This window comes from Parambassis ranga, chromosome 18, assembly GCF_900634625.1.
Source record: "Parambassis ranga chromosome 18, fParRan2.1, whole genome shotgun sequence".
NCBI lineage: Eukaryota > Metazoa > Chordata > Actinopteri > Ambassidae > Parambassis > Parambassis ranga.
The window spans coordinates 12,845,808-12,917,703 of NC_041038.1; the positions used below are offsets into that span (position 1 = coordinate 12,845,808).

At 49.6% G+C, this 71,896-nt stretch overlaps 1 protein-coding gene across 1 annotated transcript; it reads left to right on the forward strand.

Annotated features, from left to right (window-relative positions):
• The first annotated feature begins 2,746 nt into the window (after window positions 1–2,746).
• Window positions 2,747–37,911, forward strand: dag1 (dystroglycan 1). Its single transcript, XM_028429061.1, has 4 exons — window positions 2,747–3,145; window positions 20,229–20,953; window positions 33,727–34,188; window positions 34,271–37,911. Exons 2-4 carry the CDS (start codon window positions 20,534–20,536, stop codon window positions 36,098–36,100), a joined length of 2,712 nt encoding a protein of 903 aa, XP_028284862.1. The 5' UTR covers window positions 2,747–3,145; window positions 20,229–20,533; the 3' UTR covers window positions 36,101–37,911.
• The last annotated feature ends 33,985 nt before the right edge of the window (window positions 37,912–71,896 follow it).

A 71,896-nucleotide genomic window follows, 5' to 3' on the forward strand; every position in this document is an offset into this window, starting at 1 on the left:
CAATATTCATGACGGTACATGACAGAAGCGTCGATGAGAGGAGAAGCAGGAGTAAACCAACGCCACAGAGGGAGATGGGAGAGCTGGGAGAGGGAGGCGGAGGCAGGCGGACAAAGACGGAGAAAGCCTGGAGAGCAGAAAAGAAGCGACTGTACTACGACCGCCTGCAGACAGACTCACTTTACTGGTTCTCTCAAGATCAGCTCAGCTGTGGAGGCCGCCTCCGGTGGACACCGGAGGAACTGCAGTTCTGACATGGTGCTGGCTTCATGTCTCACCCCGAGGGTGCTGCTTGTTAAAACGTATGGACGCTGGATGCTCTGTATGATAAGACGAGGCTTCTTGGTGTTAGCATTTAGCTCTAGCCTCCCCAGTACAATCACACAGAGCTGCTAGCAGCTGCTTTCCCCACCCAGGAAGTGTGCGCAGAGGTGGATCAAATACCCACTGCCATGATGTGGTGGTCTCTGTCACAGGGACCTGGGTCAGACGTCCCCCTCCTGCTGGACCTGATCCAGCCTCAGACCACAGAAGCCGCTCAACAGCTGTACACCTCATTCAGGGTGGGTCTACTTTAAAAAGAGGGCTGTGTGTTTTTCAGAGTAACTTTCACATCATCAGCTCAAAGACACACAGCACGTTATGATCATGTGCCATTCATTAACCTCCACAGCCTGCAGAGACCTTCCACCAGCACCAAACAGCCACCAAGTGGATCCTTCACTTGTGATGGACCGTTTCTCCCCCACAGCGCCGCCGCCGTCTGCTGCCAGTTGTACTCACACTCTCAAAGATGGCTGACCTCTGGGACAAACACCAGCAGTTTCCGGGGTGTATCAGCCCTCTCCATTTCTCTGTTTGATCTGAGGAGACTTAACTCCCAATTAAACATAAATGAAACAAATAATTAGCAGATTCACTTCTCACTCTGAAATGAAACGCGCTGCGTTGCTTCCACCTACGCTCGTCTCGATGGCAGAACAAAGCTGCGTCTCATTAAAGCGATTCTCCAAAGGACGGCAGACACCGCAGGGTGCGGGTGACGCCAGGAGAGCCTCAGTACAGGTGGAGGGGGAGAAGCCCCGCATCAGCTGACCTGCCTGTAGACACCCAGGACACTCGGACCAGGACCCACTTCACCAAACAACAAGACTACATATGATCAACCATATTTTACCCATAATGCACTCTGTTCAGGGTCAGAGTTCTTCCTCAGCAGGGCGGAGCCTGGGCTGAACAGAGCCTCAGACCTCCTGTGTGTGGACCTGTGGCTGCTTGTCGTGGTCTGAGGTCCCCGCTCCCACACCAGGCTCCACCACGTCTTGATCCTGCCTACGTACACATCAGAGCACGTCCAAGGGATTCAAGGTGTGAAGTAAAGGCTGAGGGATGCTCTGCATACATTACATATGTAATATTTAAATACACAGAGTCCCACTGCAGACCACAGCTGTTGACAGAAGCTGCTTGATGAGCATTCACAGCCGGATCAATGTCGTCATCATAACTCCATTTTAGCAGGCGTTGAGTAAACACATTGATTATTTGTTCATGATTAGAGACAAGAAAAGGCTCTGCTGCTGGAGAGAGAGGGAGGAAGAGAGGGAGAGAGAGAGAGAGAGAGGGAGAGAGAGAGAGGGAGGAAGAGAGGGAGAGAGGGAGGAAGAGAGAGAGGGAGAGAGAGAGAGGAGAAGAGGGAGGAGAGGAGGAGAGAGGGCAGGGGAGAGAGAGGAGGAGGAAAGATAAGAGAGGAGAGGGATGAGTAGAAGAGAGAGGGAGGGGAGAGGAGGAAGAGAGAGAGGGGAGAGGGGAGGGAAGAGAGAGAGGGAGAGAAGAGGAGAGAGAGAGAAGAGAGATGGAGGAGAGAGAGAGGGAGGAGAGGAGAGGGCGGAAGAGAGGGAGAGAGGGAGGAGAGAGAGAGGGAGAGAGAGAGAGGGGAGAGGAGGGAGGGAGAGAAGAGAGGAGAGGGAGGAAGAGAGGGAGGAGAGAGAGATGAGAAGAGAGACGAGAGAGGGAGGAAGAGGAAGGGAGAGTAGCGTGAAGAGAGAGAGGGAGAGAGAGAGAGAGGGAGAGAGGGAGGAAGAGAGAGAGGGAGAGAGAGGGAGAGAGAGAGGGAGGGAGAGAGGAGAGAGAGAGAGGGAGGAATAGAGGGAGAGAGAGGGGAGAGAGAGAGTGTGTGTGTGTGAGACAAAGAGAGAGAGAGAGAGAGAGAGGGAGGAATAGAGGGAGAGAGAGGGAGGAAGAGAGAGAGTGTGTGTGTGAGACAAAGAGAGAGAGAGAGAGAGAGAGGGAGAGAGAGAGAGAGGGGGGGATAGAGGGAGGGAGAGAGGGAGAGAGGAGAGGAGAGGAGGAGGGATAGAAGGGGAGGAGAAGGTGTGTGTGTGAGACAAAGAGAGAGAGTAGGAAACAAGAGACTGAATGAAAGAGGTGGAGGGACTGAAAAAAACTGGAGAGGGAGGGGGGATGTTTGGGGGTGGAGTAATTCAGAGAATGCGAGACCTCCTCCCTCCCTCTCTCTCTCTCCCTCTCTCCCCCTCCCTCCCTCCCTCCCTCCCTCTCCCTCCCTCCCTCCCCTCTCCTCTCCTCCCCATCCTCCCCTCCCTCCTCCCTCTCTCTCTCCCTCCTCCTCTCCCTCTCTCTCCCTCCCTCCCTCCCTCTCTCTCTCCCTCCCTCCCTCCCTCTCTCTCCCCCTCCCTCCCCCTCTCTCTCCCTCCCTCCCCCTCTCTCTCCACTCCTCCTCCGGGTGGAAATTCATCCTTCAGCCTCGGTAGCGGACATTTACGTGGAGGACCTCGGGAGTGCGGGTCGTGTGCCGTGGTGGAGGTCCGGGTTGGTGAAGCAGCGGCTCCTCTCACACAGACCAGGATTGTTCTCCTCGTGGTTCCTTCCGGACTCTGTCTTTTTATACACTGAAGATATTTTGGTTCTAAGTTTGGAGCAGGAAGACAGCCCGCCGCCAGCCGGGGGGACAGGAGACCTGACACCGAGCCGCCAGCCTATATTTGTCCCTCCGACCGTGTGTGCGAGAAGGAAGCAGGAAACCGAGCCGCCCGCCGCCACCTCCGCTCCAGCAGCAGCGGCTCGACAGGACGGGAAGGATTTAGGCGGAACACCAGGAAGGGATCAGCCCGGAGGAGGTCTGACGGTCAGTCCCGCTCTGTCTTCTGTCCTCTGTCTGTGTGTCTGTGTGTCTCTGGCCTGAAATCTCTGCGTGTTGCTGGAAAGTGCTTCGGAGAGGGAGCGAGCCGCCCGGAGCTCGCTGTGGCGGCGGCGTGAGATCCGGACGCGGCTGCGCGGCGCTCGGCCGGAGACGCCGGGATCGGCGCGGCTCCTCGGCGCAGGGTGTCTTTAGGCGGCCGCTGTGATTAGCTGCTTATCCCGGCTCCGCGTCCACACGCCCTGCTCCCCCTCGCCTCCTCCTGCCTCCGTCCTAGCCGGCGGGGGGACAGCTGAAGCCGCCACTCTCACTCCGCTGGCGTCCGAACCGAACAGGTGCATTCTAAAGGCGGGCCGGGAGCGGCCGCGGTCCAGCGGACAGAAGGGCCCCTTTCACGGCAGGTTTATTTTTGGCACGCTGTCCCCAAAGACCTGAAACCTGAAGTCCCGGCGGTGTGCGCGCACGGTACCGACTCACAGTGACCTCATTGTTCCTGGTGCGGCTCCCTTTACGTGCGGCTCGTGCTGTTGCACGCTCGTGGGCTTGGTGAAAGTTGGTTAAACTGCATCAGAACCGGTGGGGGGGGGGGGGGGTCCCGGTATGCTGCAGGAGGAGCAGCACACACACACACACACACACACACACACCGCGGCTCCGTGCACGCCGCGGGGCGCTCCTGGAGGTGAAGTAGGTGCGCACCGCAGGGTTTGCGCCCACCTCGTCGTGATTCCGCGCACGTCTGCTTTGCCATGGAGACGTTTGACAGCCTGCCGCGGTGTGAGCTTGTCTCCTTTGACCGAGACAAAAAGAAGAGAGGCAGAGGAGGAGGAAGTGTGTGAGAGAAGCTGTGATGAGTCCATTAGCTGAACAGGATCAAACATTTAAAGCAGAGTATTCAGACAGAAATCTGAGCCCCTGAACGCACCGCCTGCTCTTTCTGGCCATGATGAGGAGGAGGATGAGGAGGATGTGTGTGACATGTACTGAAACGTCCTGACATGCAGCCAGGGCTGGACTGTGGCAGGAATGTGTCCTTGTGGTGCTGCAGGGCGTGCAGGCGGCTCAGGTGTCTCTGAGGTGGAGGCCGCCGCTCTGGCTTCACTACAGAGCCGTTTATTTTAGCCCGGCTGACCTTTGAGCTGCTCCTCCTGTGATTTACACTTTAAATTCCTCCTCAGGTCCAAAAGCTCCCTCTCTCTGTTGTGATGGTGCTTCAGCGTTTCACGGCCCATCTGTCCCACGGGGCCTGAATAAATGAAAGGACCCTGCCGGGCAGTAATGGGTGATTTGGAGGGTTTTTGAGTGTTCCCATGGGGCCATTATTCTCTGTCTGAAGGGTGAGAGGAGGCCGCAGGTCCTCCCATTTTCCTGATACCCCCAGTGGACGTAGATCAATACTTCAGCCAGGATGGATCCTGCTCTGCTCTCTCGGCTCCTGTGTGTCCGACATGTCCACATTAGGCCAACATCTCTTCGTGTTTTTGTCTTCCATCCAAACGAAGCTGCACTTTTTGAGCTCTGTGGCTGATTTAATTCAGAGCATGTAGTGTAGAAATATCCTGTGTATATGGAGCTCTATGACCAACAGTCTTGAGTGTGTTGCTTGTGTTGAACTTATAAATATGACTTGACCACTTGGTTAGTAGGTGCAGCTCTGGCAGACATTCAGAAGGTGGCAGTATAGTGCAGAACCTCAACAAAACCAGAAGAAGAAGAAATATAACAGAATCAAAGCGCCGCCTCTTAAAGTCAGGTTTTAATCCAACAAACAGAAAAACTCTTGGCGTCAGTTTTCCATGTGGTTGAACCAGCTGGTGTCTGCGGCGCCCCCGTGTGGTCATATGAAGCTTGTTGCAGATCAGGGAATTTTGCCACATCAGTGTGTTCAGTGTAAAAAGCCCGTTTTAACCAAACCATGAAAGATAAGGCTATTTGTGGACATTTGGCGGCCGTTTCTTCCTCAGCTCACCTCAGGCTGGTCTGCCAGTCCCACCAAATGTGACCATGTGTTGTTTTTTGGTAGTGGATAAAAATGGACCGGTGTGTGTGTGTGTGTGTTTGTGTAGCTCGCTGTCATGTGAGTGTGTGTGAATACAAAGCTGGAAAAGGACAAATGTGTTCAGACAATTCTCCTCGGATGAAAAAAGGATTAAAAAAGCAGATTAGTGTTTCAGCTGCAGTAAATAACCTCAGCCTCGGTTTTTGTCTCTCTTCACTTAAAGCTCACATGATGTGCTGAGTAACGTCTGACCGGAAACGGCCTCCAAGACTTGCAGGACCATTATGAATCCAGAGCTCCCTCTTCTTCTTCTCCTCCTCCTCCTCTGCTCTCTGAGGATGTTTCTCTATTTCAAAAATCAATATCATCCAAAACAGGATGGAGGTCTGGTGTTATAAAAAGCCTCCGAGTGATGGGTCTAATCTTTAGGTGTAAGGAGCGCTCTTCTCAGAGATCACAGCAGGTTTGTGTTTCTTCTTTTATTGGAGGAAGGTGTGTGTGTTGAAGTAAGCCCACTTTATCACACTGGGAGATGAGATTTAGATCCTCCAGGCGCTTTCCCTCCCTGTGTGTCTTTCTGTGGGCTAAAACAGGGGATGAGGCATCCGGTGTTCCTCTGCCTACAGTTGGCTTCCATGCTGTCGCTGTGACTCACGCTCTCTCCCTGGCTGGAGCACCACTCGTGGATGTTACCGTGCAGTTACCAGACAATAAAATGAGATGTTTGAAGGTGTGGGACGCCATGGAGGACGTTAGAGTACTGCAGGACTTTGGTCACTGTCAGTGAGAAACAGACTTCATATGGTCAGTAATTGGTATGTATCAGGCTAACATGGAGCTCTATGAGGATTGACTCACCTTTGGAGCCAGCCTCTAGTGGACACAGGGGGAACTGCACTTTCATTTCTCAGCTGCGCAGGTCAAAGTTCATGGTGAAAGTGTTTCGTCATGTGAAACATGCAGCAGTCCACAGCTCTTCCTTAGTTTGTTCTGACCAATCAGCAGAGAGCACGCTGCCACCTGGTGTAGGAATCAGTTCAGTGTTCAGTGAGAGCACTGAGTCTGATGTAATGGTAGGTTCTGTGATGACGTGCAGGCTGAGTGTGAACTGGAAGTGCTTTTGGGACCAGAGCTGCTGAAGTTGGTCTTTTTGCTGTTGTCATGGTTTCAGGATGGTTTAAAATAGAGGCCAATAAAAATGTGTGGTCGAGCGGCCGGCCCGCTGCTTTGTGCATCCATAACGTCCTCTATATGAGTCAGCTCAGGAGCTTCTTCTGAGTCAAAGCTACAATAGCTGCTGTCATGAACCGTAATTCCTCATAATACGTTTGCTGTGGGCTCAGTGTCTGTCAGGGCTCGTGTTGCTCTGCAGAGGAGCCTTCAGCTGCCGCCTTCACTCACCTGTTGTCACAGAAGCACACACAGGGCTGCTTCACTGAAGGCGGGGGAGGTAAAGAATCCGTGCCATGCCATGGAGTTAACACTCTCAGATAGTTGTGAGCGCTCGCCTGCAGCTGCATCCACCCTGTGAGCGAGCAAACAACACCCCAATCAACACCTGTCAACTTTAAATAATGGCCACTGACACTGTTGCCCTGGTCACAGGCAGATTTCAGACAGGAAGGCGCTCCCACAGCCCACTTCCTGTTTGGGAAAAATCACCAAAGGATTGTGTGATGAAGCTGTGGTGAAGAGCAGACTGCAGGACAGACAGCGGCGTGATGGACGTGTGTGTTCTGTCCTCCTCAGCTAGCTCAGCTGTGTCAGTGCTTGCTGACAAATGTAAAGTGTGTGTGCTGAAGCTGGGGGCGTAGTCTTACAGTGACTCATTATGCCACCCAGCCACAGGAGTAATCCTCCTCCTCCTCCTCCTCCCTGCTCAAGGACTGAAATCCGTCTGCCAACATCTTGACACGGAGAGAAGTTTCACAAACTTTTTTACTGATTGAATTGACCTGATCACATCCAGCAGCAGCAGCAGTGTGTGTGTGTGTGTGTGTGTGTAGATGAGCAGTGACCGATCAGAACACAGTGATCATGTGACAGGAAGCAGCTTTGGGTTCAGTGGGATAAACATTTTTTAGGATATTATCACACACTCCTATGAACCCTGTTTCCTGAAACAGTGTGAAGAAGCAAGTACTACAGCTGTGTGTGTGTCTATGTCTGTGTGTGTCTCTGTGTGTGTCTGTGGCAGTGCAGTGCAGTAATTATGTGTATGTGTCTGTGTGTCTCTGTGTGTGTCTGTGGCAGTGCAGTGCAGTAATTATGTGTATGTGTCTGTGTGTCTCTCTGTGTGTCTGTGGCAGTGCAGTAATTAGTTCTGGGGCATTAGCTGCTTATGATTGGACAGTTTTATTAGCCCCCTTGTTTTGGCTGGTTAGTCTTCTGGACATGGAGCCAAATGGTGCCTGGGAGTTGCCCGGTCAACCATGGAGGAATTCCTCGGCCATGCCAGAGCAGTTAATGCTGTGAGCAGACCTGATTATGATGCAGCTTCAGCGCTGACGCAGCGGCCGCTCAGGATGATCACCTGATCCCCAGCAGCCTGTCTGTGCACTGAGTGACATGAAGCCTGTGTGTCTGCTGGACTTTACGGTCCTGAAGGAAGAGAACCGATTGGCTCTGTTCGACCAGACGGGGAGGAGTGAGAGGGAGCGGCCTGTGAGGTTCTATATAGCTCCACTAATGCTGCGACTCTACAACAGAACAAAATAAAAAGCCTGGACACAGATTCTTCCAAACTGCCGGTTCATGATGAGCGCTGGTTCTCTTTGAAACCCTGGAAACCGCCCCACATGTGGAGCCGCGTTGCTCGGTCATCTGTGAAGGAATTCAGCTTCACCACCGCAGCCAAACCAGCCAAAGCATGCCAGTGTGGTCACCATGGAGACTCCTCTGGTTGGCTGAAGGGTGAGGCGGGTGAGGGGTGGGGGTGGAGGTTCTTCAAGTAGCTCTGCTCATTCAGGCGAGCACAAATATTTGAATAATATTCGGCTCCTCTTTGGCTCCTAGACGTTTTTGATAGTGAAGCCCGTTCCAATAAACAGCTGGCCGTGGCTGTTCTGGCCCGTTAGCATGAAACAGAACCGTCCCATGTGACACATGCTGCCACTGCCGCTCAGGCTGTTCGCAGGCCTGGCCGTTAAACTTTACAACTGGAAAAAAAGAGACGATTTAAAGAATGTTTTTCACACATTTGTCGCCCGTGATTTAATATTTATCCTGCTGCAGCAGCCGCTGCCCGACTGACAGCTTTCACTGTATAAATCAATATTTAATAACAAAAAGACCACATTCATTTATCAGTGAAATTAAAGCTGTAACCTGTCATGTTTGTAGCTCTGCTTGTTTTAGTTTGAATGTTTTCATATGATTATTCTGATATTTAGACGGCGTCACACTGGACTGAACGAGTAATCAATCAGATAAAGTATCTAATAATCAGTAAAATGGATATAGCCAAGTGATATTGATCTTTGACAGTGTGAGTCTTACCTGCACACCTTTAGTCAGGAGTCTTCTTCAGTAGAGGACATGAATACTTTCACACCCAATGTTTGTCGTCTCTTTAAAAAGCTGTGTGTGTGTCCTCTGTGTGTGTGTGTCATCTGTGTGTGTGTGTCCTCTGTGTGTGTGTTGACTCAGGCCAACAGCTCAGTTCTTCCACCTGGTGGTGTTGGTGGGAGACAAATACAGCAGGCCGAGGAAATGAGAGCTGAGAGAACCTGACATGTTAAATCTAACAGTCAAACACAAGACTGTGTGTGGGTCTGTGTGTGTGTGTGTGTGTGTGTGTGGTGGGCTGGGATTCTCAATAGACGACGTTGTTTCTGGTGTGGATTCACACACTCGCACAAGTAGGAGCAAACAAGTCACATGACACTCACACATACACCACATCAGTCAACACAAACGTGAGAGAAGTCGGCGCCTTCAGTGTTTTCTTAAATCATTCCAATGTGTTACTGTGAGACTCTAAATCTGAAAACGTACCCAGTGCATCATAAAAAGGAACCATTAAGGTAGAAGGGGTTGTTGAACTTTCTCCAAGGTCCTTGAATGCATCACCAAATCTTAGCTTCACATTTTTTTCCATGTCTGAGTTAAAACTTCTCCAGAAATAATGACTTCACTCCAACAAGACTCAGTACAAAGTCCGGCCCTCCTCAGAAAGCAGCAGGAAGCCATGATGGAGTCACATGACCAACATTGAGAGGGTATCTGTCTGACCTGCAGCTTGCTATATATTATACTGAGCAGCCTAACGGTTGTGGCATTAGAATAAGTTAGCTGTGTGTCTGTGATGCCTCTGGTGGCCCCACTGATGCAGCAGCCAGATGTCCCGTTTGAAGCAAACTTTATTGTGACTGTAAACTCCTGCAAACACTGAAGCTGCGGCAGGAAGTAAACGCCGTCGTCAGGGAGCATGAATGCTCATCTCCCACTCTATTTGCAGATTTGTGTAACGGATCAGGATGTCATGAGTCACCCATTCACCCAGCCATTTATCCCACTATTCATCCACCCACCCATCCGTCCACACACTCATCCACCCATCAAACCATTTATTCACCCCTCCCATTCATCCGTCAGTCTGTCTTTTATGATGGGCAGTCATTCAGAGGGATGAGAGCTGCCGTCTGCCAATGAGCTGCGATGATTCACGTCCCGAAGCTGCGCCATTATGTGTGTTTGCACAGGGTGTGTGTGTGTGTGTGTGCAGGCCAAGGAGGAATTTGGGAGTGACAGTGGATGTAGTAATGGGATGTCTTGATTGATAGTGCTGCAGACTGCAGAAAGGCAGCGGGACGGGAGGTGGCTGCGATAGAGAGAAACGGGGTTAATAGAAAGCGAGGGAGTGAGAGCAGCAGAGAAAATGAGCACAGAGCGGGGGTGGAGGAGGTGACAGCAGGAAGTCAGGCTGAGGAGGACAGGTGAGGAGACGAGCAGGTTGGTGTGTGTGAACGTCCTCCTCCACCTTCACCTGCAGCTCCTCAGAGGGTCTGAGGTAATGTTTGCATGGTTACAGTAAATGATGGTGATAAGCTTCAAGGACACAGCACAGAGCCACAGCCTCATACCTCTGCTGCACTTTGTGTTTTATCAGAGCTAAAGATGGTGTTGAGCTGTGACAAGATGGAGGCTGGAAGCAGCAAATATGACAGCACTGGAAGGAGGTGGAGGAGCAGGTAGTGGCGTAACAAAAGAACCAACCTGTACCCTCTATACCTGAGAAATGAAGCCAGGTATTACAGCCTGCAGTTCCCCCCGCAGCCTCTGGGGGCTCCAACAGCAAAGCTCCATGATGGTCGAGCAAATGCTGTGAACTCAGATTCCAAACATGCTGATTTTACCTGGTGTCAACCTGCTCTGCGGCTGCATGTACCATGTACATGAAGGGCTGCAGCGCTCTGAGCTCGGTGGCAGCAGGAACGTCTTCCATACGCTGCGGAGCCGCCGAGGAAAACATCTCATAACCTTCAAAGTGAGTGAAGCAGCCTGGAGGCTCGCGCCGGCCTCTGCTCTGTGTTTAAGTCGGCAGGTGGATTTCTGCAGAGCTGCAGATCCTCTTGAAGTTCACCTCGAACCAGGTGTTCCGCCTGCGCCGAGCTCGGCCTGTAATCAGCCCGGCTCGGCTGGAATGATAAGAACTCGCTTCAAAGCACAGATCGAACCCTCTCATCTGGTTTCAGTGAGACTGAACTTCTTCTTCTCTGTTTTTTCTGCCCTCTCTGAGGAAGAATACAATGATTCAAATGAAGCAAAGCAGATCAGCTCCTCTTCATTTTAAGGACAGTCTGCTGGTTCTCCTCTGTGGAGAGCAGTAATTCATCAGCAGCATCCTCTGCTCTCTCAGCTTCGTTGTTATTCTGAGACGCTAGCAGAGCAGCTAGCATGGCCAATACAGTCATTGTTTGCTCCGTGCTATCGGAGGGTACAGGACTGCACTTTAAAAGACTGACACACACTTACCCGAGAGAGAGGGAGAGAGAGGGAGAGAGTCATTAATGTGGGGAGAGTTTCAGAGACAGAGCGGCGAGCTATCTCTCTGTGCAGCAGTGTGTCTGAAACTGTGGCTGCTGCCTGCACTCCCTCAAGACACAAGGCTGTGTGTGTGTGTAGCATCTGCAGGTCTGTGTGTCACGCTCGCTGGTTTACATGCTACTACAGTGAGCTTAGCGTTGTTGTGCTGAGGCCTGCAGGAGGTGTCTGAGCAAAAAGGTTTTCTTTAACTGACGTAACGTGTTTCTGAGATTTTAAATTCAACGTTCTGACTTTTACAGATTCAGAAAATCACAAAACGATCAAATATTCTGAACCAAAATCTTTCCTTAATTTCTCAGATTACTTCAGATTAAACCCAATAAATCTGATTATGAAGAAAAAGAAGTTGATGTAGCAGTTTCCACTGCCTCTCCTCCGTCCTCCCTGTGCTCACACACTGAATCTGTGTTCGTGTCTTCGGTGAAGCCGTAAGCCGACTCTGATGTTCTCCTTATGTTTTCATTTGTAACAGTTTAGAGGGATTCTGGTCTGATTCCTGGCGACATTTACCTAAATCAGCGAAGAGGTGAAAAACTACAATCTGCTGATAAATATCAGGCGGCGCTCTCGCTCCGTGTGACTGTGATAAATTTAGCAGATGGAGAAGCATCTTTAATGCTGCAGAAAAATCCGAGCCGAGCTACCTCTAAACCCTGCAGCCAGTTGGAGGTCACATTGCTCAGTTTGTGAGGCTATCAGCCGCGGCCTGCTATTATCTTAGAGATAAAGAATGAGGCCTCGGAGCTGAGACATCTGCAGTGACCGTGGAGGGACTTAGAGGTGGAGGAAGATGGGAGATACTGACTGGCTGGCTGCAGTGAATTATGAGCTTTCTGAGGAGGAAGGACTGACGGCACCAGCAGCCACACTCACAGTCCTGACTGAGGCGCTCACGGCTGATCGGATCAATAATCACATGTTCCTGACCTGCTGGTGTTCGCTGGGTTAATGACAGAAAAGTGGATTCTTGCTGTTCTTCTGCTTGATTTATGGCACATATGGATATGTGTGCAACAGTAAAATAAGTACACATGGATCCAGCTGTTTGTAACGGAGCCTGCAAACGTTTGAAATGTTCCAGTCGGACTAGATACAAATATCCAGAGGAATAAATATTAGAAGTCAGCTGCAGGTCAGACAGACACTCTCTGAGTGTTGGTCATGTGACTGCTGCTCACATGTGACTCCATCATGGCGTCCTGCTGGTTGCTGAGGAGGACAGAACGTCTTGTTGGTGTGTTTATTTGGAGTAAATGTTTTCTGATGTTGTTGCACGTGAGCATCTTCATGGTCGCCTGAAGGTAGCGTGTAGAATGAAGTAGAATAATCTGGGGCTCTGTTTACATGCTGACTTCTTTTTCCCCTTAATGTGACGTCCACGTGCACTTTAATGGTTAAAGGTGAGCGGCCCTGTGACTCTGCTGGGAGACGGCAGAACATAGCTGTGTGGCTGCTGCTGCTGGTTTTGCTGCCTGCTGGTGTATTTATATATATCTGGGAGCTGGGAGCCTGATAGGACAGACACGGAGATGAGAATTGATGACCTGCATCACCGGGGGATGGAGGGAGATGCCTATCACTGCAGACTCATCACACACACACACTGAGCACGTAGCCGTAATGTGACGGGACGCATTACTCATGAAACCAACACACACACGTGTGTACGGTGTATCCTGTGGTTGCCGTGGTATCCAGGTCAGTGCAGAATGTGTAGAACTATATTATCAGGACGGCGCACAGCTGACCCAGATTAGGCCTGTTTATCTTCGCAGAGGTGTTTGCGGTGTGGAGCAAAATGGAGCCGCCAGGGAGGTGAATCAAACTCGGAGCACCTGAGGGATGATGGGATGGATTTCAGCTGCTGTTTTGGAGGGGGGGGGCAGAAAGAAGTGGAGCCTCGGGTTCTGGTGAATTTCTGAAAACTTGTCCCACATGATTGTTTGGACTGTGTAATCAAAATGAGACGCCTCTCCCTGAGGTAACCGCCCACTCTGACACCTGCTCGGATGAAATGATTCATCATGTAAAAATAAAGGCCGTCAGCTTACTCCTCTCGTAATAACTGGAAGCGAACCCCTGCTGGATTCAGTGTGAGAGCAGTTTAACTTATTTTAACCTCTGACTCTGTTTAGGTCTAAAAATAGTTGCTGCTGGTTATTTACCGCTGTCAGAGCTGTCGCAGGGAGGAAAAGCAGAGCACATCGCAGGGAATTGGATAGCACCTGGGAGGGAAAGTTCACAGAATGAAGCGCACCCTCGGATTAAAGGGCGCAGATTAGCAAGTCTGCAGAGCTGTCTGAAGGGGTTAGAAGCTGAGGAGGGTGAGGACTGTGTGTGTGTCTGTGTGTGTCTGTGTGTGGTGCTTATAGAAGGTCTTGTGTTACCCAGCTGTCATTTTGTGTCACAGTAGCAACTGTACCCAGCTGTCTATCTCTCTCACACACACACACACACACACACACACACACACACACACACACACACACACACACACACACACACACCAGCTGCCCCCAGCTGTCAGTGTGTGTCAAGTCTTGGCTGGTGGTCCCAGAACGAACAGAGGTCACAGACATGTTGGTCGTCCTATAGTTGTGAGGACACCCTCTGATTGGACAGCTTCACGCCACCCACTGACTGACTGATGGACATCCCGCCCTGGTGTCCTCTGTCCAGCTTGTGGACTGAACTCAGCCTGGACATCTTTAAGACCTGAACCTTTTTCCTGAAAGTCCACACACAGAGGAGTGTGTGTGTGTGTGAGAGAGAGAGAGAGAGAGAGAGAGACGCCTTCAGGACCCTGATTACTGATTGTAACTTTTTCTACCTATTCTTTTACAATAACTATATTTCCCCTCCTCTCAGTCATCCTTCATTTTATCATGATTCGTTTTGCAGCTGTTGCAGTGTGCAAAGCATCATGGCATTTTCCTCCTATGAACTGTTGGCCTTCACACACACACACTCACTCCCCTAAAAGCCAATGAGCTTTATGAGTGAGTGGAAGTGCTGATGCATCCATGCTCTAATCAGTGTGTGTGTGCGTTTGCTGCGAGGAGAGGAGCCCACAGCTCCCATGATTCTGCCCCGCCGCTTCCATTTTTATTTATTTGTGCCTCGCCTCAAATTAAATCCTCATTCTGTCAAACTTAAAGCAGCCTGAGCTCGGCGGAGGATGAGGAAAAACACCCATCGGTGTTTTCAGACGGCGGGACGTGGACTTTGATCTGGGTGAAGGTCACACTTGTTTTCTAATGTCACAGTTGGAACAACAAAGATATCTTTAGTGTCTGTGTGTGTGTGTGTGTGTCTGTGTGTGTGTGTGTGTGTGTGTGTGTGTGTGTGTGTGCGCCAGGCTGCCTGGGATGATCATGTTTTCCATGAAAGGATTATGTGATAGATAAGGATCTTGTTTGTGGAGATAATAAACGCCGCTGCAGGTCGTCTGCTTATTGTGTAACTTTACGTTTTTGGAAAGCTGGGAGGTCCGGAAGCTCCGCCCCCTCCTGTGGCTCTTCCTGTTGTGTGTCTGTACATCTGGACAACCTAACGATGAAGCAGAAGGAAAGTGGTCGAATCAATATGCCCATCAGTGTTCATTTCATGGCGGCCTCTAAACTAGGCAAAATCGTATCGTGTGCAATTAATCGTCAGAATTGTCACCGATTAGTATTTGCCACTTATCGATTACGGCGATTACTCGTCATGATGATACGTACTCTCACCATCACCCACAAGCGCGCACATGTGAGCCCACAATCACAATAATGGTGGAAGGCAGCCGGAGCACAAAGAAAGCCGGAGAAAGCGCGACAAGGCCAGAGCGCCGGCTACAGCTGTAGTATGAAGCGTGGTGCTTTGGTTGTTGCCATAGTAACTGGATGTTTGCTCGTATTGAAAGAATGAACTCCGACTGGAGAAGCTGCCTCCCGATCTATCTAAGATAGGAAACATTACAACGGCAGATATTGGAAAGAATCCGCGGTACGTTTAGTCATCGTGCTGCTTACGACCAAACTAAGCGCTGGAAGAACGTAAGAGGTTGATTTGCACAGACACACATTTAAAAGTGAATGATGTGACTTTTCTGAACTTATTTGTCCTGTTTACTGTTAATGCTGACATGTTGCTCGGTGACCTGAAGATAAGAACATCTGAAGGACAAAGCTACTTTAAATGTTTGCTTCATTATTATTTTGAAGCAGTTTGTGCGTCTGTCATCAATATATATTTCAAACATGGCTGGTTGGTGCCTGATCACTACTTTAACCTGTTAGAATGAAGGGGTTAACTTGACTGATGATTTGTCAGAATCATTTTAGAACAATGTGGTGATTTAGAGTCAAAAACATGTCAGTGCAACTGTCAACGTTATCGGCTAAATGCCATAAATAATCATGATTAATTTTTTTGCCGATATCGCCCAGCCCTACTCTGAACTGTGCTCCTCTGGTTTCTTATACGTTTGTCCTGATCCTGATGGATGGTAGTTACCTCTGAGCCGGCCCCACCCCGGCGTCTGCAGAGAGGAGATGTTTGCTGTTTTCTCGTCCCTCTCTCGTGTTTTATGAGGCAGGTTCACATCTGCTTCCTGCTGTCTGTCAACGCAACTCCGATATCAAAGCTGCTCCGTGAGGAGTGGCCGGAAACTTCCAGCAGGACGTGTTGTTCTCAAAGTTTCCCAGAAGTCGGTGTCTGCTGTTCAGCTCAGACCTCTGTGCTCCTCTCTGCTCCTCTGTCTTTATATGTGTCCCAGCCTTTGCATCAGTTTTTCTGTGGGTGGACGGTTTGCCACCATCCACCCTGGCCTCCTCCTCCTGATGGATTGTTCTGAGACACAGTCGCCTGTGAACGCCACACAGACGGCGGTTCCACTGGTTCTTCGTCTCTCTGAGCACAGTTCACCTCTCGCTGAGCTGCTGGGAGAGTGTTCAGACTCTCCTCGCCACCGTATGCTCACACATATGGACCGTCCGCTCGCCTGAGCTGCAGCAGCTAGCGCTGCACTCGCTGTGGACTGGGTGGGGCTTTTGCACTACGATTGATTGCATTTGTGGAACTGCTGCAGCTCCTGGTTAATTATCAATGTAATGCAGACTCATTGTGATGCAGGGTTTTGCAGAGTTCTGCTCCTGAAATTCATCCACAAGTAGCCAGAAATGAGGTCTGACCACGAAGACGCACGCTGCCTCTCTCCCACACATACAGAACAATGTGGCCGTCTTACATCCGCACAGCGGAAGAATAATCTCTCTGTTTACAGTGTGCAGAGGGAGCCGGATAAACGCCTAAAATGGGCCTAATCTTCCTGCTAAATATCTAAATCTTATTGTAAAGGTAAACCTCGGAGTAATCTGCAGATACAGCCTGCAGCGCGTCATCGCCACGGAAACGCCTGCAGGTTTGCAGCAGAAGTCTTCTTGTCCTGCACGGCGTCTCGCTTCTCAGGCCTCTCTGTGCCAATAATAGAGCCATCAGCTCTGACTTTGGGGGATTGAAAGGTGACAGAGACTGATGGAGGGACTCGCAGAACTTTGAAGTGCCACTGAAGTGTCGATGATTCACCGCTGACAAAAAGTCCGCCTGTGTGATGAGCTGCCGTGGGGGAATGCCCGCGCCTGTAATTGGCCCCTGAGTGGTGTTTCTGCGTCCTGATTGGCTGCTGAGGGGAATTCCAGCAGAGGAATTTCCTCAGGTTCAGGCTGGTCTTTGCACTTTGTGTGAAGATCAGTTTGATAAATTCAGAAATTGTAGATTTTACTTAAAAAATTTAATCTGCCTCATGTCGTGTGACGTTTGAGTGACACACACACACACACACACACACAGACGTTTTTTTCATTTCTTCCCACAGGAAGGAATCAAAGGCTTTTGTTAAAGTTTACCTTCGGTGCCTCCACCCCTCCCTGCTCCGTCACCATTCCGTTTCCCAGCATGCCCCGGTGACAGTATTAAAGCGGCTCTCTGTCTCCTGATACCTCCCAGGATGTCTGTTATCCCGCACACAAACAAAAGTGGAGAGAGAAATTAGACGTTGTAGTAAAAGATGAAACGTGTGGAGCTTCGCAGGCTCTGTGAGTAATTTAGCTTCTTTGTGGGAAATGCTGTCCCTGCACAGCCTCCATGGGTTCCAGACATGTAGCTGCAAACCACCGTCTATCACAAGCTAAGTTCAACCAATCAGATCAAAGAGGAAACACAACCTGAGGCTGAGGCTCTCTGACAGCTAGCATGTAGCAGCTAGCATGTAGCAGCTAGCATGTGTGTAGAGGACTGTTGTGTCTCTGTGAGGACAATATGAGCATAAAGACACTTTGACTGAAACAAAGTGACTTCATGAAGCAACAGACAGAACTGACAGCACTTCCTGACTGGACTCTGATTGGACAGAACTGACAGCACTTCCTGACTGGACTCTGATTGGACAGAACTGACAGCACTTCCTGACTGGACTCTGATTGGACAGAACTGACCGCACTTCCTGACTGGACTCTGATTGGACAGAACTGACAGCACTTCCTGACTGGACTCTGATTGGTCAGAACTGACAGCACTTCCTGACTGGACTCTGATTGGACAGAACTGACAGCACTTCCTGACTGGACTCTGATTGGTCAGAACTGACAGCACTTCCTGACTGGACTCTGATTGGTCAGAACTGACAGCACTTCCTGACTGGACTCTGATTGGACAGAACTGACAGCACTTCCTGACTGGACTCTGATTGGACAGAACTGACCGCACTTCCTGACTGGACTCTGATTGGACAGAACCACACCTGGTTCAGCACCAGCTCAGAGCCTGGAGCCCTGATGAGTTGTGGATCTGCTGAGACTTGGTGCGAGGTCTGCGAGCCAACAATATAAAACCCGGCGATGAGTTAAATGATGATTAAATGAGTCATCTCTCAGAGTCACATCGATGTGCACAGATTATTACGGTAATGTGCAGAGTGACATCACTCTCAGCTGTCGTTTTGTGAGCTGTAAATGTCGGCATAATGTGCCTCTGCACCCGCCCTGCTATTAACTCCGAATAGGAAATGCATCTGCACCTTTCTATCTATAGCTTTAACAGAGCCGTCCTCACGCTGTGCTCTGGCCTGTGTTACCCACCTGCCACTCCTCAGTCCTCCCCTGCCCTCTCCCCCGTTTCCTCATTCCCCTGTGGAGGAGGAGAGGCGGTGGAAGTGTCCGGTTAACTGTTTATTTATAAAGCTGGAGGAGATGAAGGGGGCGGGGCCTGTGTGTTCATCACTGAGCAGCAGCAGCAAGTGTAGAGGCAGAAAACAGTTTATAACAGCACACACTGCATTCACTACGCCGCTGCTTTCACTACGCCGCTGCTTTCACGTACCATTGATCTGAACCACGCCGCCGAATGTCGGCGTTACGTTTGTGACTGGTGGAGTGAGTGGCTCTGTTTAATTATCCCTGGCTTTGTAAGGTGCGAACAACACGGAACCAATTACACAGAAGCTGCCTGAACATCAGTGCATCAGGGGCAACGGGTCAGAGAAAAGGAACATTTCTGGTTTTTTGTCTCAACAAATTCAATCTTACACTTTTAATGAGTTTTTTTTTAATTTCAGTGGAAAACTGTAAAATCAATTTCACACACGTAACGATGAAGCTGTTAGTCAACCTGAAAACATCAAACCAAGGTCTTTACTAGTTTTAGTTCACCTGTCATACATCCCAGCCATCGGATTTTATTATTCCTGATGGTCCCTAAATGCACCAGGTCTGACAGGGTGGTCTGAAATGTCATCAACCACTTTATTTTGCATAAAAATCCTCCAAAAATAATCTGTGAAAACAAACCGTTCTCTGCCATGACGGACACATGTGACCTTCAGTCACATGACTAAACGTCTGTAGATATCTGGCTGATCTTCAGGTGTTCTACAGCAGAGTGGGAAACAATAGTATGTGGAAAACTGCGTCTAAATGAATCACATTGATCGATTGCACAGCTTCCTCTGTGGGAAAGTCTCCTGTCCCGGTCCAGGAGTGCTGTGAATCTCAGCGCCTGCTGGTTGAGTAATTGCAGGGATCTCTGAGAGGCTCTGAATGACCGATAGAACAGAGTCGGCCACATAGTTCAGCGGAACAGTGGTGTCGCCATGGCGCCCGGTGAACTACTTTCAACCAACACACACCTCGCTCATGTCCGGCGGGACCCCGGCCTCCTCAGGCCGAACCTGAAACAGGGACCCCCCCCCCTCCAAGTTTTTATGACAACTGATAATTGATTAATATCTTCATCCATTTTATCAGGGTCCCTCATGGCTCCTCCATACGAGGCTCATAAACCATGTGCATGTGTGATCATATGAACTGATGGAGCATCTGTCCAGACTGCAGCACGTTCAGCAGCACGGGCAGTGATGAAGATTACAGGGTTTTAAGGGTTAAAAGGAAGTCTTTCAGCTCGCTGCTGTAAAGTCCTGCAGACATTTCACTTTCTCTGCTGTGGGGCTAAAGTGGACTCACAGTGGGGGTCTCTCTCTCTCTCTCTCTCTCTCTCTTCATCAAAAGCTCTCAGGGGGAAATCATTTGTGTTGTGACTCACACACACACACACACACACACACACACACACAGGAGGGGATCCTTCCCTCCATGAATGAGCTGTATGAATAACAAACCTCTGAGTTCAACTCTCCACTTTGACAATGGACACACACACACACACACCTACACACACACACTGGGTTTGACCCCTCTCACAAAAGAGAAGGCATGCATTCATTAGCAGTTCCAAGAAAGCTTTGACTGGTTCGGCATTGTTGGCTAATCCAAGGTCCCACCGTATATCAGCCCCCCTCCTCCTCCTCCTCCTCTTCATCACTTTCATTCTCCTGTGATGTAAAGAACTGTTGCAGTGTAGATTACTGCAGGCAGCGCTGACGGTGTTGTCCTCCCTCCGTCCTCCTGTCCTCGGGTCAGGTTGACCTCCTGGAGGTGGTGTTTGTGATGGTGTTCTGACCGTGCCTTCTGCCTCTCTGTCTTCCTACAGATCTCAAAGGTGCTCGGCACAATGGGACCTCTAAACCTCTGAGGGCCGAGCACAAAGGACCGAGGGGAAGAGGAAGAATAAAGCCAGGCCAGGACAAAAGAGGAGGAGGAGGAGGAACAGAAGAAGAAGAAGGGAAGATTTCTGCCTGGCGCCAGGAAAGAAGAGTGGGCGGGAGCTGTGAAAGGAGGGATTTGCTCGATCTGTCGGGGGTGCATGCTCCCCCCTCAGCCCCCCTCCTCCCACTTGGACATCCTCCTTTTTGATTTTGTTTTCTGCGTCAGCGACAGGCCGACAGACGCCACAGAATGCACAACCAACTCAGTTTGGGATGGTTCAGGGCGAGCCGGGGCCTGGATGTGAGACTACCCAGGACTAGAGCGCTGCTGCTGGGCCTGCTGCTCGCCGTGACCGGCTGGCTGCCTCCGGCGGCCCGCGCAGAGATGGACATCAACCTGCTGGGTGACATGGTGCTGATAGAAGCAGGAGGAGAAAGCGAGCGGATGGGCGGAGGCGAGCTGGAGGCCTCCATGCACTCCTCGCTCCTGCGTGACTTCCAGGAGGTGACGGAGGAAATCCGTGCGATGGATGTTGGTGACGCGGCGGCAACACAACAGAACACGGCGACACCCACGGCCTTCCCGGACTCCTCTGCCGTAGTGGGGCGGATTTTCCAGATGAAGGTGCCAAACAAGATGGAGGATGTTTATCTGGGTGATATTGTCAAGGTAAGAAACCACAACACAAACACAGCTTTAGCAGAACATAGCTTCACCCCAGGAAGGCTGTTGACCTTCAGTGTGTCCTCATGTCTCCATGTTGTTGAGGTCTGGCTGCTCCAGCTGGTTCTCGGCGCCCTCATCTGCCCGTCCTGAGTTTTTGTTTTGATTTCCCTTCAGCACATAAACCCTAGCTCAGTCACTGTCATGAACACAAGCTGGGCACTTGTGGGTCCTCAGGTCCCAGGTACCAGGACTAACCAATGACTCTGATTGATGACCTGTTTCCTACATTTTGTATACAGTCAGAATGTGACATCTGGGCCCAGGGGAGGCTGCCCTGCAGCAGGAACTTCATGGAAACTACTCAGAAAGAGGAACCATGAGGGAAGTTCCTGCTCTGGGGACATGTGACTGCAGTCTGCCTTAAAGCAGCCTGCCAGTTCCTGCGGGGGGCTCCCTCCTGTCGGCAGGCAGCAGGTGTCTCCGTCCACCTGGGACGTTTTGCCCTGCTGTGTAGCTGCAGGCGCAGGCAGGAGAAGCAGAACAAGCTGTGCTTCAGCCTCGGTGAAGGTGCTGAATCCAGAAAGGAGCCATTTCCCTAAAATATCTGTGGGTGACTCGGTGTGAGCGTGCGCCTGCGCGGCGGCGGCCCTCAGGCAGCGCCATTAGGCGGCGGCCATCAGGCGGCGGCCATCAGGCGGCTCGTATCCCATCACAGCAAAATGCCTTTTTTTTTTAATTGTGCCACATTTTCCACAATCACCAATCCTCCATAAAATATGTGGCCTCACGTCTGAACCACGGCCTGTAGTGGCTTTCTCCTCCTCCTCTCTCCATTTGTCTTCCTCTCCTGCAGCCATCTCACCCTCCTCCCTCCTCTCACCCTCCCTCCCTCCCTCCCTCTCTCCCTCCTCCCTCCCTCCTCTCTCACTCCCTCCTCCTCTCCTCTCTCCTCCTCCTCCTCCTCCTCCTCCTCTCTCCTCCTCCCTCCCTCCCTCCCTCGCTCCTCTCTCCTCCCTCCCTCCCTCCTCCCTCCCTCCTCTCTCACTCCCTCCTCCTCTCCTCTCTCCCTCCCTCCCTCCTCCCTCCTCCTCTCCTCTCTCCCTCGCTCCTCTCTCCTCCCTCCCTCCCTCCTCCCTCCCTCCTCTCTCACTCCCTCCTCCTCTCCTCTCTCCCTCCCTCCCTCCCCTCCTCCTCTCCTCTCTCCCTCCCTCCCTCCCTCCCTCCCTCCCTCCCTCCCTCCTCCCTCCTCCTCCCTCCTCCTCCTCCCTCCTCCCTCCTCCCTCCTCCTCCCTCCCTCCCTCCTCCTCTCCTCCCTCCTCCTCTCCTCCCTCCCTCCTCCCCTCCTCCCTCCCTCCCTCCCTCCCCTCCTCCCCTCCTCCCTCCCTCCCTCCTCCTCTCCTCCCTCCTCCTCCCTCCCTCCCTCCTCCTCTCCTCTCTCCCTCCCTCCCTCCCTCCCCTCCTCCCCTCCTCCCTCCCTCCCTGGCTGTTCAGACACACTTTGTCTCTTTCCTCCCTCGGCCTCTGTTATCTCTTTGAGCCCCATCCTTCGTTTCCTCCTCTTCTCTCCAGGCTACACCTTTAATATCCTCCTCCTGCTCTCCATCCCTCTCTCTAGTCATCACTCTCACCTTCCTGTCGTTCATCCACCCCTCTCTCCTTCTTCTTAATTATACTTTTAACCCCACCCTCCCTCTCTCTCTTTATCTCCCCCATCACATTCCAGTCTTTCATATCCTGCCGCTCACTCCCCGTCTGCCTCCATCTCTGCTGCTTTTAAGTCCTATCTCTGCCTCCACACCCCCTTCACTTTCTCCTCTTTCTTCCACCTGTCACATCACATCAGATCATATCAATCAAAGTTTCCCGGCGATGAGCAGCATAAAAATGTACTTTTAACTGCCCCAATGAAACTCAGCCGACCCGTCTGTGCAGAGCGATGTTCTCTCTGCAGCGTGGCTGTCTGCTCTCTGTTCCTCTCCATCACCTCCTTTATTTTCTTTGTCCTTGCTTTTTTTCGATCGATTCACCTCCTCTGACTTCCCCTCCTCGCTTCCATCACCCTCTCCTCTTTATTTTTTAATGCTGCCACTCATCTTCCTCTCATCGCTCTTTCCCACCTCTTCCTCCTTTCCTTCATTCATCCCACAGGCGAGAAAGCTGATTATATCTGTCACACTGTAAGCTGGGGGCGCCCCATTACAGCCAATAGGAGCTGACAGCGTGGGCAAGTAAGCCAAAAAAAAAGAAAATGGGCAAAGTAAGAGGCAGAGAGGCAGGGAGAGATGGAGCGACAGGCTGGAGCTCCTGACCTGAGAGGAGCCGCCGTCGTCTAAAATTCACCGGAAAAGGTCACGGATCAGATCCAGAGAGCGGGATACGTGGCGTCCTTGTCAAAGACTCGCAGACGACTTCTACAAAGTTTGTTTACTTCCTCCTCAGTTTCTAATTCCAGCACCGCTGCCCCTCCCCTCCTCCCCCGCCCTGTCTTTCATTACAAATTTCAACGCTCTCTTCCCCCTCCCCCGCCATGCCCCCCTCCCCCCAGGTATTTCGAAGGTCGGTGCTCAAGGTTGTGGAGCGAAAGGCCAAATCAATTTCTGTGCCTGCCGCTGCTCTCATACTAATGGCCTTTTCTTATGAAAATCTGCCAGAGTCTGAGAGGCCTCCCGCTCCGTGACAGCCCGCCTGCCCATTCACCTTTTGCTGAGCGGTCGGAGCCTCGTCAGTGAATACTCCACCTTTTATCCATTCACACCACGTCAAGCGGAGGATTCTCAGCCGGGTGGGCAGGACATCAAACTCAGAGCAGGAGCTTTTAAGAGTCTGAAAATGGACCTGCGATAAAATATAAAGCCCAGAAATACACACGGACCCTCCGTCAGTGATTACTTTATCTGCTTTAACACACTGTAACACTCCAAGCAGCGCGTGCCTCCCTCCTGTCACATGGTCAGTCAGTGTGTTCTGATTGGTCAGCTCCGCCCTGTCTGCAGGCAGAGAGCAGGCAGAGACTGCTGCTCACAGTGACTCCATCATGGCGTCCTGCTGGCTGCTGAGGAGGACAGGGAGTTTGGTCTTTAACGTTGTTTTGTGTGTGAACTCTTTATTTGTGGATGTTTTTTGGTTGAAGGAAGTAAAACCTTACATCAGACTGTTGGTCCTGGAAGTGGAGCCACAGGAAGCCTGTGATGCTGCAGCTTCTGTGTGCAGGTGCTGCTGGGACTGAGCTGCAGGACGAACAGACGAGCACTCTCCAAAGCCTCATTACCACAATTACCAGTGTAATTAGCTGATTGGCTGATGGGCTCGCTGGCAGGCCTACCTCTCCCTCATTCCAGGAAATAACTGGACGTTCTTCTGTACGTTGGTTCATGTGTGCCTGAGGTGTGACACTGCACCCCTCCACTCACTGAGCGCTGTGTGCAGACGTGCTAACAGGGCAGTGTGGACGCTGCAGGCGGGCTCTGCGAGGCCACGTCATCTGTGTTTGGGTCACACACAGAAACCTATGCATATTTGTGGGAAAGCCCGTGTGTGTGTGTGTGTGAACACATCGACTAACTGTTTGGACGGCTCCCCTCCTGATGAATGGAGACAGTAGCTTGCTGTTGCAAAGGGCCGCTCCCCCTGGGGGCATTTCGGTGGGAGAGCTAACTCTCTCCTCTGCTCCTTCTCACTTACACTGCTCTCAGTCCTTCCTCCTTTTCTCCTCCTCCTCCTCTGGTTTTCTGTCGTTTACAGTTTTGTCTTTAATACCCAGCATTCTCTGCCCCTTCCTTTCAGTTTGTCTCTTCCACATCAGCCGTCTCTCCGTCTCCTTTCTGCAGATTCACTTTCAGCACAAGCAGCGATTATTTTTCTTTCTTCCTCCTCTCTGTAATTTTCTCCTTTTACTAGAATCCTTCCACATTTTTATTCTGATGGGTCTTGAAGACCACAGCGTTCACTCTCTCGCTCCTTTCAGAACTTTTCATTCTGATTGTGGAGGCTCTCATCTGTCGTCTCTGCTGTCCTGCTTTTTAAAAAGCTGTTAGCTGGCAGGATCGCAGTGGAAAACTGGTATTAAGGGAGCAGGAGGGAGGAGGCGAGCCAAAGATAAAAACACACACACACCAGAACATATGAGTCACCCTAGCTGTAAGCTAGCATGCTGCGATCGGTTTACTGGCACCAGAGCGGTGGTGGCCATGTTGCTATGTAATTAAACATACAGCAGGCGAGGCCTCTCGATTCATATGTTCCAAATTATACGCTCCCACAAATTCATTCATAATTTGGAGATTCTTGGTGTTTGTGTTGTCTTCAAAGTAAGACGGATGTTTGGCTGCTGGTCTCACTGATGCCTTCGTGTCAGGCTTGGATTTCTGTTTGACCTTCAGCACACATTATTACAGCCGCTGAGAGGGAGGAGGCGAAGCTTCAGATACAAACAGCTTCAGATACAAACGGCGAAGCTTCAGATACAAACGGCGAAGCTTCAGATACAAACGGCGAAGCTTCAGATACAAACGGCGAAGCTTCAGATACAAACGGCGAAGCTTCAGATACAAACGGCGAAGCTTCAGATACAAACGGCGAAGCTTCAGATACAAACAGCTTCAGATACAAACAGCTTGAGATACAAACGGCGAAGCTTCAGATACAAACATCATACCCGGGCGCTGTTCATGTGCGATTGTGGAGAGATGCCTCATGTTGTGATGGTGTGTCCGTCTGTAGCCTAGCAACCACAGGTTTTGGACCAGCCCAGCATGCTTGGTTGTCACCCAAAGTGGGGGGGTGCGGTGGGCTGCTTTCATTGGTTTTCCAGGCACAGTGAGCCAGGCCGTATTTGGTTTGCTGAAAGGTTACAGAAGCAGGTTATATTTAGACGTGATGAGCCGAGAGGCGCTCGTTCATCACCTCCTGTTGTTTGAAGGATTTCTCTCATGTGATTTATTTTTTTCAGTCCAGCTGCAGAAACTCCTGATGTAAAAAACACACACACACATAAAGAGGTGTTTTTCCACTGCAGGAGCCAGCAGGCCTGTTCCCAGTGCGACTAAGCGAAGCCAAGGCTTGATTGGTTAATGTGGGAGGTAACGTAGCAGTTAGCAAAGATAGCTGGGTCAAGTAGTCGCTGTAATTGACTGAAAGCATCAACCTCATACGATGCTTTACTCATGATAACAGGCTGCAAGCTGCAGCTTAATATGGCCATAACCACATGAGACGGGTTTAACCAATCAGCATTCAGCTCCGCCCAGAAGAGGCCACCCAGAAGCAAGTACCCCTCAGTAGTTAGTTTGGTCTCTCCTGAAAATGGCCCTGAAAGAGGCAGTAATAAGGAAGGATTACAAATAATGGCCCAGTAGTTCCGGTGCTCTCGAGGTTCCTGCAGTGGGAAAGTCCAGAAAGTGGAAGACCATTGTTTGGTGATGTGTTCTGGGTTATTCTCCCACAGACGGGCCTGCGTCGCCTCTTCAGGCTCTTCAGATAAAGGCCTCTCTGTATCATGTCTCTCATTATCTCGGAGCAGTGTGTTTAAAATGTAACGTTTGTGTCGCCACTGTAGCTCGTTAGCTGGATAAAGATAGCTAATGTTTTATTCACACAGCATCAGAGGGAAAAGGGGATAATTGCTGACCTAGGGACAAAGCGAGGGCTCGGCCGGGTTCTTCATCAGCAGGAGTGATGATTCTTTGAGGATGCACTCAGCCTGTCGGGTTACGCTGATGAAGACAGTTGGAGGGAAATGGAGTGCAGCAAACAAAGTGCAAATCCAATTGTGGCTCCTTTTATTTGCAGAAGAAATGACGGCAGCTTAACTTTGGCTGACGTGTGTTTAATTGTCCATTTTTTCACCCATTGTATCCACATCACAGAGGATTTAACAGCAGGCTGGTGTGGCCCACAGCAGCAGACGCACAATTCATCCCAGCTCCTGCTGAGAGCTGCCTCCTCTGAGAAATCAACCTTTTTACAATGATCTGCAAAACAAGTGGAGGCTTCTGTTTTACCCTCCTGTCACATGGTCAGTCAGTGTGTTCTCATTGGTCAGCTCCGTCCTGTCTGCAGTCAGAGAGCAGAGTGTGTGAGTGTGTGCAGACTAACTCAGGTGTTCAGAGATCAGCTGCAGGAAGCTGCAGGTCAGACAGACTCTCTGAGTGTTGGTCATGTGACTGCTGCTCACAGTGACTCCATCATGGCGTCCTGCTGGCTGCTGAGGAGGTTGCTGACAGAAACTTGTGTTTATTTGAAGTAAATGTTGTATGATGTGGTTGCACGTGATGCATTCACAGAGTTTCATCTGTATTTGTTGCAAACCTCGGCTGATTTGTAAAGGAAGAGGAAAATCAAAGCTGGAGCGACTGATGGAGGCGGAACACAAAGTAAAACTTCTGGTCTGTAGGAAGCGGTCCTGTGAGTGCAGACGTGAACAGATGCTGAATAGAAGGTGTGTGTCTGTAGGTGTGTGTGTGTGTGTGTGTTCCGGCTGTTCTGCCTTCCTCCGTGTACAGCAGAGAGTAAAGATGTAGTAGAACTTTTTCTGCCGGTGAGGACATTCTCTGAGTGTGGAGAGTAATTCTGGTGGGGCTGCAGCATTAGTCAGAGCTGAAGCTGAGAGTCCACACACTGAGACAGAGATAACACACACACAGACACACACAGACACACACACACACACACACACACACACACACACACACAGACACACACACACAGTGTGTTCTTAGCAGAGAAACACACACCTGTGTATAGATATGTATAATATGTTTGGGCAGTCATTCATTTTATTCTTTGACCTTCCAGCTCAACTTCTCTCCTTGGCGCACACACACACACACACACACACACACACACACACACACAACATCTGTCTCCGCTGCACTTTGTTTACACTCTGCTTTGTTTTCCTTCCTGCTGCCGTCCAGCGTAGCGCAGCAGGAAGCGAGCCTCTGTGGTGTTTGCTAAGTCAGGACTGCTCCTCGGACGACTGCAAGCTGTGTGCTCGTCTCCTCGCTCGCCTTCCAGTTGTCCTTGTCATAAACAACACACACACACACACACACACACTGTCACCTCATACACCCACACACTGTATTTGATATTTGCATGTTGGCACAAGCAGCTGCTGTCACACACACACACACAGCTGGAATCAAACAGCAGCAGCTTCTGTCGGCTGCTGAGCTGTTCTTTGTAAACTGAGCAAAAAGAAGAGAGAGAGGCAGAGAGGCATAGAAAGAGAGTGAGGGAGAACTCCATGAGTAAGCTGCAGGTCCTGGCAACCATGTTTGTCCATTAATGACTTTATAATAGGAGTGTATTTGTGGTGTGTGTGTGTGAGGTTGATGTTGATGATAGTCCAGTCATGTCCTCGTGCACACACACTTTCTTTCTACGCCCCTCTGCTCATCATGTCCTCCTCATGCAGCAGCTGACGGCCCTCCGTCCTGCAGTCTATTAATAGGTGTAGATTTTTCCTGGAATGTTTTTATCTGGGATTCTGCTGAACGCTGCGGCCGCACCGCTCTGCTTCAGTTCTGGCCCTGGAAGTGGAAGGGTTAAATGGGTTAAATGTGTGAAATGACTGTTTATGAGAGGACTGACTGAAGAACAGCAGCTCAGCCCTACACACACATCTTCACTATTTTATCCTTTAAACACACAAACGTGTAAATATTCATACAAATTAGAACTGATGCCACGGATTCATACCAGTGTAAAATGAAATGAGTTGGCCTCCGCCTTGCGGTGATCTGATCTGTGATGATGATCAGTGAAGCAGCAGCCTCCAGGCTCAGACTGGAAGTGTCAACACTTGTAGTTCACCCTGCAGCCACTGGGGGCTGGCTCCACAAGAGAGTCATTTCCCATAGACTCCCATGTTACAGTGTCCAACGTCTCAGCAGAAGTCAACATGTTTACAGCCTGGAACACAAACCACTCTGACCTCAAATAATACGTCCCCTTCACTTCCCTTTTCTCTCCTCCCTTTTTGCCCACCTCTCCCTCTCCTCCTCCTCCTCCTCCCCCCCTCGTTCTCTCCCTCTCCCTCCCTCTCTCGCTCTGTCTTACTCTCTCTCTCCTCCTCCTCCTCTCTCCCTCCCTTTCTCCTTCTCTCCCTCATCTGTCTCTCTCTCTCTCCTCCTCCTCCTCCTTTTCTCCCTCCCTCCCTCCCTCCCTCCCTCCCTCTCTCTCTCTCTCTCTCTCTGTCTTACTCTCCTCCTCCTCCTCCTCCCTCTCTCTCTCTCTCTCTCTCTCTGTCTTCCTCCTCCTCCTCCTCCTCCCTCTCTCTCTGTCTTACTCTCCTCCTCCTCCTCCTCCCTCTCTCTCTCTCTCTCTCTCTGTCTTACTCTCCTCCTCCTGCTCCTCCCTCTCTCTCTGTCTTCCTCCTCCTCCTCCTCCCTCCCTCCCTCCCTCCCTCTCTTTCCTGGCTTGTTAAAGCTGTGGACTCGGGCCATGAATGAATTTTTAACAGCAGAAAATAGGCTGTAAGAGTGATTTCCCCTCATAAACATCCAACTGCCTTTTGGCCCCCCCTGACCCCCCCCATCCCTGGTTCTATAGCTCCTCACCCGTCCCTCCCCCTCGCCTCACATTTTCCACTGGAAACACTCGTCCATTCCAGTAAATCCCTCTCTCTCTCTCTCTCTCTGTATGCAGCCTCTCCTCACTCGCCCCGTGATGGCTTTCTCTGGTCTCGCTCCACTTCTCACCTCCCCTCGTACGTTATATACCATCATTCTCTTTTCATGTTCCTGCCATAACTCCACTCCCCCGTCCCTCCCTCACCTGTTTTCCTCCCTTATCACCGGGGCTGCACCTCCTCTTCCTCCTCCTCGTCCTTCTTCACCTCCTCTGATATGAAGTTTATCAGTGGAGCTGTCAGCCGGGCGCCGTAACAATGGCCTCCTTTCTCTGCGTTCTCCTCTTCCTGCAACAATGAGCCGCTTTCTTTCCCCGCCAAGAGACTCGCCGCCTCCTCCTAATATCTCCCTGTTCTGAGATATTTCTCTCTCTCTCTCTGATTCTTCTTGCTTGACCTCTCTCTTTCTTCCTCTCCATCCTTCCTGTCTTTGTCGATATCCCGCTCTATCTGACGATCTGATTCTAAATCCCATTCTTTGAACTTTCTCTTCTCAAAGAGGCCTGTGACGGCATGTTTGCTGCGGATATAAAGGTGTGTGTGTGTGTGTAGAGCTGCGTCTTGCCTTTGATAAAAGCACCACTATGTGTGTGCCATATTGGCAGTTCATTAGACAGAGGCAGGTTAAAGCAGGACAGCAGCATGCAGGATTTTGGCTGCGATCCTGAGCCGTTCGGTCCCTTTGTGTCCTTTTGTTGTTACTATAAGGTGAAATATGAGCCAGTATCAGTGCCACAGCATGAAGACAAAGAACTGAAGGACACGAGGCTGTGATGTCCTGAATGCATTAGAAAGACCGCAGCTAGCATGTATGTTCTGTGGCTGTGTGAAATAACCCTCCACACCAGCAGGGGGCAGTAGTTGAGAGGGAGTCGTGCTTCATCACTGCTGTTCACTAAACTCCCCAGAGACTTAAACAGCTGTTGTTCCCTCTATTTCTGCTGCGGAGTTGTAACATGTTGGTCTCTGGAGATTGACTCACTTTTGGAGCCAGCTTTTAGTGGACACTGGAGGAACTGCAGGTTTTGACCCTTCATTTCTGACCTTTGCTGCAGAGCATCACTGCCCCCCCCCCCCGTGTGTATCACTTTCTGCCTTTGTCAGACCTGTCCTAACGCTCAGGAGTCACCAAGTCTACAAAAAGCAGAACAGAACTCCTTCCACCTCCGTGTTTCCACATAAAAACCGTCAGCCTCCGCCTCATCCAGCAGCGCGGCGGCTGCTTGGCGCTCCGTCTCTCTGACTTCCTGCCCAGGCTGTAAGACCCCGCCTCGCTTCAAACTCCAAACAGAGCAGCTGAGGAGGCAGAGAGGGAGCGAGGAGGAAAACCGGGATGATGACGGCGATAACGTCTGCCAGTGTTTCATGGCTGTCACTCACGCAGACTTCAAACAGGCTTTCACCCCAGTTTGTTGGCCGTCACCGAGGCTTACAGAGCTGATAGTCATGGTGGCTTTGTGATGTGCGTGTCAGCGCGAGAAAAGATGATGACACGAGCCGCAGCTTTGATGAGATTATCATTACTTCATTTAATTAGGAGTCTTTTAAGTTCGGAGGGGCTGCAGCCAGACCTCTGCACCATGTCCGTGGTTACATCATCCATAATGCTGCCATGTGTCCGTGGCTTCACCGATTGGTGCCATCAACGATTATTGTCTGTGCTGCTCATCCCTAAATGTCGTGAAGTCAGTGAAGGCGGCTGCGTCTTTCTGAAGGCGCCCCTGCTGTGACGCCTCTAAGCAAAGCACAGCTCAGGGAAGCGTTGTTTGTGGACGTGGTGTCTCGCTGCCCTTGCCGTCACCTCAGCAGCTTCTCAGAAAGAAGTTTAGTGGCCTCTGTTCTTCCATCCCGGGCCTCTGAGCTGCTCGAATAAATCCTGCAAAATGCAGGTTTTTCACAGGAGCTCAGGCTGCAACCTTGCCAGTGGTGTGTGTGTGTGTGTGTGAGCGTGTACGATAACCTTTAGGGCCAAACATCAAGCTCCCTGGTGCTGCAGCCTTGTGCCAGGAGGAGATATGAATTATTTTTCTTGACATTTTTGGGGGATTTGATGTATTTTTCATGTTCTGCTGGGGAGGCAGGGAAGTACACGCTCTCTGCCGGGTTCATGTAGGAGTTTAAAAGACACTATTGTGTTTTTGTTTGAACACTTCACTGAGGCAGAAACGTTGCTTTTTGTCTGCGGCTTTGGGGAATGTGCAGAGTGAGGATACGCTGAGCCGCCAGGCGCTCCCCTGCAGCCGCCGCTCCTTCCTCGCTGCTGCTGACATCTGACAGCCCGTTCTGTTTCCTGTACACTTAGCAGTTCCTTCTCCTTTAAGGGTGCTCATTTAGTCATTGACAGAGGAATTATGACACTTATGAGGACAGCAGTGCCTGTTGTTTTATTGTGTTTTTCTTCTTTGTGATTTGATTCGTCTTCTATGTTCAGAGGGTTTAGCCCAGAAAAACAATTAAATGAAACACAGCTGACTTTTAAAGATACATTAGTCTTTCTTGTTGTTTGATTTTCTGTACACGCAGATGTACAACAAGGACAGAGAAGTGGGAAAAGAGAGTCTGTGATCTGAGCTTCTGTTTGGTTTAAAAGTTGTTTACATGTTCACAAGAAGGAAAAACAAATGAAGAATTTCCTGAGGTAGAACCAGGCAGCAGCGGCTCCACGGCGGAGACAGGAAGTGAAGCCGTCCGAGCGCACAGCAGGAATAAACCTACTGTCAGCCCAAAACTGTCTGGTTACAGATGCCTCTGTAACGTTGTGGGGTCAGCTGACATCAGCTGTGAAGCCCCACCCACAGCTCAGGGCTGTTGGATTTGTCGTCCTCGGTGATATTTAGTGTAGGTCTGAGAATAAATACTTACAGCGGAGAGGCGGTGATACAGGAGGCTGCTGTCAGCTGCAACCGTCCCGTGTGTTTGTCTCTAATCTATAATTACATATTTGCCCTGATTTGTAAACAGTATTTGTGCTTCCCACAGTAATCATTTTGAATTTGACAATCTCAGATGAGGTTCGTCTTCCCAACATCAGCGCCTCAGAAATGAGCTTTTATCTGCCGGCGAAAGGGACTGTCAGATTCTGATAATGACATTTTGAAATAATGACAGCAGAGAAAGGGGGCGGAGGAGGAGGAGACCTGGGACAGGAGGACATAAATATAACCTGTGGACATGTCCACTGTGGCATTGTGCTTCTGCAAAAAAGGATCCAAGTATTTCTCAGAAAAACGCTGGAGACGGTGTGGTCATTTTTTTTTTGGGAAGGAATTGCTGCTCATGAGGGGATAATTATAAAAAGCCCGGCTCATGGCTGTGTGTGTGTCTGTGTGTAGATTTTTGTGGATGTGTACTGAATGTCTAATGAAATATATATGTCTGCAACTGTGTGTGTGTCTGTGTGTGTCTGTGTGTGTGTCTGTGTGTGTCTGTGTGTGTGTCTGTGTGTGTCTGTGTGTCTGTGTGTGTGTGTGTCTGTGTGTGTGTGTGTGTGTGTCTGTGTGTACCCCCGGCGCTGCCTGTGTGCTGGTTAGAGCATTAATGATGTGTCTTGGGAGCGCTGCCTCTACATAATTTATCAACCAGGATTTATTAGCCACAGAATTAACTTGTAGGGCCGCGGAGCAGAGGATGCATTTGTTCTTCTTTCTGGATTTATGTGTGTGGATGCATTGTCACTCCCCTGTGATCCATTTCTCTCCATCAGCCTCCTGCCAGGGGGACGTCCCCAACCGTGTAATTGGCCGAGTTGTTTTAATTTTAGTCGGGTTTAAATTACAATTCAGAGCACATTTGTAGTGTCTGTATGTGTGTGTGTGTTCTGTATGTTTGTGTGTGTTGTGTCTGTGTGTGTGTGTTTGGGTGTGTGTGTGTGTGTGAGTGGAAAAGATTGATTCATCCATGTGTGAACGGATCCCCGGCTTCACATGCACCTGCCCACAAATGTCACTGCATAAATCTCCTTTTATTTGAAGCTGTACAGAACAGAAGAACCAAATGCCCAGATCTGCCGGCCAACATTTGAAAATATAAATCCGAGTTCATATATAAATATATCACAGCTCTCACATTTTCATTCTGATCAGACGTTTGGCCTCTGAACTCGTCCCTCCATCGTCTCATGCGAACGCTCTTCTCTGTGTTTCAGATCTCAGAGCTGGGTCGGGGTTCCCTCCCCGCGTGGCTGCACTGGGACGACAGCAGCAGGATCCTGCAGGGTCTACCTTTGGATGAGGATAAAGGCGTCCACTACATCTCTGTGTCCATCTCCAACCGCACTAAATCCTCATCCTCTTCAGAGGTGTTTTCCATCGAGGTACACCCTGAAGACCACCAGGATGCAGATCCAGCCCAGCTTGCGTCCAACCACGCTCCCGCAGAGGAGGATGTCCAGCCGTTCACGTGTGGCAACGAGGAACCAGTCACCGTGCTGACGGTGATCCTGGATGCAGACTTGACCAAGATGAGCTCAGAACAGAGGGTGAAGCTCCTGGATAACATGAGAAGCTTCTCTGGTGTGGGACTCCAGCACATGAAGATCCTCCCTGTTGTCAACAACAGGCTGTTCGACATGTCTGCGTTCATGGCCGGACCTGGGAACGCCAAAAAGGTGAGTCAAGAAAACTCAAAATGATAAATGAGAAGGACTGACAGAACCAGTGCAGTGACTCAAACCCTTCCTGTCCCTCCAGGTGGTGGAGAACGGCGCTCTGTTGTCCTGGAAGCTTGGCTGCTCACTGGACCAGAGCACGGTCCCAAACATCGACAGCGTCCAGGATCCTGCGAAGGAAGGCACAATGTCCGCCAGGCTGGGCTACCCTGTGGTGGGCTGGCACATTGCCAACAAGAAGCCTCACGTCCCTAAGCGAGTGAGGCGGCAGCTGAACAACACTCCAACACCCGTCCTGGCGGTGCTTCCTCCAACATCTGTGGTGGAGCCTCCAGTGAGGATCATCCCTACCCTCTCCTCACCCTCTATCGCTGCACCGACTGAAAGCTCTGCTCCACCTGTACGAGGCCCCGTTCCCCTTCCAGGCAAGCCGACGTTCAGAGTGCGGGATCCTATCGCTCATACCCCAACCACGGGACCGCCAACACCTACAAAGGTGATGGAGAGTACCAGCACCATTTCCATCCACCCAACCATGACCAGGCCTACTTATGTGGAAGCTACTGCCACACCAGTCCCCCCCACCCGAAGACCACCCAAGAAACCTAAGAGGCCCAAAACTACACCGTTGACGACCAGAGAGCCCAAGACCACCACAACCAAGCCGTCCAGGCGGACCCCAACAACACCTGCTGTTAGTCCGGATCCATTCAATTCAAAGCCAACCCTCCGTAACCCCATCGACCAGATCAATGCCCTGGTGGGCACCTACTTTGAAGTGAAGATCCCACTGGATACCTTCTTTGATATGGAGGATGGAACCACAGATAAGCTCCGTCTCACCCTGAGGCAGAACCACAATGAAGTGGTTGGAGAGGGATCCTGGATCCAGTTTAATGCCACCAACCAGCTCCTCTATGGCCTGCCAGATGTCCAACATGTGGGAAAACATGAATATTTCATGCAGGCGACCGACAAAGGAGGCCTGAATGCAATCGATGCTTTCGAGGTCCGAGTGAACCGCTGGCCTGCCAATGACAAAACCCCCGTCATATTTACGGCCCGCTTTGATGGGGAGCCACGGTCTCTGACAAACGACATCCACAAGAAGATCCTTCTGGTCAAGAAGCTGGCATACGCACTAGGGGACCGCAACAGCAGCACAGTGAGTCTGCGGAACATCACCAAAGGGTCCATTGTGGTGGAGTGGACAAACACCAGCCTCCCGCAGCACCCATGTCCGAAGGAACAGCTGACCGTTATGAGCAGGAAGCTCGCCAATGCTGACGGGAGACCCTCACAGACCTTCAGATACTCCATGGAGCCAGAGTTCAGACCGCTGGATGTCAAGGTGAAGGGAAGGGCAAGCTGCAGAACTTATTCCTTCATCCCACCGCAGGAGATCGACATACCAGAGCCTCCAGCGGTCACTCCGGGTCTGGGATCGAGCCGGCACAGCACAGACGACGTCTATCTCCACACGGTCATCCCGGCTGTGGTGGTGGCGGCCATCTTGTTAATAGCAGGCATCATTGCAATGATCTGCTACAGGAAGAAACGAAAGGGCAAGCTCACCATCGAGGACCAGGCCACCTTCATCAAAAAGGGGGTGCCCATTATCTTTGCAGACGAACTGGATGACTCCAAGCCCCCTCCGTCCTCCAGCATGCCCCTGATTCTCCAGGAAGAGAAGCCCCCGCTTCCGCCCCCTGAATACCCCAATGTGGCCACACCAGAGACCACTCCCCTCAACCAGGAGCTGCTGGGGGAGTACACAGCTCTGCGAGACGAGGACCCCAACGCGCCTCCCTACCAGCCACCGCCTCCCTTCACCACTCCCATGGAGGGCAAGGGCTCCCGTCCTAAGAACATGACTCCCTACAGATCTCCACCTCCCTATGTGCCGCCCTAAGACTTGTTAAACCCTCCCCCGTGACAGGGCGGAGGGAGAGGACGCCTGAGGAACTGTGACAGTTTCCATTCTGGTGTTTGTCTGTCTGGACATTAACAGGGAGCGACGACAAGAGGTGCTAAAGTACAAAACAGCTACAGGGAACTGTGGGAGGGGGAGGAAGGAGTTGGGTGGGGCACAGATGGGATGATCGGTTGAAACTGCTGGGAGGGACTACTGTTTCCGTGGTAGCCCAGCTACTGCGGTGGCCTACGACAAACAAATTCTCGTCACGTTGGCTCTCGGTTCGACCAGTCGGTCAGGAACTGGGAGACGAGCTCTCCCCTCCCAGCATCCATCAGTTTTTCTCCTTTGGTTTGGTTACTGGAATTCATTTAGTTTTTTTGGTTTTTGCATCTTTATCCCCAAGATCTTTATTTTTCTCTCTGGACTGAAGCCGAACGACCTTTCTTCTTCTGCTTCTTATTCAAAACATGAGAAGACGCCGCCAACAACTCGTTTTTACTGAGATTCTCTGCAAGAGGAGGATCTGTGATCACCCTGCAGACGAGACAGGAGGACTGTGTGTGTGTGTGAGTCTGTGTGTGACTGTGTGTGAGTCTGTGTGTGTGAATGTCTATTCAGATTCAATACGGTTTGCCTTTTAACACTAGTTGTCTGTTTTATCCTTATTCACATGTCTAGTAAAAATGAGAATAACAAGGTAGCCTAAAAAAGATTTAGAGATGAATAATAAATAATTTCTTTGTTTTAAATTTCACTGTATATGTGGTTCTGATAGATTCTTATATTTTTTGGGTGCTGGATAAAATCAGGAGGAGAGGACCGCCTCACCAGAACAACCTGCAGGACACTGTTCCTGCAGAAAGTGGCTGGAGCCGCTGTAAAAAAAAAAAAAACTTTTCCCCCGAATTTTTTATTAAAAAAACCTTTTCCCAGGAAAAAAAGTCCAAATTCTGATTTTTAATATCGAAATTTTGAGTAATCTCAAAATTCTGGAAAGAAAAGGTAATAATTCTCAGATTAAAGTGAACAAAAGTCATTTTTGGAGACAGGACGCCTTTTTCCAGTGGTCTGAATGCATCTGTGTTACACTGCTGTCCCACAGCGCCGACCCCTCAGCAGTAACCGGTCGGTTCCAGGCGATTCGGGGTTTTAGATGGATTTCATTTCCCTGAGTGTAGCGGCGCCTCTTTGCCGTGTGAACAGGAAGAACAGCCTGCAGGTCATTTTGGACAGGGATAATTATTTTTGTACGTATGGAGGCGGTCCCTCTTGGACACGTGTGCGAGACTGTACAGACATCCACATTTCAGGGGTCAGAGGTCAGAGACGAGACGACAGAGAGTCCCAGAAATTAACTCAGAAGAAATCTCCTTCAAATTTTTTTACAGTTTTTGATACAGCCTCAAATTGATTGATTATTGAAACACCAATAATGATTAGTCTTCAGTGATTTTTAAAGAGTTTAGCCTAGATGATGATTCAGTTATGTACACTTTTGTTCTGTCATGGGTCACATATTTTCCAGTGTTTTATTTTACTGTGTGTGTTTGCATTTAAACTGTATCTCCCACTATACAAAGATGGATCGACCCATATTTTATGTAATCACAGATTTTTTTATGTCCTTCTGTTTGCCGATGAGTTTTGACTGAAAGTGACCCTTTGCAATAATAATGTGTGGGCGGGCGGCGGCGGCCCAGTGGCGCGCCGGCTCCGGCGGCGTGACGTCGATTTTTGCAGGATGCCAAGGCTTTTTTTGCTTATGGAGTGTGCATTGTTATAATAAAACCAACTGGTACCTTAAACTCAAGCGGCGCCCCGCCTCCTTCATGTTTCATTCTTTCTGGTCACTGTCACCTTTCAACTGCTTCCATTTTCCTGCTGCTGAGGGCCTGGTTGGACGATGCACTGTGAGCAGTCTGAGCTCGGTCTGTCTGCACGACGCACACAGATAATTTGCATTGATTGCCTGGAATATTGATTAAGTGTAAAGAATTTGCCAGCTCTGTTGCACCTCTGTGATAATTTATGACAGGGTTTAATTTGGAGGTTGGAGGCGCGATGATGAATGTGTTCCCCAGACATCACCAGTTGCTGGAACGGATGAACGGATCACAGTGATGACAAAGATTAATGGACAATTGATCTTTGATTGAGGCGGCTCTGTGGGAGCTGTGATGACGGAGCTCCTCCATTAAAACATGCTGCAGTCCAGAAATTCTGAACGTAACAATTAAAATGAAACGAGGGTCTGTTTGTGACCAAAGAACACAGAGGTGAAGAGCTGTGCAGCTCCCAGAATGCACCGGGTCTGACAGTGAGGTTAAGCTCATGTTCACAGACTCTCAGTCTGTGCTGCGTCTGTTTCAGATTAAAGGTGTAAAACCATTAATTAATTTTAGATGTTTCATATCAGAGTCATTGAACGTTACTGGCTACAACGTTTAAAATCGTATTTGTAAAAGATTGATCGGATGATTTTGGGTCTCTCAGCTGGTCAGATATGAAACGATAACATGATTCTTTGTGACTGTATTCATTCGTAAATGACTCCTAAAGATGTACGTTGTAGCCATGTCTCTGAGTTGTAACATGTCTCACACACACACACACACACACACACACACTGCTGGTCTGCAGCTCCAGCAGCGCAGTGAAACTTTCGGAGTGTGACCAGGTAAAGTGTGTGTGAGCACACGGCGGCGGCGGCGGGCTGGTTTTGCCTGAGTCAGCCTTCTGAAAGATGATTAGCTCTCTCTGGAGTTGTGACAGCCTTTATGAGATGTAATTTCAGCTGACTGAACCTCTTTTTTCAGTAATTGAACAATCTCATAAAAGGTACAAGATTGTACCTTTTGACAGTCGTGCAGGAGCTTTGTTTGAGGAAATGGTGCAGCCCGCCACAAAGGCTCCACTGTTAAACTCCTCTTTGTAGGACGGCTTGATTAAAACCCTCACACATGCAGTGCTGTGTGTGTGTGTGTGTGAGGAAGAGCACATGAGGTGGAGGCTGTGCGCTGCAGTCAAGGATCAGGGCTTTAAATTAGAAATAAATTGACTATCCGTCCCACACGAAGTCATTCAGAAAACAATTCAGCGACTCTCCTGCAGTCTATTACCAGAACAATCAAGAGGACTTCCTGCACTGTCCACAGTGACGCACTCCTCTTCATCACAGCTGGCCAGGGACGCTCAGCAGGGAGGACACCAGCCAGTTATATCGTCAGGTGTGTTTCTGTAAGATGTTTCAAATCCATGCTCCATGTGCCCCCTTTTCACTTTGAGCCCCTCCAAAGGTCTCTGCACGGCCCGGATGGGAGCGACTGCAGCACGTTGGAGTGAAGGTGCCGATGAGTGGGAGGAGAAAGAGGGGAGCCAGCATGGAGGAAGGATGGAGGCCTGAAGGATGGAGGCCTGGAGGATGGAGGCCTGGAGGAAGGATGGAGGCCTGAAGGATGGAGGCCTGGAGGAAGGATGGAGGCCTGGAGGATGGAGGAAGGTGAGCTGTCTGGTTCATGGTTGACACAGCTGTTATTTCTTCACATGATGTGTAACAAAAGGTGTTGTGGACACTTTGATGATGATGTCATCTTCCCACAGACGTCATATTGTTAACCCATAATGAACCAGCTCTGGTGAACAGACTCACTGTGTGACAGCCGTGTTAACGTGCAGCAGCTGTGACTGATCCAACCTTAAAATCTTCAATCAGAGCGCGCTCAGTTTGGAGAAATTAGCCTCTGCAAACAGAGCTGGAGCCGCTAAGGTCACTGGTATTATTAGCAGCCCGCTGACATTTGGTTGCCATGACGGGAAGAAGGGCAAAGTTGGCTGAGTAGCCATCAACAGAGGACACAGTGCAACGTCACCGAGGTCCAATTAAGGGCCAATTAAATGTAAATGCAGGCACCGTCAGAGCTGAAGTTTGCTGTCTGCATGAGCTGAGTTCCAGCAGTAAACCTCTGCACAGACCTCTCATCACTTCAGCCTTCAAAGGAGACTTTTTAAAGGGCTGTCCTCGACTGGAAGACAGCTGAAGAGACCTGAGGAACAGTTCAGTTCTTCTTCGTCTCCTGAGGACTCATCAGCCAGTCTTCAGCTTGTGTGAGTTGTATTATATATGATCAGTCTTCACTCGCCTGGAGTTTACTTGAATGTTTATTCATGTTTAGAATTTATTAAGTTTTATTTTTATTTTACTCTTACTTCTTCACCTTGTTTTATGTTTCTAACCTGTTTTTTTTAGTATACATGGAGCAGCTGGGATGAAAGCAGCTTCCCCCTGGGATCAGTAAAGTGATTCTGATTCTGATATTTGGTTGTGTTGTGTTTGGTTCTGTTGGTTGGTTGTTTGGGTCTCCTGGCTGTGTGAGGTTCTTCGGTCCTTTTCGTGACCTCTCCCCTGAGCAGGCTCTCAGGCCTCTCCGGCTCCTGGTTGTGTTGTGTTTGGTTGTGTTGGTTGTTCGTGTTGGATGGTTGTGTTGTGTTTGGTTGTGTTGGTTGTTCATGATGGATGGTTGTGTTGTTTTTGCGGTGCAGCCATGTTTGGGCCTCCTGGCTGTCTGAGGTTCTGGGTCCTCTCTCCTGAGCAGGCTCTCGGGCCTCTCCGGCTCCTCACGCCTCGTCAGTCCTGGTGCTTTTGTTAAAGAATCACAGAGCTGTGTGTGAGCGCCGCTCCCCCAGATGTTCACTTCACATGACTGGACAAAGACAGAGCTGCTGCCTGGTACCACCTAATTAAAGGAACTCCAGAACCCACTGGTTTTAAATGTGTTTTTTCTCCCTGGCAGTCGGAGGCGAAGCCATGTGACCCGTGAAGAGAATGAGACGAGTGACCCGCGAAAGACCACAGGAAATGGAGTCTGTGAGGACGGAGGGAGAGAGACGGTGAAAGGTGAGTGGCTGATGGGAAATTGACGGAGGGAAGGGGGGGGGGGGCAGGGAATTAGCCACACACAATAGCAGTAATGTCAGGTCATGGCCCTGTGGGCGGGGACAGGAATGCACTGAAACAAGTAATGAGTTTGGTCCGGCTGTGATTACACGGCTGCCTGTTGGAGTGAAGGAGGGACGTCTGCTGTGTTCACCTCCTGCTCCTTCTTCCTGTAACTATTAATACTGCAGCACAGGAAGTGAGCCCAAAATAAGAGCAGGAGCTGTGTCGAAGGCAGCGACTCTGGGTGCGTCTGATTGGTGGACTGAGAGGTCCTCCTCACTCCTCGTGGGGGGGTCAGAGTCCATCAGGCCGCGTTTAATGTCAGAAGGCGAAGAGCTGAAACACACACACCTCCATGAACGTTCAGTGTTTGGACTCCATTGGTTCTGGACTGTCTGCAGAGCGCCCCCTGTGGGACAGGAGGGTCAGAAGCTTATTTATTTGTTTTGCTGCACATTGTTTTTAGCATTGAGTTGATTTCATCTTCCAGAAAATCAGAACAGGTTGTTCTGACTTATCGAGCTGCTCTTTCACATCATTACCTGCACGTTTCTTCTGGTAATCCACCGTGACTCCAGTTTGTGAGGATGCTCGTCCAGCGTGCAGCTGATGAAGCCCCCGAGGGAGTCGGAGCGTGTTCTGACATGTGGTTTGTTTTGGCCGTGTAATTTATCATTTATTTACTCTGAGACGAAGCTCATGTCTGCAGATGGAGACTCCTGTCGGCTGACGCTTGATCAGTCTAGTGTGCAGGATGTGTTAGTGCAGGCAGCCATGCTCGTATTCAGTCCGACTCAACATGGCTGCCCCCCCGACCCATCAGCATTCACCAGCGGCTGCACTGAAGCGCCTGTTTACTCATCACAGCAAAGTGGGTCAGTTTGACTTTGCTGTGCGTCTGACAGGAGCAGCAGTGTAAACATTTATTCACACGTCCTCCATCACGACACATGAGGCAGCGCTTCACAGACACACACCTCACCTGTGACTCGCTCCCCTCTCATCCTTGAAGGACGTCTGCTGCTTCGGCCTCACTGTTGGAACATTGGGCCCCTAAAATAAAGAACATGCTGCCACTCTGTCCTCACACAAACAGAGAGGCATCGGAGGCATCACTGCAGCTTCTGCATTTGTTAAATCTTAACACGTTAGATCACATACACTGGATCACTTTAACACAGGTGATCCGGCGAGGTGGACGTGTCGTGTGTGTGGTGCTCCTGAGTCTGTTCTGCTGCTCTGACGTCTGCGTGCTGCTCTGGATGCTCTGGACGCTCTGACAGCAGCTTCGGTCTCACAACAATCATTTAATACATGTGTGTTCTCTCTGCAGCTGCAGCTCTAATCCACAGCCACCTCTCTCTCTCTCTCTCACACACACACACACCTGAACATCTAGCTGACAATAACACAAGCTTCTGAGGCCATTTGTCAAACTGATTTCTGCACATTTTGTCATTTATGCATGGCTGCCGTTTATCACTCCTGCTGTACTTCACACTCGAGCTGTTCTCAGCGACACCAGAGGTTGTTGTGCTGGAACGATTCCACAGACTTGTACAGTTTGTGTTTAGTTTGCAGCTGTGCAGCAACACGTCAGTGCAGCATGTGCATTTGTGTGTCAGTAGAAGTAGAATTTAAAGTTGTAGTGTGCGTGTGCTTCTGTGTGTAAAGGTGTGTGTGTGTGGTTGTGTGTCTTTGTGCGTAACTGTGGAACAGAAGAGCTGCCAGCTGGTAAAGCCCTCCACCTGCTCACACTCGGGTGGTCCTCTATTGTTTGTGTGTGTGTGAGGTAGCGTCTTGGTGGTCTCTTAAATCCCTGGCTCTGTCTTGGTCTGATTGCAGTGAGGAGTGTGTGTGTGTGTGTGTGTGAGAGACAGGTATTACAGTCCCAGCATGCACTGCAGTGAGGCTGTGTGTTGCAGGTTAGCGTCGCTGAATGGCTGAAGCCTGACAGCTGCAGAGTCAAAACAGAAAGAAACAGAGTTTGTTCTTCACACAGACTTTTGTCTTGAGGACGTTGAAGTTTCAGCTTTTTCGCTTTCTTTCTTCTCTTTTTAAACCTTTTTCTCTCAGAATCTCCCCTCAGTCTCAGACATAATATAAAATGAGCCAGAGCTCTTCGAAGTTTGAGTTTTACCTTGAAATGCTGCTTATAATCCGGACGTTCAGTAGATGTTGATGATGAGTTTTCACACGTGAAGCCTCCTCCCTCCTGGTGGAAACGCTCTGACTGCTCCCGCTGGCTGATGCAGAACAGTTTTTTAAATGCGGATGGAAAATGGCCGGCTGTCAGACAGGCCTGTAATGACTTGTTTGCTTCTTTCATTAACCGTCACTTAACACTGTCAGGAGTGATTCCTGTGACACAAAGTGCCGTCAGATGGATGAGCCGCTCCCACAAACAGCCAGTCAAAGCTCCTCTGCAGTCTCTGTGCAGGAACGAGGACTTTATGCACTTACTGTACACTTCCTGCACGCCGGTGTCATCAATGATGCACACGGTCGGAAACAAGCATCCAGCATCTTAGAAAGGAGAAGCAGGCAGAGGCAGAGGCCAGGCGGGTGGTGCGGGAGCAGGCTGCACAGGAAGAGAGGGCATGTTCAGTGGCTGCTGACCAAATGATTCATGACAAGTGAGCTCGGTGCACAGACCTCTGGGGTCACCCTGGAAGATAATGCAGGAGGAGGGGGGAGAGGGAGGGGGAGGGAGGGGAGACAGAGGGGGTGACAAAAGGAGACAGAGCAGAACAAAAAGGAAGAGAAAGCAGCGTGTGATTGGAGGAGAGGGACGGAGAGACGACCAGGAGGAGCGACAGCAGAGGGAGTCCAGACAGAGGTGGGTCGGCTGTTACGGTCCCGAGGTCACCCAGGTAACCACAACAGACCGGGACCGGCCGACAGTCTGAGGAGGGTTCAGCCCGGACCTCAGCTGGTTTACAGTTCAGCCTTTATATTTCATTCATGGTGATCTCATTCCTATCATCACAAGTTCACACAGCTGGCCAGACGTTAGCTCTGATCAGACTGAGCTGCTGGGACTGTTACCCTGGACAGAGAGGTCCGTGGAAGACTTCCTGTTTGTCACTGTGCTGCTTCCGTTGCCTAGCAACCTGCTTTGGTACTAAGATTTACGTCAGCGGGTCGTTGGAAACGTGCGGCTGCACACATGTTGGCAGGCAGCTTGATTGGCAGGTCAGCAACCAATCATTGCATTTGGCTCATTATGGTCATGTGACTCTCAGGCTGCCTCCTCCTGTAAACGTGTGTGTGATGTGCTTTGTCTTGTCGTCTTATGATCTGCTTCGATCAGAGGCGCTCTATAAATAAGGATGATGTTGTTATTATTATCCTCTTCCTGGGAAAAGATGGACGCACTCACAGACACTGAGGGGGGGCAGTAAACGTTTCAGCTTCAGTTTATTTTAACTGTGTAACCATGACAACCAAGGCCCACTATCACAGAGAGGAGAAGGTGGTCAGGAGATGGGTGCATGTGAACACGTCACTCTCATGTGTCTCCTCTGTGTTTTGGAAAAGCATCATTATGAGCGTGGAGGCGGCCTTCTGTCTCTATCCACACATCCGGCTGAATTCACCCCGAGCAGCCGCTTTACTGAGAGCTCTTCACTGAGCTCGCAATCTGAAAATAAAGATGGCTGCAGAGAGAAGTGAATGGAATCTAAGGAGCTGGTGACAGATAGGAATGATGTGAGCGGCGCCCCGACCCGACGGAGAGCCCATTATCTCTGTGGAAGAACAACAGCAACACAAACAGTACACAGGGAGAAAATATCAGACGCACACCGCCCCCCCTCTGTTGGTGCTTAACAATAACAGGTCAAGGAGAGGGTCGGCACAAACACGCCATTAGCAGGAGATGGGCAGGCGGAGCCAACAGCTCATCATCAGCCGTGCTGCTGCGAGGCGTTTGTAGAGCTGAGCAGCTACTGCTGCCCTCAGAGAGAGAGAGAGGGAAACACTGTACACTGAGACACACACACACAACACACACAACACATATAACACACACACACACACACACACATATAACACACACACACACACACACACATATAACACACACACACATATAACACACACACACACATATAACACACACACACACATATAACACACACACACACACATAACACACACACACACATATAACACACACACACACATATAACACACACACACACACACAACACACACAACACATATAACACACACACACACACACACACATATAACACACACACATAACACACACATATAACACACACACACACATATAACACACACACACACATATAACACACACACACATAACACACACATATAACACACACACACACACATATAACACACACACACACACACACACACACATATAACACACACACACATGCACATATAACACACACACACATAACACACACACACACATAACACATATAACACACATATAACACACATATAACACACACATAACACACACACAACACACACACATGACACACACACACACATAACACATATAACACATAACACACACACATAACACACACACACACACATAACACATATAACACACACATAACACACACACAACACACACACAACACACACACACACACACATAACACATATAACACACACATAACACACACATAACACACACACAACACACACACAACACACACACACACACACACATAACACATATAACACATAACACACACACACACACATAACACACACACACACACATAACACACAACACATATAACACACACACACACATATAACACACACACACACATATAACACACACACACACATAACACACACAACACATATAACACACACACACACACACACACATATAACACACACACATAACACACACACACACACACATATAACACACACACACACACACACATATAACACACACACACATGCACATATAACACACACATAACACACACACACACATAACACACACACATAACACACACACACACACACATAACACATATAACACACATATAACACACACACACATGCACATATAACACACACATAACACACACACACATACACACACATAACACACACACACACATAACACATATAACACACATATAACACACACATAACACACACACAACACACACACATGACACACACACATAACACATATAACACATAACACACACACACATAACACACACACACACACACACATAACACACACACACATAACACATATAACACACACATAACACACACACAACACACACACACACATAACACATATAACACATAACACACACACACACATAACACACACACACACACACACATATAACACACATATAACACACACACACATATAACACACACACACACATAACACAACACATATAACACACACACACACATAACACAACACATATAACACACACACACACACATAACACAACACATATAACACACACATATATAACAGGAGTCTGAGGGGCAGAGAGAGTTCCTGGCTCTGGGTGAACAGGGTGTGGGGCCGGGACTGAGGGCACAGCCCTGTGGCGTGCTGATGTTTGTAATGATGCTGGCTGCAGTCCGGTTCCCTCCCCTGACAGACTGAGGCCAGTCAGAAGGTCCAGGACCAGTCACAGCACCCGCAGTCAGCGGTGGAGTAGAAGCCGTCCAGCTCCTCTCTGTGCCGCCTCTTGGCCGCTCCGATGGCCGCTCTCATGGCCGCTCCGATGGCCTCTCGGAGTCAGGTGTCCAGAGCGTGACCTGTCTGCTGACTGGGTTTGATTGTTGGAGTCTTTGTCTGTAGGCCGGGTACAGGAGCAAAGAGATGTGGTCCGAGTGTCCGGCGTGGGGGTGGGGTGTGTATGCACACACACACTCACACACTGCTGTACAGGAGACTGGTTTCAGTCCACATCCATCCTCAGCCTGTCAGCCGGGCCTCAGACGTCCTGTCTGCTGAGCAGATCTGAAGAACTTTTATCTTTACAAAGATCCTCTCAGTTTCCAGCTGAGTTGTGCGTCCTGGCTCTGAGGATTTTCTCAGAGATTCACTGAGGGAAGCTCTTAGTGTGAGGAACGGTGATGAATGCAGCCTCAGCTTTGTCATCATGGGAACATGAACTCCCCAGAGCTCTGCTGGGCTCGTCATGAAAGTCAGACCGCTACATGACGAGGAGCCTGTTTAACCCGATTTCTGAAGGTCTGCGTGGACCCACAGTCCCGTCTCCTCAGATGCAGTGCTGCAGTCCTGCAGTGAACAGGCTGTCGTGGAGCTGTTTGTTATTTTTTATTTGAGCTGAAAAGGTTCTGCAGGAGACAGAACCCGTGTTTCCTGACGAGCTCAGTGATTGTGGCGCGCTCCCTCTGGAGCCGTTTGACTTTCAGACATTTATGTTCTTCATGAAGGTGGAATATGTTCAGAGTTCAGCCGAGACAAAGTCAGGGCTCCACTGTAATGGACGCCTTCTTACCCAGCGCCAGTGAAGACTCTCCTCACTCTAAGTCATGTTCGAAACACACACAGACACACACACAGACACACACAGACACACACTGCCTGCTAACAGCCCTGCTCACACCCTCAAAAGTGTTTAAGACATCTGCTCAACCTGCTGATGTTTGTCTGTTAAAACATTATCAAGCATGTGTTATAATGCAGCAGGTTGTGTCTTCATGTCGATGTTACCATGCTGCACACAGCTGCTAATTAATAACACTACCTGTGCATCCCATTACAGTATGATAACCGCTTAGCAACCCGCTGTCAAAACACAACTTTAGAACACTCAGCTGGACAAAAGCTTAAAGCTTTGAAAAGAAGAGTCTGATTCATGTCGTCAGTTGAAAGCAGACATGATGTGTAAGTGTTCGTGACCTCCCTCACTCACCAACTCTAATCTACCAAACCAGCAGCAACAACAGCATGAAGAAAAGGTTCAGAGCAGCGCCTGAACGCAGCGCCTGAACGCAGCGCCTGAACGCAGCGCCTGAACGCAGCATGAACCAAGCTCAGAGTCTCTGGATAATCAGACACATTTCACTCTGGTCTGTTAACTGCTTTGTGTGTTTGAGTTGTTAATGCTCACACGAATATGTTTATGTGTGTTATGGAGTCAGACTGTGACTGGGCGCAGTCAGACTGTGACTGGGCGCAGTCAGACTGTGAGTGGGCGGAGTCAGACTGTGAGTGGGGCGGAGTCAGACTGTGAGTGGGCGGAGTCAGAGTGTGAGTGGGCGGAGTTAGAGTGTGGACTCTGGAGGAACTGCAGGTTTTGACACTGGTGGCCCCTTCTGAACCCCTGAGGGTGCCTCTTGGAGTGTCCCTGGTGCACTTGGTGGAATATTTTCCGGTGCAGCCTCTTCACTCCTTTGCCAGTGATGAAAACCTTCTGAACATCATATTTTTTGAAGCCTCGATGCTGAGTGCTTGTCTGGTTGATCATGAGAGGAGAGACCCCAGAGGGTTAATTAAGTTCACCTTTAATATGCGTGATCAGGTCTGTGGTTTGTTTAGAAATGATTAACAGAGACCACACAGCCCAGCGGCAGTCATCCGTTCTAATCTAAATGCTGGTCGGTGCATGATGATGATTAAGATGGTTAATGAATGTGTGTCTGACTGCAGACACAGCAGCATGTCCTGTGGACGTACAGCCATGTTGGAGGAGCTCCTCTTCCTCTTACACACGGACATATTCAGGCATCATCTCTCTGTGCGTCCATAGCTTCCTGTCTTATTGTGAAAGTCTTGTGTCTGTTGTACTTCCTCTTGTGTTCTCCTGCCCCGGCCTGATTGTTCTCAGCTTGTTTCTCTCTCTCTGTGTTGAAGTCCTGTGCTCTCTTTGTCTTCATCAGGTCACCTGTGTTGTGTGTTGTTCCTTTTGTGTAGTGTTTTGTTAGTTTCTGTGCTTTTTTGTGAATTTGGGTTTTTGACCGATGGATCAATGTGCTGTTGTAAACATGATACAGTACATGTTCAGATGCTGTTGTTCACAGAGATGGTGTGTGTGTGTGTGTGTGTGTGTTCAACCTTAGCTCAGGTGTGTGAAGTGCTGCCTGCTCCTCGTCAGCGTGTTGTTGGACGCAGTGATTGTGCAGCTCTGGCCTCTCGCTGAACTGTGTGTACAGAGACGCCTCAGAACGAAGAGCGAGTGCGTCTGAGGAGTCAGCGACACTTTAAACACACTGCGGGCTGCAGTGTGTTGATGTTGTTTAAGAGAGACATGCTGCTGGCTGCTGATGTGGAGCAGCGCAGCATCAGAGCGGCACACCGAGGGTTAGCTGTGCTCTGTGCTCTGTGGTAATGTGTGCCGAGGCCTGATAGAAAATTCAGAGTGATTTGAATGGTAAGTGGAATCGCTCGGAGGGTTAGGGGGGCGTGATGACTGCAGGGAGAGGGAGCGTGTTCCTGCGAAGCAACAGAGCAGATATAAGAAAGCAGAGAGCGTGTCTGAGCGGCCTCTCCACCTCACCCCCCACCCCACCCTGGGCTGGATGTGCCGGCGCCCATCAAAGACCCGTCAAGCCTTTCAAAGATTTTCCACTCTCTCTTTCTGCCCCTTTCTAAGACCAATGGGTGTCCAGGAGACACACAGCAAACACAGATGGTGTAACAGGAGTGAAGGGGCACAGAGGAGGGCAGGTTACAAAGGAAGGCAGACTCTCACCTGTCTGAGGGTCCTGTGACCCTGATCGCTCCATGTCAGCAGCAAGAAACAGAACAAGAAAACTGTTTAACCCAAGCCAAAGCAGTGTGTTGTTTTTGTTTTAACAGTAAGAGATGAACTTTTAGATGTGTCTGATCTAATCAATCAAAGCAGACATCTGACCTTCAGACAGGTCTGAGTGAAGCGATTCGATCATCGGGAGGTAAACCTGAAGCTGATGAACAGATGTGGAGCCGTTTGTTCTGAAATCAGACGGAGCATCAAGCAGACGCTTTCTGTTCTTTGATCTTTGCTGCAGATAATCCTCGGCCGCACAGATTACATGTAATCCTGACTCTGAACCACCTCAATAAACCACCTGTCATCAGCAGATGAATATGCATACAGTATGGTCACTATACAGCCAAAAGTATGTGGACACACATCCTCCATGATTCTGGTTCCTGATTAGCACATTAAACACTCTGTTGACGGGTGATGGGGTCAGAGGTCAGCTGGTCTTAAGTGTTGAAGATCCATAGAAGCTTGGAGCTTGTTTTGTGCAGACAGACACTCAAAGTGATCATCTAAATCCTCATGATCTGCTGTCAGGCTGCAGCCATGATTAATGAGTGGAGCTTGTTAGTCTGGATCAAGCAGCATCACAACACTTACAACTACCAACACTCAGCAGTTTCAGAGCAGCTCAAACAAACAAACAGGTGGTTCACAGAGCTTCTGTTCTGGAAGGAGGACACATTATAGAAATAACCACAAGACAAAACAACCACACAGGTGTTACACATGAACAGAAATTAGATGACTGCTTAAAAAAGAACAGTGTGACTAGACTGATGCTACATGTGTGTTTAGGGAGAACAGCTGGATGACCTGAGGCAGCACGAGCCCCCGCAGCCACAAATGAAGACGAGCAGAAAGCACACAGCCAGCAGAGCCGGGGAAATGAGTCAGGAAGCAGTCCTGCATCTGAGCAGCAGCACGAATCAGCCCACAGCAAGGTGTGTGTGTGTGTGTGTGTGTGTGATACAGTGAGGCAATCCTGAGTGTTCACACTCCATGGCTTCTCCTTTCACTGGACCATTTCACTCCAGAGCAATAACGGGGAACAGGTTGAAACTGATTTTTTCCAAATTGCCTTTTTACTCTTGAGCACTCATGTGGATAGTTGGTCATGTAAGTGAACATATGGGCTCCGAGCTTCACAGCAAAGATCAGTTAAACATCAGACAGAACGGAGCAGCTGCAGCGTCTGAAGGACATCTGTTAACAGCGCTGGCTCACTATTAAACACACACTCTGTGTGTATATGCAGTAATTACTGCGTGAGGTTTGTAAACCACAAAGTGTCGGACAACAGAGGTCTGAGTTAGATGTTCAGTAATCTGGAGGATGTTTAAGCTGTAGTCTGGGTATGGACGACGTGCAGCCGGCGAACAAATAGAAAGGAGGAGTGGGAGCCTGTGTGTGTCTGTGTGTGTGTGTCTGTGTGTGTGTTTGTGTGTGTGTCTGTCTGTGTGTGTGTTTGTGTGTGTGTGTGTCTGTGTGTGTGTGTCTGTGTGTGTGTTTGTGTGTGTGTCTGTCTGTGTGTGTGTTTGTGTGTGTCTGTGTGTGTGTGTTTGTGTGTGTCTGTGTCTGTGTGTGTGTGTGTGTCTGTCTGTGTGTGTGTGTGTCTGTGTGTGTGTGTCTATCTATCTGTCTGTGTGTGTGTCTGTGTGTGTGTTTGTGTGTGTGTGTGTGTGTCTGTGTGTGTCTGTGTGTGTGTGTGTGTCTGTGTAGTCAGTGTGGTATATGGGTTATCAAACAGGCACCTCCCATCGCAGATGTTTGGTTAAATCAGACCTCCACCAACCTCAGCAGTAAGTTCAGGTCCAGGAGCTCCGTCGATGCCTCTTAGCTGCAGATGCTGACACTGTAGCACACACAGACTGACGGTGCAGAGTCATTAGTCTGAGCAGGAAGTAAGAGGCACAGCACACGTCCAGGCTGAAGACTGATCCCACTCACTGAAGTTCAACCTGCATCTGTGACACTGAGCTCTGAGAAACATGTGTTCTATTTAAACTAGTTGATCTGAGTGTGTGTTCATCCTGGAGACACAGTGTGTTACCACCACACATCCTTACTGTTTTCTTTCCATTGATCTGCACTGTGATTGGTCAGAGCTGGCTCTTGGCATAAGATTATCTAGGACGCCGCCTGCTGGTGGAGGCGGTAATGCAAGTACTGACCTGCTGCAGGCGGGAATTCTGGAAGGTTCTGCAAGATTTCGGTTCTGTCCCGCTGTCTTGTGGGACCTCTGAGAGTCAGTACTTGCAGCGGGTTGGATTGATGTTGGCTCTGGCAGGTGATGAGAGCTTGGAACATCGTTTAAAGCCATGTTGAGCCGCAGAGCCTGATGCTGGATTTAACAGACAAACCTAAACTATTGTCTCGTTGTATATTAAGATCTGTTAGTCTGATGTTTGCAGACAGGAGTTCTAGTATCAGTCAATGAGTGTTCAATTTGAACATGAATGAAAGACCTGGTCTCTGTGTGAAAGCAGTTCATCTTCTGAAGCATAAATCAAGTGTGTGGGTGTGTGTGTGTGGAGACAGGGTCAGAAAGTCAGGACAGGAACTTGTCCTGCTCCGCTCTGTGAGCAGAGACAGACAGACAGTGACAGACAGAGCGGACATGTCAGAGGGGATGGAGGCTGAGCAGCAGAAATGAGCCTTCTATCTGCTCTGAAACAGCTGTTTAACATCTGCAGCATGCCAATCAGAGCCCGGGGAGCACGGAGCACAGGAAGTGGGAGAGGAGAACACTTGAAGTTAGCCGAGGAGGACGTGAGCGGGATGGAGAGAGGAGAGGAAAGAGACAGAGACACGGAGAGGAGTGAGGACGACTGATGCTGTGAATAAGGACGGCATTATTCAGTTGCAAAGAGGGAGACTGAGATGAGAGAGGAAGAATCTCCAGAGCTGTAAAGTTAATTAAAGATTTTTTTTGCAGCAGACTGATGCTGAACTGAAGTGAGGGGGAACGAGCAGGAGGCCGACAGAGAGTCTGAGAGAACCAGAGCCAAGAAAGTTCACAGAGTGTAGGTGCAAAACCACACAAGTGTCTGGATTACACTGAGGTGTCTGGATTACACTGTGTCTGGACTACACTGAGGTGTCTGGACTACACTGTGTCTGGACTACACTGTGTCTGGACTACACTGAGGTGTCTGGACTACACTGAGGTGTCTGGATTACACTGAGGTGTCTGGACTACACTGTGTCTGGATTACACTGAGGTGTCTGGACTACACTGTGTCTGGACTACACTGAGGTGTCTGGACTACACTGTGTCTGGACTACACTGTGTCTGGATTACACTGAGGTGTCTGGACTACACTGAGGTGTCTGGATTACACTGAGGTGTCTGGATTACACTGAGGTGTCTGGATTACACTGTGTCTGGACTACACTGTGTCTGGACTACACTGTGTCTGGATTACACTGAGGTGTCTGGACTACACTGAGGTGTCTGGATTACACTGAGGTGTCTGGATTACACTGTGTCTGGACTACACTGAGGTGTCTGGACTACACTGTGTCTGGACTACACTGTGTCTGGATTACACTGAGGTGTCTGGACTACACTGAGGTGTCTGGATTACACTGAGGTGTCTGGACTACACTGAGGTGTCTGGATTACACTGAGGTGTCTGGACTACACTGTGTCTGGACTACACTGTGTCTGGATTACACTGAGGTGTCTGGACTACACTGAGGTGTCTGGATTACACTGAGGTGTCTGGACTACACTGTGTCTGGACTACACTGTGTCTGGATTACACTGAGGTGTCTGGACTACACTGAGGTGTCTGGATTACACTGAGGTGTCTGGACTACACTGAGGTGTCTGGATTATACTGGGGTGTCTGGACTATACTGAGGTGTCTGGATTACACTGAGGTGTCAGGATTACACTGTGTCTGGATTACACTGAGGTGTCAGGATTACACTGTGTCTGGACACTGTGTCAGACCCCGACTGCTTTGAGTGGCAGGTGGGTGCTCGTGTGACTGCTCGCCCACTTCAGCTCCACCCATGCTCCACGTCTTTGCCTGTATTCGCATTAACTGGGAGTTTAGGTGGACCCAGACACTTCCAACCACAGAAGAAGACAAACTGATCTTAAATCAGCCATTTTAAGCCTTTTGTCATAGACTGTGTATAAAGATGGATGACGTGGCTCCGCTTCTGCCCATTGTCTGTACAGCAGAGGGCGCTGTTCCTCCCAAACGCCCCTCCCTCAACTGCTTTGTGTAGCTCAGCCTTTAGCCGATGATATTTGATTCAATAAAGCTGAGATATGAACAGAGATCATGTGATGAAAGCTAGCTGGCAGCCTGAAGCCTGCGGGGGCTGTCATGCTGTCCATCTGCAGCCTGTGTATGTTTCCGCTCTGAGTATCTCTGGACGTTCACAGTCGGGCGGCTGTGTCTTCAGTCGGCCTTCTTTAATTTGACGCCCTGCTGTTCTCCTGCTGACAGTGTCAGAGCTTTCTGTAGCATACATCCTCCTCCCTCCCACATTCTGTAATTAACTGTAGGGGCCGGTCCGAGTCCTGCACCCTGTCAATCACTGAGCCGCACAGATTGAGCTGGACCAACGGGACATCGTGCAGGTTCATCCCTCAGTTTGGAAGTTACTGTGATTTAATCTCATTTTCTTCCAGAGTTTACAGACATCAGCTTCTAATGTTGCATAAAAAAGCATTTTCCTCCAAATCTAATATCCTAAATGAAGTCATATATCTGAAGAACCGCTCCGGTCTCTCTGGGGAAGCCACACTTGCAAGACTGGCACATTGTTCCTCTTAATTGGAGAAACTCCAGGTTTTAATTAGGCGAAGTCTTGCTCGGCTTGCACAATGTCTCCTCACCTGTGAGTCTAATTACATCATGTTCTGCTCTTGGCAGTGTTTAACTTAAACACAGAGCACAGGGGTGTGTTAGCACATCCTGTCAAACACGCTCCATTCCACTTAAACTGCAGGAGAGGACTCCCAGGATCAGGAAGAGAACTCTGCAGTGGACAAATGAAGCTGAAAACTGCAGTTTACTGAGTGTCCACTGGGGGCTGGATCTACAATGGGTCAGTCCACACACACCTCTGTGTCACTTTCCTCTCTTTGGTTCTTCAGACTTGATTTTGATCCTCTGACGTGACATCACCTCAGAGGACAAGCTGCCTGTCCTCTTTGGTTGTCTCAGTGGTTTTTCTGCTGCATTCAGTTTCTTGTTGGGTTGTCTTGTACTTCCTGTTTTACTTTGAAAGTCCAGTTTCCTTGTGTATCTGTATCCTCCTGTGTTTCCCTCCTGCCTCGCCCTCATTCTTCTCATCTTGTCACCTCCTGGTATGTAGATCTTGCGCCCCCTGTTTCTCTTGTGGTGTTTGTTCGTTCAGGCTTGATCCGGCTCCATGTCACCAAGGCTCAGCTTTTGTTGGCCTCTGGTTGGTTTTTGTTAGTCTGCATCTGGGTTCTTCCTTTAAACGGAACCCAAAACACGACAGCTGCATAGCTCCATCCTACAGTTAGCTGCTGGCTGACTCCACTCCGAGCAGCTGTAGACCTGTGAGCAGGTCAGGTGCAGGTCAGGTGCAGGCTGTGGTGCAGGCTGTGGTGCCGGCTGTGGTGCAGGCTGTGGTGCCGGCTGTGGTGCAGGTCAGGTGCAGGCTGTGGTGCAGGCTGTGGTGCCGGCTGTGGTGCAGGCTGTGGTGCCGGCTGTGGTGCAGGCTGTGGTGCAGGTCAGGTGTAGGTCAGGTGCAGGCTGTGGTGCCGGCTGTGGTGCCGGCTGTGGTGCAGGTCAGGTGTAGGTCAGGTGCAGGCTGTGGTGCAGGCTGTGGTGCAGGTCAGGTGCAGGCTGTGGTGCCGGCTGTGGTGCAGGCTGTGGTGCCGGCTGTGGTGCAGGCTGTGGTGCAGGCTGTGGTGCCGGCTGTGGTGCAGGCTGTGGTGCAGGCTGTGGTGCAGGTCAGGTGTAGGTCAGGTGCAGGCTGTGGTGCCGGCTGTGGTGCAGGCTGCTGCAGAGAGTGGAGGAGGGAACAGTCCCACTGCTCTGAGCTGACATGACAGTATCACTGTGAACGTGTGTGAGCATGAACATAAAGACCTTCATCAGGTTTAACATGTGCTGCTCTCACCAAAGAAAAGACAACGTTCAGAACTCATCCCACCTGCTGACGTGCTGTTTAACCACCTCCACGCTGTCAGCGCTGATGACAGCCAGCTCTCCTGGGATGGACAGGTCTGTGTTTACAGCGTCAGGACTGTCACACATTTTCATCTGCGAAGCAGGACCAGCACTCACTCAGTGTGGAACCCAGTGTATGTTGCAGCTTCATTATCTAAGCGCTGATTGTTCGGACTCCCACGGCCGCTCCGCCCAGGATTGAACTGTGCTGTGGAATCTTTGCCTCCTTGGTTTGCTGGTTTCGTGTCCATGCGGTCAGGTCCAGGTATAGTGGAACACATGTTGTTGCATTTGGCCTCTGTACAGCAGCACATTGTATTTAAAACACTTTGTTTCTGCTTTGATCTGTGGCATTAACCCTTCAGACATGAGAGCCTGGTCACACACATGCACGTATTTATGTCTGTCACTGTACAATGGTTTAACTGTCGGCTGACATCAGGAGGTTAGTTTATATAAGATGTTATGGTACGGGTGCTCAGAGAGGCCAAAAAGGAAATATTTAAAGTCTTGAAATACTTTATATTGTGAAAAACTGATGTAGATATTATGTGTTTTTTAAATGTCACATGCCTGTCAGGATTTTATATTTTAATGAAAGACCTGTTTTCGTGGCTCATAACTGCACAGTTATCTGATATTTCTTGAGCTCACTCCTTGGACTCTAGCTTATCCTGGCCGTGGACCCGGGGTCATCCTCGGAGAGTGTTCACACCAGTGAACTCTTCATCTTCACCAAGGTCAAAACCCGGCCCGTGCCTCCCCTGAAGTTTTCTGCAACTGTTGTGGAGTTCTTCCAGGGCTGCGGGCCATTCTGAGAGTTTTTCCATGACACAAGCCAGCATCTCTTGATGGTGTGCCAGCATCGCTTAGCCCCAGCCTGGCTGTGACATTCCTCCTGGCAGAGAAAGACTGAGACTGGGGCAAGATTTTCAAACATTTCTCAAAGCCCCAATGAGCAAAATGATGGCTAATTAGTCACCGGGCTGCCATGGTTTATTAGGAGTGACAATGGCGCGTCTTCAGCTGACAGCATGTCTCCCCCGTCTCTCTCTGTGCATCTCAGCCATCAGCAATGACATTACAGACATGGAAGAAGTGGCTGAAGTAAAGACTTCACCCTCACAGTTGTTCCATGAACACAGTAAACCTCTCTCTCCTCAGCGCTGTGATGTGTGGCTGATGTGTACATGTGAACGTGTGTGTTTTTCTGCCACTTTCAGCCACTGTGGTGTCACTGTGCTTTGTCAAATCACATTTACAGGATCACGTTTTGCTGTGTGGGTGTGTGAGTGGGTGGAGGATGGGGTGGGGGTGGTTAGTGGTCACCACAAGCTCAGCAGGGTTTTATTCTACCACACAAACACACAGTGAATCCCTGTCTGAACAAAGGCTACATGGGACTACAGATGATGTCATCAAAGCTCCTCCAGGTGTTTGTGCTGTAGAAGAGGTCAGAGCGTGAACCTGGTGGTGCTGATGGTGATGGTGTCATGGTCATGTGACCGTGCTGTAGTTAGCTTAGCATTAGCTTTTAGCTTCTGGTGATGATATTTAACATCAAACATCATAAAGTGGTGTTCATTATTGAAGATGATCCTGCTGAACGGAATCATAAACAGCCCTTTTCCCTCATTTTTGGGTTACCATGGTGATGAGTCCCACGCCTGGCAACACATATGCATCCAGTTCTAGACCACAGGTGGCCTGCAGAGACATACAGGGTGGTGCCTGTAAATGTTGACCTTTTATTATCACACACACAGACACACACACACAGAGACACACACAGACACACACACAGACACACACCACAGAGACACACACACAGACACACACACAAACAGGGACACACACACACAGAGACACACACCACAGAGACACAGACAGAGACACACACACACACACACAGACACACACACACACTCGTGCAGTTCAGTTCCACTCACCACCACTGTGTACATATAGGTCGGCCAGTTGCTCAGACTTGCACTGGTTTTATTTAGCTGCTCACACTCATACAGCTTATGATGCGTATTAACAGCCTTGAAGAGAAGCTATTATCACCATATTATTATCATTCTTTGTGTGACAGCTGTCAATCAATTTGCTGGTCCAAACAGGACAAAGATTAGAAGCGCGCTGTTAGCTTATAATGTCAATGAACACAATGTGAGTAATACTAGGCTCACACAGTCAGTCACTTTCTGACATATGACCCACAGAGCAGGAAGACGACCACAGGGATACCAGGAAAACCATGGAATGCATTTTAGATCATATTCCACTGCTGTGCAGGGTGACAGCCCTGCTGCGGGCACACAGTGAGAGTGGTAACCATGGTTACAGAGATACTCTCAGATGCTGTGAAACCTTTACAAGAAATCGTTCAGTGTGTCGTAGAAAATGTACCGTAGATGCTCAGTTTACAGGACTGCTAATATCTTCCAAAGGGAAGCCTCACAGTGATTGGAAAAGTCTGTCAATGTAAATAAATAGGTAAATGATCGCTGTGCTGCATTAAAGGAGTCAAACAGGTGAGAGGAAGAACATCCCTGTGTGCAGACTGGGTCAGTGTCAGCCCTGCTGGCCATCAGACAGAATGCAGGGTCAGAGCTGTTCAGGCCTGGAGGCTGCATCCACAGCTTTACTAGTCTGCCTGCTGTGTTAGCTGCTCGGCCTACATGCTGTGCTCGGCCTACATTTGGACCGGTTCGGACTAGAATCACTTCCAACTGCAAAGAGAGGAGAGACAGAGAGAGGGAGAGAGAGAGGAGGTCAGCGGTGGCTTGTATCAGTGCTGTAATTAAGACTCCTTCTGTTCATTCCTGATGTAATGCTGAAGTTTTCTTCCATCCTAGAGGCCGATCAATACTCCGATATGTTCATATTTATTCATATGCAGCGTGAGGAACATGGCGGCGCTGTGTGTGTAGCACCTATACTGTTAGGCAGAGGAGAATAAGCTACAGGACCAGTTCTAGATTCGTAGGAGTGGTAGGTGTAAAATGAGATTCAGAGCAAGAAAAGTTTAAATGAAAAGCCGGCGATTTACTAGAAAATTAGACAAACAATTATTAACAAACAAAAACATTTCAGGCACTTATTAGTGTTAAGGTACCTTTAAAATTTCCCTCTGAGTTGCATTACACCTTAAGTGTTGTATTAAAGCTGAAACAAAGGTTTTGAGTTCTCCTGTTCTAGTATAATTTTATCTAACGACCGGTCGATCTAGTTTTTGTTTGGTTTTGGGTAATAAACCTAATATTCATCTAAATTGGGAATTTAACTGGCTCATAGGTTTACATTCCTCACCCAATACACATTTCAATATCAACAATGTCCCTTTAAATTGACCAACACAAATCAGTTAAAGTCGTTGACAGTATCAAAATCAAAACAATAGAGGTTACAAAGCAATAATAGAAATTTTCTCAATGTCCATCTGCTCAGTAAATACTCCAAATGTCCGTTATCAGTGTGTGTGTCTGGGTTTACACACAGCTCCTTTAAAGTCCAATAAATCCAAAGAAAATTCCAACTCCTACCGCGACCTTGATGTAGCAGTGAGTTTATGGTGAAGAAGGTACCACGTGCAGTCCTTTTAGCGGTCCTAGGCACCACATTCCATGGGTTGGCTCGCCACTCGGATCTCCGAGGTTCAAGTACAAAACTCCGGGTCTTCTCCGGGGGAAAAAATAAAACCTGGCCTGCAGGACAGGCCACAAGAAATCAATTTTAGTTCACTTAATTAAATAGAAATGTATATAAATGAAAATCCAGCCGCCTCACAGGGCTACGTGACTAAAAAGAAACTTAACATGGCGGCTTTTCTTCTTACATCCACGCCGCTCATATTAACAGCAAAATCAGACATGTCTCCACATAAAACAGGTTCAAAATACAAAAACAAAATACACAGGAGCATTAACTATTTGGGAAAATAAAATAGGTCGGTCATAACCATCATTTTCTGCTCTTTTGCCATCTTCGGCACTGTGTAAACAGGGCTTAATTGCCTCGTTACCTGTAACAGCGGTATTTTCACAAAACAGGCAAAACAGAAAGGAAACTTACCAAAACTCGTCCTGTTAAGTGTATTTAATCCTTATGTAATCCACACCCTGGTCTGGTAAGGAAAGATGAAGACTTTTACTAGTTGTAATGTCTTTCAGTTGTTGCTAGCTCCCAAATATCCTCAGATGTTGTTCAGCTAATGGCCGCTGCATCGTCTGCTCCACCTAGTGAGGCTGTGCGCTGCTACGCAGCTTCGTGGGTGGGGGAGGGGCACTTGTCTTGGACAACTTTATTAACAACCGCTCAGTTAACAACGGTGTTTAAAATTAAAATATTTATTATTATTTTCGTTCTCATCACAAAAAGGTCATGAATTATTTAACTATTAAACTTAACTTTTTACTGACCTACTTATTTTTTTCATTACAAGTCTTTTTGTAGCGGGGGTTACATGTGGGCTTCAGTTTTCTGCTGCGGGCTCATATTCAGACTCTCATGGTGTTTTCCCTGCAGATTAAAGGAGCACAGCTGTTCCTCTAACCTGCAGTCACTTTTTACTGATGGGGCAGTGATGTCACTGCAGGGCAGGTGTGTCCATGAACTTATCTTCCTGTAACATGGCGACATGGAGCCAGACGATGGTGTGTGGTAGTGTTGAGCGTGTCCACCTCACTGCGTCTTGTGCTCGGTCTCTGTTTTTGGTCTCCTGCAGCTGAGGCGCCTCATCATTGGCTGTAGCATCTCGTGCTCTCCGGCGCTCCTCCACATGCTGTGTGCTGTCAGGATGTGCATTCCCTTCGTCCCGTCCTGTCTCTCACACTGCTCTGTCCCTCTCTAACCCTTCACATTCCTCCTGCAGGCCCTCATGAAACCCATATTAGCTGGATGTGAGTAGCAGAAACAGCCTTTGGCGACATGTATGGGGGCTAAGGGACCTTAATTAAGAGACCCATTTATAGTTCTTCATGGCGGAACAGCAGAGCTGCAGCTCTCAGATTTGACACAGCTCTGTCTGTCTCTCCCCATCTGTCTTCTCTCTATATATTGTTCTGCAGGGCCTGACTGACCTTATGAGTGGCTATAATGAGGAGGAGAGCAGAGCCCGGCAGAGATCTGCTGCTGCTGCAGAGAGAGACTTGCTCTGAACTTTGGACGGGGAATTCACAGGCCTTTAAATCTGAGGCTGCAGCATCAGTCCTGATGGGAAAGTCAGCAGGAAAGCACGGTTTGGGATGAACTCTACAAGGTGGCAGCAGGGCCTTTCATGTGCTCCACTTCCTCTCTGAATGGGACTGGATCTTATTTAATTGGTTCTGGCAACTCTTCAGTATGAAAATATGTAAATGGATATTTGTCTAATATTTGTGTTATCGGCCTTGTTAGTGTTGTTTCCCACTGAAGTGGCATGAAATCCATTGTGTGCTCGTTTGAGGGGAGGGAAACAGCAGGGTGTCAGTACAGTGACAGAGGGCTGAGGCAGACACACACTCTGCATCCTTGTCCATCACTTATGTCTGTGCATTATTAGCGCCTGTGTGATGATAACAGAGAACAATTAGTAGAATCAAAAATGATGTAAATTGCCTCAGTGTAGCTGATCGATGGAGGCGTGGTCAATGGAGAGACTGTCAGTTGTGTTTAGTTCCAATTAGAAGGACTTCGGTTTTATTGCTCATTAGAAGTTAGAGGAGAACCAGGGTTTTGATTATGGAGCAGGACTGGAGGACACTAGTGGTAGATGTAGAGCTGGGTGTCATCAGTGTAAGAGGAAGGAGGTAAAGAATGAGTTAAGGGGGGGCAGTGAGTGAGTGAGTGAGTGAGTGAGTGAGTGAGGCTCTGCTCCAACATTTCCAGCGGTGTGTTTGCAGCCCTGCGCTGACTGTACAGGCTGCGTTCATGTAACAATCCTTCTTAAACACGCCCCACACGTCTTCGTGTACAGATGTTGCATAAACAGCACGGCTTGGAGCTGGAACAGTAACGCAGCGTTAACCTCTGACTTCTGACTGAGAGGGTGAGGAGTCGTGTTGCCGTCAGGATGAACTGTGAGAGCTTCAGTCAGGCTTTAAGTGTTCACCTCACAGCAGCATCACTGTCTCCACACACAGCACCGTCCTCCAAAACACTCACTGCATCTGGTTAAAAATAGATGCACACACTACAGTGTTGTTTTTAGACCTCTTCATAAAGACACTGTATTGTGTCCTTTTCCAGAAACAGAGACGATTCCAGGAGCAGGAGACAGCACTTGATCTGAAAGAGGGACGCTTTCATCCCCCATGTACAGAATGTCATACATGAACTCATACGTTTGATCTGTACCTGATTTATTCTGTTAGTGCCGGGCCCCCTGTGATCAAAGGAAAATAATGTATGACGCTTTTCTTGACAGCACAGAGGACGAGTGCTCTGTGGAGCTGAATGAACATAAAGGCAGACTTTAGCTGGAAACAGCAGAGAGGAGGAGCAGCGCTGTTCTCAGAGGTAGACTATGTTCAGATACAGGTTGTTCATAGTCCAGGCAGTCTGTCTGTCTGTGGGCTGATGTTGTCTCTACGCTGTCCATCTGTGAGATGCTTCATGGAAAACTGTCCTCTTGAAACCTTCCTCTCAGAATATTACATCCCAGCCTCAGACATCTGCTGCTTTCAGTGCTGCTTATAGGAGCAGACAGGGCGGAGGAGTCAGTGTGAGGAGGAGGAGTCAGAGGAGTCAGTGTGAGGAGGAGGAGTCAGTGTGAGGAGGAGGAGTCAGTGTGAGGAGGAGGAGTCAGAGGAGTCAGTGTGAGGAGGAGGAGTCAGTGTGAGGAGGAGGACTGAGAGGGGTGTGAGGAAGAGGAGTCAGTGTGAGGAAGAGGAGTCAGTGTGAGGAGGAGGAGTCAGTGTGAGGAGGAGTCAGTGTGAGGAAGATGAGTCAGTGTGAGGAGGATTCAGTGTGAGGAGGAGGAGTCAGAGGGGTGTGAGGAGGAGGAGTCAGTGTGAGGCGGAGTCAGTTTGAGGAGGAGGATTCAGTGTCAGTGTGAGGCGGAGTCAGTTTGAGGAGGAGGAGTCAGTGTCAGTGTGAGGAGGAGTCAGTGTGAGGAGGAGTCAGTGTGAGAGGGGTGTGAGGAAGAGGAGTGTGAGGAGGAGGAGTCAGAGGAGTCAGTGTGAGGAAGAGGAGTGAGAGGGGTGTGAGGAAGAGGAGTCAGAGGAGTGTGAGGGGGAGGAGTCAGTGTGAGAAGGAGGAGTCAGGGTGTGAGGAAGAGGAGTCAGGGTGTGAGGAAGAGGAGTCAGAGGGGTGTGAGGAAGAGGAGTCAGGGTGTGAGGAAGAGGAGTCAGGGTGTGAGGAAGAGGAGTCAGAGGGGTGTGAGGAAGAGGAGTCAGGGTGTGAGGAAGAGGAGTCAGGGTGTGAGGAAGAGGAGTCAGAGGGGTGTGAGGAAAAGGAGTCAGGGTGTGAGGAAGAGGAGTCTGTGCTCTGCAGAGCTGATATGAAAGATGAGGACATGAAAGATGGAAACATGAAGAGCAGCAGAGGGGGCATCACGCCGTGTATGGGCATACAGTATGTGCATAACTCATCATATGTCATGTTATGATTCATGGGATGCATGGTGTCCTCAGGCGGTAACTAATCAAACCATCCAAGTATGAATCCACGCCTGAAGACGCAGCTGCAGGGCGTGAATTACACAAACACAGTCCATCACAGTGGTCTCTGCTGCAGTGCAGGGGTACTGGGGGCTGGACAGCTGACGGTCCAATGACAGAACATGTTGGTCACACTGATCAGAATATGATGCTAACATCACTGTGAAGGATGGATGTGCCGTTAGAGAGCCGGTCTGTCCTGTGAGATGACAATGGCACCTTCCACAGCGCCTTCATGCATACGTGTGCATTTTATGAATCATTTATTCATATGAAACAAACAAAGTGGCTGACTGTCAATAAGTGTGTGTGTGTGTGTAGGAAAACAAATTAGTGTGGAATTACAAATGTACTTAAAGGAGAATTGCCCAGAGTTTCAGCATCCTCATGTTTTATTCACACGCCCGGCGGCGGCGCCGTTAGTTTGTGTGAGCATGTTGCCGTTCCTCACAGGCTCAGATAATGAAACACAGGAGCCATGGAGAGAAGGTGTGCTGAGTGAAGATGCAGGAGGTCAGTGAAATCTACCAGAGTTCATGACTAGTTCTTCTACACCTAACAGCATTTGGACCTACATTAAATTCCTTTGCAGCAGAGTCAGCCTCTGTGTTCGCACACTGTCCCGTCTGTGTCCACCTGTTGTGATCACGCTGAAGCTGAAGCTGAAGCTGCAGGTCAGTGTGTGTGCGCCTGTGTTTGTGAACCAGTGACTATGTCAGGATGGATTCTCCTCACATGTGGCACACATTCACTCTCTCCCTGCTCCTCCTGCCCTTACGGGGAGCCGGATGTAGGACGCCATCATGGGCGAGGGTTCCGTGGAGCTTCAGGTCAGAGCAGCCTGGTCATTGACATTCTAATGACCATACGCGTGTAGAAAGAGCTTACGTGTGTTCGCTGCTGTTCATTGATCTGTGTGTGTTTCACTGTCACAGAGTCATGCAGGCACAGCGAGCACCCGGCTTGGCCGGGTCATGCTACCTTCATTAAACCGATGATTATATTTGCAGGCGTCTGTTCCCGTTCTTCTCACCAGTCGGTTGTACACTTTTCCTGATGCATCATGGGATACATCGAGGGCACATTTTGTCACAATTGTCCACATTTGGACAGCACGACAAAAAGGTAAAGGCACTACATAGAGCCATATAGTTATAATTAGGGAGAGCCTCAGTCTATGCTCGGCACGCCTCTTTGGCAGGTTCTGCGCATTCTGAGTCTGTCTGACTCTGTGGGTCCAAATAAAGCCACAAGCGGTTGGTGTCAAATGTTCCCAAACATCCTGACCAACGTCTTCATAATAGAAAAGTTCATGGGGAAATGTTGCTGTTTGTAAAACCAAGCAATCCATCTGTGAACCAGCAAATCTATCAGCAGTAATGGTGGAACTCCTGTGTGGGACTGCGGGGGTTAACAGTGTATGAATCTGATCTCAGAGCTCCGTCCTGCAGCGATGGACTGACGCAGACCTCATGTCCCGAGGAGGAACTTCATTTTAGGGTTATTGTTGGTTTGGCTGGGGTCACACGTCTGAGGGGGAAGTCGATTACATGTCCTTACAAGTTTCACACTGTGTGTGTGTCTGTGTGTGTGTGCATGTGTGTGTGTGTGTGTCTGTGTGTGCATGTGTCTGTGTGTGCGTCTCTGTCTGTAGGTATGTGTGTGTGTGTGTGTGTCTCTGTGTGTGTGTGTGTGTGTCTCTGTGTGTGTCTCTCTCTCTGTGTGTGTGTGTCTCTGTGTGTGTGTCTCTCTCTCTCTCTGTGTGTGTGTCTCTGTGTGTGTCTCTCTCTGTGTGTCTCTGTGTGTGTGTGTCTCTGTGTGTGTGTGTCTCTGTGTCTCTCTCTGTGTGTGTGTCTCTCTGTGTGTGTGTGTGTGTGTCTCTGTGTGTGTCTCTGTGTGTCTCTCTCTGTGTCTCTCTCTGTGTGTCTCTGTGTGTGTGTGTCTCTGTGTCTCTCTCTGTGTGTGTCTCTCTCTGTGTGTGTGTGTCTCTCTCTGTGTCTCTCTCTGTGTGTCTCTGTGTGTGTCTCTCTCTGTGTGTCTCTCTCTGTGTCTCTCTCTGTGTGTCTCTGTGTGTGTGTGTGTGTGTGTCTCTCTGTGTGTGTCTCTCTCTATGTGTGTCTCTCTGTGTGTGTGTCTCTCTGTGTGTGTGTCTCTCTGTGTGTGTGTGTCTCTGTGTGTCTCTGTGTGTGTGTGTCTCTCTGTGTGTGTGTGTCTCTCTCTGTGTGTGTCTCTGTGTGTGTCTCTCTCTGTGTGTCTCTGTGTGTGTGTGTCTCTGTGTGTGTCTCTCTGTGTGTGTGTGTGTGTGTCTCTGTGTGTGTCTCTGTGTGTGTCTCTCTCTGTGTGTGTGTGTCTCTCTCTGTGTCTCTCTCTGTGTGTCTCTGTGTGTGTGACAGAGAGGTGGGTGGGGCCATGTGCTTGCCTCCTCTGCTCTGAGCCACCACGCTCTCAGACACTCGTCAATAAGGCGTTTTCCTCTCCTCCGTGTCATTTGTCTGGCCGGCAGAAACCAATAGAATCCATTATATCGAGCAGCGCTCTGATTTCAGTGGACAGCCAGGCTCACAGCGTCCTGACAGTGACCAATTGAACGCTGAGATACAGTCTCTGCTGTCCAATACAGTTCAAGGAGAATGGAGGGGATCGGGTTGTTAATTGCGAACAGACTCTGCAGCAGATTCTCTTCTGTCTGGTCCCCATGGTGTCCGCTCCAGAGTCCCCTTCATACATTACAGTGCACAATAACTGTGAGCTGTCCATTCTTTACCATTAGCAGCCTGCAGAGCTGAGCGTTTACAGGCTTTCTGCTGCAGTATCACCACGGTTACAGCACTGAAAAGGACACTAATAGAATATTATTGACGGGTGTGTGTCCAGCATCTGAAGGTTGGATGACCTGAAGCTTCGACCCTGGGTGCAGCTGTGTGGCGGCGGGCAGACAGAGACCGAACCAGTGTTTGTACCAGTCTGTAGACATAGCATTAACATGGAGGTCTGCAGGGAGTGACTCACTTTTTGAGTCAGCCTCTAGTGGACACTGGAGGAGTTTTTGACACGTCTGCATCGTCTTCCTGTCTCAGTCCTGGAGGATGGTCCTGCAGTGAATAAGGCCCCGTCCACAAACGGCGTCGTTTCAGTAAATGCGTCCACATGAGTCCACACAAACCACTGAAAACACTGTAGTTCATATGCCAGGCCTGTGAGTGGCGCTGTAACGCTGCCACAGAAGCACTCCACAAACAGAGAAGAAGACACGGGGCACGCACACAAAACTCGTGCGATGTAAACAGAACAACATGGATGTAAACCTTCTTAGTTCTGTGCACCTGCTGCTCGCTGTGTCAGGAGCAGCAGCTGAAGCTGAAAGAAGCTCCGTAGTTTGTTGTTGTCGGAGTGAGAGCTGAGGGGGTGGAGCTGTGTCATCATCCTTTCAGAGAAGTAGCACTTTGGGCGTCCACACGGAGACGGCGTTTTCAGACTTATCCACCCCGGGACCCGTATTTAAAAGCTGTTTTCGCACCTCTGAATCCATACAGAGCTTTAGCGGGTACGGCCGCCTCCGTGTGGACGGGGCTCAAGTCGTCCTTTGGCTTCCACCTGTCATCAAACACACAGACAGCAGCGCTCAGGGAAGTCGCCCCTCAGTCTTTGCATGGTGGGTTTGTAGCTCTGCAGAATCACCTCCGCTTCACTCCTGCTTCCAGCAGCTGGCCCATCCAGCCGGAGAGGAACTTTGATTTTTGCTTCTTGAGGGTGAAAAGTTGTTAGAGGCTTCAGCTGAGGAGACACTTGAGCATGTCTTCCTCGACACTTTCCTCATTGCACTGCTAATAAAAACTAAATCCAGAACTTCTCTGCTTTGTGTGTGAAGTGCTGTTGTCAGATCTGCCGGCCTGCCCCCTGACGGAGCCGCGGCAGCTCCGGCTAATGAGTCCAGTCAGGCCCGGCGGAGCCTGTAAGCTCTCCCCAGGCTTCTGTGCTTGTATGTAATTTGCGCTGTAAACATCTCCCCGTCTCTCTCGACCTTTAACACTCCAGCTGGGCTGAAGAAGACGCTGCCAACTAAAACCCATCAGCCTGCCAACTGTACTCTGCCTCACACTGCCATTAATGCGTGAAGGCTCTGTGGAAGTGTGTGTTCTCCTGTTGAATCGCTCAGTGAGGGCTCGACGGGGTCAGATAATAAAAACATGTTTCCACATAACGTCCTCCCGCTGATGATGGATGCAGCTGTGTGTGGTGTGTTCCTGCACGGGCCCTGTGTGGGCGCTGTGGTGTTTGAACCTCAACACTCTGCCACCATCAGGCTGTGACGTGAATTAGAGGTCTGACAAGATATGATGGAGCAGCAGCCGGCAGGACGGAGGATGATGGTGACTTCACCTGCTCTGAAGCCATGGGCCAGCTACGGGTCAGGGGGTGGAGGGTGAGGCTGGCGGTTCCGCCCCCTGCTGCCCTGGCTGCCTGCTGACGTGTCCTTGAGCACATATGTTGCTCCTGGTTTGTGTTCTGAGGAGCTGCCTCTGCTACCTGGAGACCTCCACCTCCTCCACACACAGAGCAGAGTGTGTCGTCACACACTGAAGCTGTAACAGATTTTCCTCCTGAAGCTCTTTCTCTGTTTAGTCAGACTTTGTTCTTGGCTGCTCTGTTCTTCGTCTCTCCCCCCTGGGCTGAGTGTCTCCCTCTCCTCCCCCTCTGCTCCCCCTCTGCCATCTTTTGACCCACGAGGGAGAAGGACGAATGAAGACCCCGGCAGGAGGGGTCGACAGCTTTACTCTCTTGGCTTCTCCAGTTCGTTTGTCTCCCACAGTCCTCTCCTCTTCCTCGTCTCCTCTTCCTCTTCCTCGTCTTTCACCTGCCCCGCTGGCAGATCTTTCTCCCATAAAGATTCTCCTTCCTCCTCCGCTCCTCTTTCTAGCTTGGGCCCTGTGATCCAGGACCTGTAGGGGGTTAACACAACCTTTGATATCGGCTCCTCTCTGTTTGACACGACTCCTCCGGGGAACAAACGTACCCAGATAGAGAGAGGGAGGAAGAGGAGGATGAAGAGGGACACTTAGATTCCACTGATACTTTCAGCAGCACTGTCTTTGGAGCAGATAACTCGGTCTCTTGTGTGTCAGCGCCCAAAGCTGGAATGTAGCAACATGCTGTGACACAGAGGTCACAGCGCTCCAAGTGTGTTAGAGCAGGAGAGCAGCGACTCACCCTCAGCCACAGCTGAGGCTGCTGTTACTGTTTGATAGGACGGAGCTCAGACAAACACTCGGGCGTCCAAGCTCCACCTCCCAGAATGCATGAATGAAACCACGAGGAAGCAGATTTCCCTCTGCTGAATGAGAACGGCTGGGATAAATGAACAGCAGAGCACGTTTACAAAGGCCAGCATTACCTGATAACACAATTACCTCCGTGACGCAGGCGAGCGCCGACCTGAGTGTCGGAGCAACACCTGCGTCCTTCAGGAGGAGGACGGCGCTCTCCTCTCACATCACCCCCCTCAGGAGGAGCTGAACATGTGTGCAGAGGTTATACAGCCCGGTACATGCCATCAGCATAGAAGCAGTGTGTGCATGCTCCTCCCTGCAGCCAGCAGGCGGCTGAGCAGCAGAGGCTGCTCCCTCTCTGCCCGCTCCGCCTGGGTCAATCCACCGGCCGCTGGTGGAGCTCTCACTGACCCCATCGCTCACACAGCTCGGCTGTCTGTGCACATTCAACAAAGGTTATTCAAACAGGATGGTGTGTCCTCAGTCAAAGACTGCCAGAGGGTGAGTGTGTCTGTAGTGTGTGCTGTTGGTTACAGTCTTGTAGTGTGTGTGTGTCTGAGTTTCATGGAGCAGAGTGCACAAAGATACACGTTTGAACTGTGACTCCACAGAGACCGTAGAACTATTTAAAAAAACATGTTGTATCAGTGAAGAGAAGCTTTCACTCCACCCAGCATCCACCCACCCACACACACACACACACACCGAGCAAGCAGTCAGGTGCTTTAACCCAGGTCTCCATGCTGGGAGTGTGTGTGAGTCCCCTTAAATTCCTGGTTAAATAAAACAGGTGGGCGGTCTAGAATCCTCTGCGTACAGCTTTGCTTTACTGTCATTAAATCCTTTGATTGAGTGGCTTCTGTAGCTTATTTAGTTCCTTGTTTGTTGGGAATGCTTTGCTGATCTGATGCTGTCTGTGTCCCTGTCTGTCCCCGTGCTCTGTCCTGTCTCTCCCTCCTTGTTGATTAGCGTCTCCGTCCTGATTGTTCTCAGCTGTGTCTTGTTAACCCTCGTGTATTTAAGTCGTGTGCTGGCGTCTGTCGGTTCACTCCTGTGTTTGAACCTCTGTGTTTGCTGTCCTGAGTGGTTTTCTTCGCTCTGGTGTGTTGTGCGTCTCTCTGCAGCGTCAGCTTTCTTCAGCCTTTTGAATTTTGTTTTATTTTATTTCTGGTTTTTTCTGCCTGATCTCAACAACAAAAAAGTTTATTTCTGCTGTATAGTTGGACATTTTAATGTAGAGGTCAATGAGGACTGACTCACTCTGGGTGCCGGCCTCTAGTGGACACTGGAGGGACTGCAGTTTTCGGGTGTGTCTGTGTGTGTCAGCGGCTCCCAGCATTGTTGTGAAAGATCATAAAACTTAATTCCTCTCAGACATGAGCATCAATCATCTCATCTCCTGTCTGGATCCTCACACACACAGACACACACACACACACACACACACACACACACGCCTCTCTTGGGACAAAATGGAACACAAACACACACATACAGAGAAATGCAAGGACGCACACAGACAAAGACACAAGTTTATAGTTTATAGCTGTTGACTGGCACATGCCACACTCGGTGTTAATGTCAAACACACACACAGACACACACTTGTGTAGTGGCCTGGCTGGCAGAGCTGTGTGTTGCTTGGCATTCTGCAAATGTCAGAAGGATAGTGTTCACAAATGCAGCCAGGCACCTGGGAGATTACATTTTATCAACACACAAATGAGCGCTGCTTCATACCAAACTGGGCCCTGCGACAGAATACTAACCATGGCTGAGACGATAGCAGAGCGTGACGCTGTGAGTGTGTGTGTGTGTGTGTGTGAGCTGTGGATGTTTGTTGCCTGCAGAGGCTGAATCTGAAAGGAGAATAATCAAATATGGAGGCAGAGACGCTCGCTGCTGTTTATTTTATCTGCAGTCCAGAGACTTCAGATTAGGCTGGAATAGCTGTAGGACAACACGTTTTATTAACCTAATCTCAGCACGAGCACACACACACACACACGGAGCTCGGGCTGAGCAGAGGTAATTACTGTGAAGTTTTCTTTCATTCATAATGCAGGCCAGTGGAACATGACTAAATAACCTCCTGCTAACTGTCGTGCTCTCGCTGCTGATCGACTGCTTTGTGTTTGTGATCGTCCCGGTAAAGGCAGGCGGCGAGGATCCGGCTCTTGCACCCCTTGTGGTCTGCAGGGGGACTTCCTGTTCCCTTTAGGTGAGCAGGAAGTCCGTGTGTGCCACAGACACTGATAAGTTTTGCTCCTCGAAGTCCTGACGGCAGCTGACAAGACTTCAGGCTGATTGGATAGAAGGACGAGTTTGTTAAAATACAACACGTGCAAAACAACATTTTGCTATTTGTTTCCCAATATGGTGGCCTTCCTGTTCAGAGGATGCTTGTACTAGGTGTACCAGAGAGCACCTATAGAGAGAGGACCTGCTGGGTCAGTGTCCTCAGGACTTCTGACACGTCCATCTTTACAGCAGCAGCGTGAGTTTAGACAGTTCAAACTAAGCTCGTCTATTTTGTGGGTACAGGTTGATGAAGGCGTCAGGCTGGATGTGAGGCGACATTAGAACATTGCATGAAGATGGCAGACACATTTTTATTTTATTTATTTCCAATTAAGGTGGTGTTTTTTTAGCGGTGTGTAATTAGTGGAGCAGCAGACAGTGAGGTGCTGTCAGATTGTTTTGCACCACGAGGCGTCTGCAGAGCTGCTAATTGAAACACGATGTTTTCCTCAGCATCCACTGTCTCAACTCTCTGTTTTCATTTTGGAAAATGACACAATGCACTTCAGCGGCACATCCAGAGTGCAGCTAACAGGTAAACATCCCATTAACCAGCCCTCTCTCCTCCATTGGCTTCATGGAAGGAAAAAACGGGCACATCTGTTACCGTAGCGATGGTGTACATAACACATGTGGCTGCTTTAACAGGCACTTTATCTTTAATTGATGTAACAGCAGCGCTGAGCATGAAATGAGCCGAGC

Coding starts and splice junctions, on each gene's coding strand:
- dag1 (XM_028429061.1), top strand. CDS start 20,534: ATGCACAACCAACTCAGTTTGGGATGGTTCAGGGCGAGCCGGGGCCTG. Junction 20,954..33,726: donor ATCTGGGTGATATTGTCAAG/GTAAGAAACCAC, acceptor TCTGTGTTTCAG/ATCTCAGAGCTGGGTCGGGG. Junction 34,189..34,270: donor GACCTGGGAACGCCAAAAAG/GTGAGTCAAGAA, acceptor CTGTCCCTCCAG/GTGGTGGAGAACGGCGCTCT.